We start from the raw sequence: 72,089 nt of genomic DNA, 5'->3' as shown, positions 1-72,089 counted from the left end.
GTTTTCCATTGATTGACTGCCGATGAAGTAATTTGAAGTTCATGACAAAGTCTATGGTCCCACCCTCAGGATATTCACCCAGACCTTATTGCTTCAGTCCAAATCAATCTTTTGTTTAATAGCTTCCCATCATAGCAAGGCACTTCAGAAACATTATCCTGATCATAATCGTGGAAAGCTCTCTTAAATTGATGCCCAGAGGTATACCAGCATTACTGTCCATTTAAAGAAAATTATAAGTAACAACCAATGGTTTGGTTTGCGAGTACAATCTGTAAGGCACACAAAATGCTCATTTACACTCGGAGATTTGAACAGAAAGCAAAGCTGCTCCAACATTAACTATTTGTCAAGCTAATAAGTTAAGTGTTCACATTTGCTTTTGTGTTTTGTGATTGCAGTCAAGAAACCAATGGCTTTCTTCACACCAAGGTGCAGACCTTATGCCAAAGTGAGTACTCACTTTACTGAGTATACATACAGATCCTTTCATTACTGGGATGAGTTTAATTTACAGGTTTCTGCTGCATGTCATGTTGGGACAAGACTCTTGTTGCAAGTAAAGTAAATAATAACTGGGGCCATCTGCCTCTCTGCTTTCTGTTTACTATGTCAGACAGAACATTTCGTGTATCTTTAACGTTCCATGAATATTTTGCACATTCTGTAGAGACAAACATTTTTATCAAGTGCCCACACCCTTTTTGGAATGTTGTTTGGCACCAGAAGTTCAGACCTTTCACAGTCCTGCTATTTTATTTCAAAGAAAACAACTTTTTGAAAGCTTACGTTACCCTAAAATGCAACGTGGCGAAAACAATTAAAGCACTATTTATGACCTGAGACTGCAATCTTCATTTCTGATGCCATACATAATCTCCGACAAGCATTATACACTAGAAAACCAGGTGCTGAAGGATTGAACTAAAGTCACTCTTTATTCTTTCATTTACAGAGAACAATTTCAATTATTCCAATTTAAATAAACATTAGGGAACCCCCAGTTAATGCTCAACATCTGCATATAATTAATGTGCAATTAACAAATACCCTTTTAAATATTGCTTAGACACAAAGTTGAAACTTTTTGCTTTTGCAGTCATCAGGATTGATATACAAGAAGCCAAATTTGGAAAGGAAACACCAATTTAAACCACAAGAAAAGAGGATACTGGTTGTTTGGAACATGGTATGAGGAATGAAAAGCTGTCAAACTGAGTTAGCTGAAGAAACTCAGACCCTTTGGGACAAATTGAAGTGTGTTGCCATGAGTTTTGAAGTCTTCATGACTTATTGCTCAATGAAAAATTCACAGTGTTGGAATAATTTGTTTCATTACATTGAACAGGAACCTATGTGCTTTTTAAAAAAAATTAGAACATCCATCTCACAATATGGATCATTTCTCTGACCTTGGGAGGGTCCTGCCAGCAAGGGAAAATCTCAACAATGAAATTCAACATTGCTTCTAACGTGCCAGCCCGACCTCGAGCTATCTGAGCAAAAGAGCTGATGAATTAGATCACAAAGCCAAAACCATTCTCATGGTCTATAGACCACACTGTTATATGCCTAATGTATCTCTTTTGCCAGAAACGTCAATTTTCCTGCTCCTTGGATGCTGCCTGAACTGCTGTGCTTTTCCAACACCACTCTAACCTAGAATCTGGTTTCCAGCATCTGCAGTCCTTGTTTTTACCATGCCTCATGTATGCCTTAGAGGTGTAAACAAGATGCTACAGAAATCTCAACTCCTTGGAGAAATATCATTAGTGATGCTTTTGCAAACTCCTACAAATTCAGCGACAGGATATGTCAGTACTCCAATATCAGGTTCCTCTCTCAGGTCAACATTCCCAGCAAGGAGGTACAATGATGGTAAATCAGCTGCATTGGATAGGTCTTGTTGTCTGCATACTTTCTGGATTCCCTAAACAAGCTTCTTGCTCTAAACTTTGTCATGATGCACAGTTACCAGGAGTGCAGAGAAAATGCTTCATAGATGTGCTCAAAGCCTCCCTGAAAAGATACGACTTGACCACAGCCTGCCCCTATTCCTGGGAATCTCTTGCCCCAGATTGCTCAAAACTGGAGATGAAGCACTGTTGAAAGGTGCCGGACTATTTTGAGCATCTCCTATCAGCTCAGTCGGAGGCCAAGTACAAATGTTGCGAGGATAATCTGAGCACTAGCCCATCAAACTCCACCTATCTTGCTAACGAAGTGTGTAGATCCAGCAATGGACTGTACAGTCCTGAGGGACTACCTAACAAGGAGGTATGAAGAATTTTGTGCCAAAGTCAAAGCTTAGATTCAAAACTCAAAACTCTTAAGGTCGGACTTCAAATCATAAAAAATCAGGTTAGGAGGCAAGAATGAACTGAACTAAGCTCATAACATGGTGTTCAATATCCATCAAACATGACCTCATAATGATAGTAACATCCATTTGTACATTACAAAATACTTCACAAGAGCAATATAGACAAAATTTGGCACCAGTTTAAATAACGAAGTACAAATTTAAGGCAGGTCGCAAACATTTGTTCAAAGATGTAAATTTTAAGGGAGCCTAACAGGAGAAGAGGAAGGCGAGAGGTTTAAAGAAATAATAGGGGTTAGGCACAGCTATCACTATAGCGACAAAAATTGCAAATGTGTAAGAGGCTATTAACAGAGAGACACTGAGCATTCAGTGGATTATAGGATGGAGGAATGCTCAGAGACTGGGATGGCCAAGGAGGACAGAACAAGGGTTAGAATTTTCAACTTAAGCAGATAAGTGAGCAGGCAGTGGGCCAATCACAGATTTTCCTTCTTCCTTGATTTGAGTTTTTCACTTCTCTTTGCTAATTTTAAATTTTACGGAATTCCAGCAAACTTGACCAGGGAGTGAAGAAGAGTCATATCGGAATTTAAAAAAGTTAACTTTGCTTCTCTCTCCACCAATGTTACCAGCAGTTTCTATTTTTATTTAGAACAAAACAACAGAATCTGGCTTTGCATCACTTCACGCTTTGCATAGCCTCTAAAATCTTCCATCTTTAAATAGGAATACCTTTACCAGAAACAGAGTTAAACAAGCTTTCAACGTTTTTGAAGCATTTGTTCACCAACTGTGTTATTTCCGTTCTGCAAGCATCAATCACCCACTATAATCACTACGGAGTATTTAAATATGAGGGTTCTGAAAATAGGGATTTATATGATTGACAGCTCTGCTGAAAGCATAAATAATTGAACAGCTCTTGGGCAAGAAACCTTTCTAAAACTTTTGGGATATCTAGTATTTAGTTCGCAGACACTTAATGGAAAAAATGGAAGATTAAATTGAAAAAGAATTCTTTATGCGCCAACATGCTAGTTAATACTGCAGTGACTTACTTTCAAGTGGATAAATATTATACTTCGATTATGAGTTCTTTCAAGATTACATCCTTTTGCTGAGATACCCCAATTCCATTACTGCTAATGTCTCATTATCTCTGGTAAGCTGTGGTTTCTGCTAAAGGTTAGGCTTTATGTTGGCAAATTGAAAATGATCTTCAAAGTGCTCCCCCATATAATGAAAGCTTGTTATGAAAATCCAAACCTCTTTATGACCTAATAAAACATCTTGTTTTATTTGATGTGGGATTTCTAAAGATAGTTTCTTGACATCATCTCGTATATAAAATACTGTCCTTGCTCTGCAGACACAGCTTCAGATCCCAGACTCTCATTAGATGCCAATACATTAAGGAAGCATTTTGTCTGGACCTATTTGACATTCATGAAGTAGAACATGGTTTTCTAATCTATGATTCCTTCTCCCTCTCCATCTTTCTCCTCTTATGTCCAAAATCAAGGTGGTTACTCACCCCAATGAAAAATCCTCATGGCAAGGTCTCAACAAGTTACTTATTCATAATCAGTGTCAGAACAAACAACCATTTTCCAACAAATGTCGACAGACAGCAAACACAGGGACAGGTGTAGCCCATTCAGCCACTTGAATCTCTTCCACCATTCAAAAAGGTTATGGTTAATCTCTGAACTCCTCTATTGGTTATCACTTTGATGTGGTCAGATTTCTGGTCTGCTTCAATGATCCTTTGCACAGTGCAGGAGAAAGATCCTTGTTTTTAGTAGGGCTACTCATGGAGGCAGGGGCCAGGCAGAGGTGCCAGATAAAGTGCAGTCCAAAAGGTCCTCAATGATAGAACAGGTAAAAGAAGGCTGTGCATCTCATTGGTTGCGAAAGTGGAAAGGCTGCAACAAGCAAAATGATACCAGTCATTGTAACTGGACACATCACTGAAATTTAACCACCAATCTTTCAAGACCGTGTGGACAATGGCAGTACCCCAGGCTCTCCATATTAAATAAAGTCATGGACTGATTTCTACCAGGACTGCTTTACCGAAGAGAACTGGAGGCAGGAACAGGACTGTGCACCTTAGAGTCTTGAGCCAAGAGGCTTCACACAGGCAACAGATACATGAAGGTCTGTGCACATGTGTGTGGGGATATGATAAGCTAAAAACAGACATGCCAACATAGGAAGAGAGCTATTGAAAGTCATGTATGAATATGCGAAATTCCATATACAGCAAACTTTTAAATTATCTGACACCCATGGGACCACGAGTGTGCCAGTTGACCAAGTGTTCCAGTTGATTTAGTGATTCACATCAACAATGTAAAAATGCAGATTAATTTTGATTTGGATTTGATTTATTATTGTCACATGTCCTGCAATACAGTGAAAAATATTATTTTGCGTGCTAACCAGACAAATCCTACCCTACATAAGTATATCAGGGTAGTAGAACAGAATGAAGAATATAATGTTATATAGTGAGATGGTAATATATGAGACGTCCATACATAAAGCGAGCATAAGAGGTACAATTAGTAAGTTTGCAGAAGACACTAAAATTTGAGGTGTAGTGGACAGCAAAGAGGGTTACATCAGATTACAACAGCATCTTGACCAGATGGGCCAATGGGCTAAGAAGTGACAGATGGAGTTTAATTCAGATAAATGCGAGGGACTGCATTTTGGGAAAGCAAATCTTAGCAGGACTTAGACACTTAATTATAAGGTCCTAGGGAGTGTTGCTGAACAAAGAGACCTTGGAGTGCAGGTTCATAGCTCCTTGAAAGTGGAGTCGCAGAGGGTAGATAGGATAGTGAAGAAGGCGTTTGGTATGCTTTCCTTTATTGGTCAGAATATTGAGTACATGAGTTGGGAGGTCATGTTGCGGTTGTACAGGACATTGGTTAGGTAAAAACAATGACTGCAGATGCTAAAAATCAGATTCTGGATTAGTGGTGCTGGAAGAGCACAGCAGTTCAGGCAGCATCCAACGAGCAGCGAAATTGACGTTTCGGGCAAAAGCCCTTCATCAGGAATAAAGGCAGTGAGCCTGAAGCGTGGAGAGATAAGCTAGAGGAGGGTGGGGGTGGGGAGAGAGTAGCAGAGAGTACAGTGGGTGAGTGGGGGAGGAGATGAAGGTGATAGGTCAAGGAGGAGAGGGTGGAGTGGATAGGTGGAAAAGGAGATAGGCAGGTCGGACAAGTCCAGACAAGTCATGGGGACAGTGCTGAGCTGGAAGTTTGAAACTAGGATGAGGTGGGGGAAGGGGAAATGAGGAAGCTGTTGCAGTCCACATTGATGCCCTGGGGTTGAAGTGTTCCGAGGCGGAAGATGAGGCGTTCTTCCTCCAGGCATCTGGTGGTGAGGGAGCGGCGGTGAAAGAGGCTCCAACGCATCTCGTCCACATCCCGCACCTCCGCCCTCAGACCCCACCCCTCCAACCGTAACAAGGACAGAACGCCTCTGGTGCTCACCTTCCACCCTACAAACCTTCGCATAAACCAAATCATCCGCCGACATTTCCGCCACCTCCAAAAAGACCCCACAACCAGGGATATATTTCCCTCCCACCCCTTTCCGCCTTCCGCAAAGACCGTTCCCTCCGTGACTACCTGGTCAGGTCCACACCCGCCTACGACCCACCCTCCCATTCTGGCACTTTCCCCTGCCACCGCAGGAACTGTAAAACCTGTGCCCACATCTCCTCCCTCACCTCTATTCAAGGCCCTAAAGGAGCCTTCCACATTCATCAAAGTTTGACTTGCACATCCACTAATATCATTTATTGTATCCGTTGCTCCCGATGCGGTCTCCTCTACATTGGGGAGACTGGGCGCCTCCTAGCAGAGCGCTTTAGGGAACATCTCAGAGACACCCGCACCAATCAACCAAACCGCCCCATGGCCCAACATTTCAACTCCCCCTCCCACTCTGTCGAGGACATGGAGATCCTGGGCCTTCTTCACCGCTGCTCCCTCACCACCAGACGCCTGGAGGAAGAACGCCTCATCTTCCACCTCGGAACACTTCAACCCCAGGGCATCAATGTGGACTTCAACAGCTTCCTCATTTCCCCTTCCCCCACCTCATCCTAGTTTCAAACTTCCAGCTCAGCACTGTCTCCTTGACTTGTCCGGACTTGTCCGACCTGCCTATCTCCTTTTCCACCTATCCACTCCACCCTCTCCTCCTTGACTTATCACCTTCATCTCCTCCCCCACTCACCCATTGTACTCTCTGCTACTCTCTCCCCACCCCCACCCTCCTCTAGCTTATCTCTCCACGCTTCAGGCTCACTGCCTTTATTCCTGATGAAGGGCTTTTGCCCGAAACGTCGATTTCGCTGCTAGTTGGATGCTGCCTGAACTGCTGTGCGCTTCCAGCACCACTAATCCAGGACATTGGTTAGGCCACTGTTGGAATATTGCATGCAATTCTGGTCTCCTTCCTATCGGAACGATGTTGTGAAACTAGAAAGGGTTCAGAAAAGATTTACAAAGATGTTTCCAGGGTTGGAGGATTTGAGATATAGGGACAGGCTGAACAGGCTGGTGCTGTTTTCCCTGGACCGTCGGAGGCTGAGGGGTGATCTTATAGAGGTTTACAAAATTATGAGGGGCATGGATAGGATAAATAGACAGTCTTTTCCCTGGGGTCAGGGAGTCCAGAACTAGAGGGCATAGGTTTAGGGTGAGAGGGGAAAGATATAAAAGAGACCTATGGGGCAACTTTTTCACACAGAGGGTGGTACGTGTATGGAATGAGCTTCCAGAGGATGTGGTGGAGGCTGGTACAATTGCAACATTTAAAAGGCATTTGGATGGGTATATGAATAGGAAGGGTTTGGAGGGATATGGGCCGGGTGCTGGAAGGTGAGACTAGATTGGGTTAGGATACCTGGTCGGCATGGACGGGTTGGGCTGAAGGGTCTGTTTCCATGCTGTACATCTCTATGACTCTATAAGTCTGATAACTGCAAGTGGAAGGTGTTCTTAAATCTGTTGGTAAATCTGTCAGATCCACGGAGTGAGTGGGAGGGGAAAAACTGCATGGGTCAGCAGGCTGACTTGTAGTTAGAGTAGTAACAAGGTGTTGCATCAAACTATAGCATTGTTTAAGGGCAAAGAAAGAGTTCGTGAGTAGGATTGGTGAATATATCTAGCCTTTAATATAAAAGAAATGTTTTCACTTTGTGGTTAAGTCTTCACTGTTCTCTTTTCTTAAAAATAATTACTGACTATTAGATTGATATTAGAGGCTTTTCCGTATGTACAAAATATCATTACAGTAAAGCGCAACCAGCAGAAAATTTCAACTAATTAAGTTATAAACTAATATAAATGTAACTGTGATGGCAGGACGGCTGATATGTTGCTGCTCTGATAAGTGAAAGCTGCTGGACACCAATGTGATTCAGTGTAAACACATCTATAGTTAACCTTTACTGCTTGAGGAGCTCTGATTGAGTTGAGGAGCTTGAATCTGAGTTGCAGACATCACATCAGGAAAGATGAAAATTACCTTGACACTCTGCTCCAGATATCAGTCACACCTCTCAGGCAATTCAAAACTTGTCTGTGAACAGGGAGAGGAGCAACATTGAGGACCCTTGACCCCTGCAATTTTCTGACAGGTGTGAGGTAAGCTGTACAGGCAAGAGTAGGCACTTCAGGGAAGATGAGCAAATTGACTAGGATACCCCTGACACAAGGACCCATTCAAGTGGGGGAACAAATCGGAATGTTGAAATGTTTGGGGATGGTATAATTAGGAGGATGGATACTTTGATTTGTGGCCCTGAGTGGGAATCCTGGAGGCTGTATTGCCTGGATGTAGCCAAGGTTAAGGACACCTCCTCGGCGCTAGAAAAGAACTTGGAGAGGGAGTGGAGGGCTCCACTTGTCATCATCTATGTTGGCACCAAGAATTGATAGGACTGAAAAGGGGGCACTCAAGAAAAAGTGTGAGAGAATTGAATTGAATTTATTGTCACGGGTACCGAGGCACAGTGAAAAGCTTTGTCTTGTGAGCAATACAGGCAGATCACAGAGTTAAAAAGCAAATAATAGGTAAACAGCGGCAAATCAAAAATACAGAGACAGGCGAACGTTAAGAGTTTGTGAGTCCATTCAGTATTCTAACAAAAGTAGGGTGGCAACTGTTTCGAAACCAGCTGGTGCATGTGTTCAGGCTTCTGTACCTTCTCCCCGATGGTAGAGGTTGTAGAAAAACATTGCCAGGGTGGAATGGATCTTTGAGAATGCTGGCAGCCTTTCCTTGACAGCGGGCCTGGTAGATGGGTTCTATAGATGGGAGGTTGGCCTTTGTGGTTGTCCAGGTCAAGTTCACCAATCTCTGTAACCATCTCTAATCTTAAATGGTACAGTTGCCATACCAGGTACTGATACATCCAGACAGAATGCTCTCGATGGTGCACATTTAAAAATTGGCAAGGGTATTCGCCGTCATGCCAAATTTTCTCAGCTGCCTGAGGAAGAAGAAATGTTGTTGGGCCTTTGTAACCAGTGTGTCCATATAAAGAGTCCAAGAAAGCTTGTTGTGGATGACCACTCCCAGGAGCTTGACACTGTCCACTCATTCCACCTCTGAGCTGTTGATGTATAGGGGGGCATGAGTAACATCCCGCTGAAAGTCAATAATGAGTTCTTTGGTTTTGCTGGCATTGAAAGCCAGGTTGTTCTCAGTGCACCATTTTCCATCTCCTGTCTATAGTGTGTTCCATCGCCATCTGAGATTCGACCGACTATGGTGGTGTCATCAGAGAACTTGTAAATGGCATTAGTCTGGTATTTGGCAACGCAGTCATGAGTATACAGTGAGTACAGTAGGGGGCTGAGTATGTATCTCTGGGGGCTTCCAGTATTGAGTGTTAGCAAGGATGAAATAATGTTCCCAGTCTTCACTGATTGTGGCCTCTGGGTCAGGAAACTGAGGATCCGGGTGCAGAGAGGGGGGCTTAGTCTGCGATCACTAAGTTTAATAATCAGTCTTGAGGGGATAATAGTGTTGGAGGCCAAACTGTAGTCAATGTGTAGGATTCTTACATAGCTGCTCTTGGTGTTAAGATGTTCTAGGGAGGAGTGAAGGGCAAGTGGTATGGCATCTGATGTGGATCTGTCCAATAGGCAAATTGGAGTGGTTCAAGAGTAGTGGGGAGGCTGGAGTTGATTAATATCATGAGCAGCTTTGCAAAGCACTTCATGACCACCAAAGTTAGGGCCACTTAGCGGTAGTCATTGAGTCTTAGGCACAGGGATAATGTTGAACGTCCTGAAACAGGCAGGGACAGTGGCCTGCTGCAGGGAGAGGTTGAAGATGACCGAGAAGACCTCTGCCAATTGATCTGCGCATGTTCTGAGTGCACAGCCTGGTATCCTGTCTGGTCCCATCGCTTTCCTTGGATTCACATGAAGGACAACTGACCTGACCTCTGGTACAGTGACTGTTGGAATAAGATCAACAGAACTTGTTGGAATAGGTGTTACCTTTTTGCCAAAATTCTGCCCAAAGCAAGCATAGAAGGCATTGAGACAATCTGGGAGGGATGTGTCATCGTCTGCTATCTTGCACTGTCTCTTTTTAGATCCTGTGATGTCATTCAGTCCTTGACATAGTCGCTGATTATCTGTCTGGGTCTCTAGTTTGGATTGATATTGGTCCTTTGCTGTCTTAATGGCTCTGTGAAGCCATTAAGCACATTGGATTCCTTATATTTGAGAGGGTCTCCTGATCGGAAGGCCTCAGGCCTGGTTTTTGGCAGGTTCTGTATGTCCTGATTCATCCTGGGTTTCCTGTTGGGGTACACCCAGATTGACTTCTTCGTTATGTACTCCTCCACACACTTGCTGATAAAGTCTGTGATGGTGGTGGTGTACCCGTCCAAGGTACCTGCGGATTGTTTGAACACGTCTCAATCAGCTGATTCCAGACAGTGCCGGAGTTGATCCTCTGCCTTCTCCGACCAGCACTGGACCAGAATCCGTGAGGGGGTCTCCTGCTTGAGCTTTTGCCTGTAAGCCAGGAGAAGAAAAATGGTGTTGTGATCGGAGTTCCCGAAAAGAGGGCAGAGGATGGAGCGGATAGGCATCCTTCACAGTGGTATAACAGTGATCGAAAATGTTCAGGCCCCTGATGGGGCAGGTAATACCCTGGTGGTACTTGGGAAACACCTTCCTTAGATTGGCTTGATTGAAGTTGCCAGTTACAATAAACAGGACCTTGGGGTGTTCTGTCTCCAGGGTGTTTATGGTGGAGTACAGCACAGCCAGAGCTTCCCGAATCTTTGCCTGTGGCGGTACGTACACAGCAATTAATATAGCAGCGGTAAATTCCTGTGGTAGATAGAAGGGGTGGCATTTGATGGTGAGGCATTCAAGGTCTGGGGAGCAATGGCTGCCCAGGGTTGCAATGTCCATGCACCACAAATTGTTGATTAAAAAACAAACTTCTCCACCCTTTGTCTTACCCAAGGATGCTGTACGGTCCATATGATGGATAGAAAAGCTATCAGCCTGAAGTGCACAGTTGGGAATGGATGGGTTGAGCCAGGTTTCTGTGAAACAGAGTGCGCAGCAGTCCCGCAGTTCATGCTGGAAGTTGAGCTGATAACAAGGCCGCTAGAGAAGCTAACAAGGCTAAAGATTGATAAGTCCCTGGGACCTGATGGGATGCATTCTAAGATATTAAATGAAGTAGCTACAGAGATAGTGGATGTATTGGTTCTACATATATTTATTAGATTCTGGAAAAAGCCAAAAGGATTGATAAAACTCCCAATGTAACGTGTTTAGTTAAAAATGAATGATACAAAAAAAAGCTAATTTTATGTTAGTTAGCTTAACAACTATTATTGGAAAAAATGTTAGAATCTATTATAAAGGATGTAATATGTAGCATTTAGAAATATATTATCTGATTATGCAGAGTCAGCTTAGCTTCATGAAGGGAAAATCATGCTAACAAATTTACTAGAATTCACCGGGGAGCGAACAAACAGGATAGATATTGGGGAAGCAGTGGACATCAAATATAGAGTCATAGAAATGTACAGCATGGAAACAGACCCTTTGGTCCAACCTGTCCATGCCGACCAGATATCCCAACCCAATCTAGTCCCACCTGCCAGCACCCGGCCCATATCCCTCCAAACCCTTCCTAGTCATATACCCATCCAAATGCCTCTTAAATGTTGAAATTGTACCAGCCTCCACCACATCCTCTGGCAGCTCATTCCAAACATGTACCACCCTCTGTGTGAAAAAGTTGCCCCTTAGGTCTCTTTTATATCTTTCCCCTCTCACCCTAAACCTATGCCCTCTAGTTCTGGACACCCCGACCCCAGGGAAAATACTTTGTCTATTTATCCTATCTATGCCTCTCATAATTTTGTAAACCTCTATAAGGTCACCCCTCAGCCTCTGACACTCCAAGGAAAACAGCCCCAGCCTGTTCAGCCTCTCCCTGTAGCTCAGATCCTCTAAACCTGGCAGCATCCTTGTAAATCTTTTTTGAACCCTTTCAAGTTTCACAACATCCTTCCGATAGGAAGGAGACCAGAATTGCACGCAATATTCCAACAGTGGCCTAACCAATGTCCTGTACAGCCACAACATGACCTCCCAATTCCTGTACTCAATACTCTGACCAATAAAGGAAAGCATACCAAATGCCTTCTTGACTATCCTATCTACCTGCGACTCCACTTTCAAGGAGCTATGAGCCTGCACTCCAAGGTCTCTTTGTTCAGCAACACTCCCTAGGACCTTACCATGAAGTGTATAAGTCCTGCTAAGATTTGCTTTCCCAAAATGCAGCACCTCGCATTTATCTGAAATAAACACCATCTGCCACTTCTCAGCCCATTGGCCCATCTGGTCCAGATCCTTGTTTTGATTTTCAGAAAACTTTGGATAAGGTACCACACATTAGGCTACTTATTAAGATGAGCCCATGGTGTTGGAGGTAATATGTCAGCATGGATAGAGGACTGGCCAACTAATAGAAGTGTTGGGATATCCAGTCATTTTCAAGATGGCAACCTGTAACTAGTAGAGTACCACAGCGATCAGTACTGGATCCACAATTATTTACAGTATATACTAATGATTTGGATAAGGGAATTGAATGTAGTGTAGCCTATTCATGTGTCAACTCACCACTGAGAGTTTTGAAAGCCACATGTACAAGATGGAGGAACAATATGTTACGATCTTAATGATACCCTAAACAATGTTATCAGAAATGAAAACATGCCATCGATGATTCTTAAGGTGTTCAGTTATTTATAAAAGATTATTGTCAACCTTCTTTCATTTAAATAAAATGTTCAAGACTGGATGGAGGCATTGTATATTGTCTAGAGATTGACAATGTTATATTGTTGAAATAAGAGCTAATTGTTTTATAAATATATAACCTATGTTGCTACATTTACTCTTAGACTGCAGTCATGGACCAAGTAACAGTGTGTCAGTTCATCAGCTCACCAACCACATAGAGAACTGTGGAACATTGAGTCTAAAGTGTGCTTAGTTCTAACTTATGGGAAACTGAAAACATAATCATGTGCCACATATTGTTCACTGACTTAAAGAGCAGCTTTCTTTCTGGAACACAAATGTGTGGACCAAACAATGATTTTCCCTATTAATGGACAGTCCAAGGAAAACAGCACAGAGTTGATGGTTAGTGACCAATCGAATTACTGCAAATTTGGCGGGAAAGGTCAGATAGCACAAGCATGATTGCTGAATGAGTTTAATGGTTAGAGAATGGCTTTTTTTTGGCAGTACCAAAGATAATTGTTTCAGTCTTTCTGATATTTAGTTGGTGGAATTGTCTGCTCATCCAACGTCTCCAGCATCTGCAGTCCTCACTATCTCCTACGACTTCTCATTTGCATTGATAATGAGCAGGTCACACATGATTACTAGAGATGCTCACCCCAAGCATTGCAGAAATGATGCCATCCAACACAGTCAATATTAACACTTTTTTAAAGACTGTAGGCTGAAGTCCTTTAGGACCCCAGTACTGTCCGTGTGTGGTTTGATCAGTTTGTTGAATACCACTTCTTCATTGATTGCTATTTCACTGAGTTCCTGCTTCCCTTCACTGCCTGATTTACAGGTATGACTGGAGTGAATTCTTTTGTATCCTCCATTGTGAAGACGGAGGCTCTTTCCAATTAAGAGTCCACATCCTGACCATCTCAATCACTTCATCAATGGCTACCCTCTTTTACAAGGCCAGGACATTTACTGATGATGCTGTGATGTAGCGTTCTATCCATAGGAAAACTCCCTGCTGCTTAGAGGAAGTGATTCCCAATCAGCAAGCCTAAAATAAAAGGACGAAATATTTTGACAGGTTTAATTGGAAGCACTCGCTTTCGGAGCGCTGCTCCTCCTTCAGGTGGTACAACCACCTGATAAAGGAGCAGCACTCCAAAAGCGAGTGCCTCCAATTAAACCTGTTGGACTATAACCTGGTGTTGTATGATTTTTAACTTTGTACACCCCAGTCCAACACCGATATCTCCATATCATGAAATATTCTGGACATTGAAGTTTGCAACTTATTTATTCACAAAGTATTGGAATGCCCCTTAGCCCAAAACAAATCAACATCTGTGATTCCAGCAATTTATAATGTAAAGAGACAGCATTCTTTTTCTCTTTATTCTTTCATGGGATGTTCAGGGCAGTGCAGTTTTTGAATGGTGCTGCTATTAGAATTCATTCCCACTGCAACTAAAAAAAGGTTTGAGATCGGAATGTAGATAATATTTTTATAAAAGCTGTTCTCAAGCTTGGAACGTTAAAGAGGTTTTATGATGGAATATCTTCTATAAGTATGAACTTAAATTGGTTTTGTGTTTTGGAACTTTACAGAAAGTAGATTAAAGTGTATGAATAAATAATGATCATCAGCAGGTTTCACTGTTCCATTTACAGTGTGAGTGTTCAATTGCATTTCCAAATATCACTGAGCCCAAGGTGCTTTATTTAATGTAATAGCTTATATATGTTCAAATTTACAAGTGAATAGAAGAATTGTTCTTATGGTTACAATTTCAGGTTTTTGAATATCTTTAAATATCTCTCCTATAACTTAAAATGGATTTTTTTTTTACATTTAACATATTCATCATCTGTGCTCATCTGAACAAAAAATAGTATAAATAAGGACTGAAACTGCTGTGACTCCTGGAGCACAATGTCAGAGAGACAACTACTCTGCACAGTCAATTACAATTTATAATGTCTAAGCCTGAGAAACAATCTAAATATATCCAAACTGATATGTCAAATGTTCTTGTTCCAGAAACGATAGTTATCAGAAATGTCTTACAATGATCAATGTAGATCGCAGCAATGAAAACATCTTCAATAGTGTTGCTAACCAAGTTGAAACTTGATTTTAAGTAACTTAGTGCTTTGATGTTAGTGAGACCTTGACTTGTAAATTACTTCATCAGAATACTGGGCAGTCTGAACAAGAAAAGTAAACCATCAATGCAAACTGAATTCGTTTAGCTGACATTGGCAAGATCAAGTCACTTTTTTTGAACAACAATGATTTTCCAATCTCATTCATAAATGCCAATTATCAGTTCCAGATGAGTTTCAAATTAATATCTGACATGATCCAGATTTTCCATTTGTTTACTATGTTTCCTGCTTAAAACAAAAAGGCTGTGCCACAATTCCTTACTTCATCCTAAAATGTGCAATCTTTCATACGCTTTTGTTGGATCTGTCAGATCATTTTGTTCTCGCTTTACAAGTACTCGTGAGAACTTCTAATACGATAGTACAATTGTTTCTTTTCAGGAAGTGAGAAGATGGTGTCCATTAAGCTTATTGGAACATTACAAAATCCGAGAATGCATGGAAAAATAGCCATCATCTGTTTTGAGTTAGCTGCTTACAGCTGGAGCTTTACTGGAGGTCTGACACCTTGCCTCTTTCTCTCATGCTTACAAAGAGTAACATTACATTAGGCTCCCACTTCCACTTAGACCGTTTGGATCCTGCAGGGAAGGTCATGTATTTGTGGATTGCAAATCCTCACACAGTTAAAAAACATGTTGACACTCACTGGCCTTTCCTTTCTGCATGCTTTTCCAAATGATTTGAATAGGATGATAAAACTATGTACTTATCTGCCTACTCAGAGTGAATGTAAAGGATCTCTCATCACTAGTTGAAGGAGAACAATTTTATTCTAACACAACAATTTGGCTTGTAGTTGTACATTTGATCAAGAGTTTGATTCTCTTTCTTGTGATTTAGTCTCCAATAGCTGATTAATAGGGAGATTGTCTGGCAAAATGAGTTAGCAAATTAAATCTTCACCTTTTGCAACCACGATTTGAATCAAGTCTAGGTTAAGAGAGTGATTTCATCTTCTTTGTGATTGTGAAGGTGAACCCTAATTTCTCAGCTCATGTCTTGATGGATCTCTGCACAAAACAAACTCAAACTTTATTTTGTGCTAAATTGTTGCTGAAACAAAACCTGTGCAGTCTACTCTTTTCAAATAATTTCCACTTCCATGAGGTTTTTGTTACTGACTGCACTTTCAATTCAGTTAAGTACAGGAACAAATTCCACATCTGGAGAGTTCATGGATATCAAATGATATTATGAGTATTCTTTGTGAGGGTGATTCCCTTGGCTGAAGAGCATTTTCTTTTCAGAAAACATATTGCTCTTTGATGTGATTAATGTGAGTTGTGTTTCCTGATCCTAAATCTGACTGCATTGACAATATTTACATCTGCAAGAAGTTTTGCAAGGGAAATACTACTACTAATGCATTCTGATGCACAACTTTGTCTTTTCCTTTACTTCTTTGGCCAAATTATTACAAACGGGCAGAAAATCTCTTTCACAAAAAAAAACTGCACAAAGTCAAAGCCAACACAATCCAGAGGCATGTCAATGTTTGCCAATTTTTTTTCCAGACTTTTCATTTTAACATCTTTTTGTTATAATTATTCTTTTCCTTTAGCCCCTGTGAAGATCTTATGAATTGTCTCCAAACAAGCTTCCTCATAGTGCTATGGTTTCTAATGGAATCTATCAACTGTTAAGTTCTTCAGTAAGGAGGAGTGGATTGGATTCCCTTGATTATTAACCTGCCCCCTTTGTTGGTCACTATCAGATTAAATTTAAAAGGATCCATTCCTTTGTAGGTATCTTTGTCCTTGACCTCAATGAACTTTTATTTCAAAGGGAACAAATTTAACTGGGCTTTCTTTGAACAAACAAAACGTGTGATGTTATTAATTATTAAAACAAGAAGAAATAGTAACGTATCCACAAAGATTAGAGAGAAGAAGTGATGCCAAAAAGACAAAATTCAAGGAAAATACAGAGTCGTCTCTGATTTGCTTGTGAAACACAGATATTTAAACATTGCAGTAAATAATACTGATAGCATTGATATTGAAAGTTGAGTAATCAGCCTAGAGATTGTTAGCTTTGTATGTTGACTGAAACTCTTTTGCCCTGATCCCTTTCAATCATGGCTGCTGGCTGCTGCCTTCTAGTACTTGGAATCCTTTTGTTCTCCTGTTTTTCTTTGACTGGTATGCTGGCGACTTGGCTTATAAAACTAGCAAGATAGGAGCAGGAGCAGGTCACTTGATGCCTTGAGCCTGCTCTGCCAATCAGTATGATCATGGCTAATCATCAAGCTCAGCTCTTTTATCCCACCCTCCCCTCCGCCACCTTGATCCTTTTTGCAACAAGACCTGTATCGACCTCCTTCTTGAAAATACAAAATGTTTTGGCCCCAACTACTCTCTGCGCTAGTGAATTCCACAGGCTCACCACTCTCTGGGTAACAGATGTATTCTCATCTCAGTACTAAAAGGTTTGCCCCTTATTCTTGAACTATGACCATCTGGTTCTGGGCTCCTCCACCATTTGGAACATCTTTCCAGCATCGCACCTGTCTCGTCCTATTAGCATTTTATAGGCTTTTATGAGAACCGCCCTCAATTTTCTAAACCCTAGAGGATACAACCCTAATTGACTCAATCTTGTGTCATACGTCAGTCCTGCCATCTCAGGGATCAATTTTATAAACTTTTGCTGCACTCCCTCTATAGTAACACACCATCCTTACATAAAGAGACCAAAACTACACACAATATTCCAGGAGTGGCCTCACCAATGCTCTTTATAATTGTGGCAAGATATTCTTGTTCCTGTACTCAAATCCCCTTGCTATGATGGCTAGCATACAGTTTGCTTTCTTTACTGCCTGCTGCATTTGGATCAGGCAGATTCCTGATAAAGGGCTTATGCCCGAAACGTCAATTCTCCTGTTCCTCGGATGCTGCATGACCTTCTGTGCTTTTCCAGCACCACTCTCTCGACTGCTGCACTTGCATGCTTACTTTCAGCAACTGGTGCACAAGGTCTCATTGAACGTTCTCTCTCTCAATCTACAGCCATGCAAATAATAATCTGTCTTCCCATTTTTGGAATGAAAGTGGATAACCTCACACTTATCCACATTCTCCTGCATCTGCCATGCGTTTGTCCACACTGCCTAAATCACACTGCTCAGAATAGCTTTTCCTGACCTGCAGGGCTGTTCTCAAATCTACAACCTTCACAATCCACTAGTCCACACATTAAGATGGGGTGGCATGTTGGGTCAGTGGTTCCTACTGCTATCTCACAGCACCAGGGACCTTGGTTCAATCCCACCCTTGAGTGCCTGTCTATGTGGGATCTGCACATTCTCATGATGTCTGTGTGGGTTTTCTCTGGGCGGTCTGGTTTCCTCCCATAGTCCAACGATGTGGGATGGTGGATTGGCCACGCTAAATTGTCCATAGTGTTCAGGGCTAGGTAAGGTAAGCCATGGGAATTACAAGGATAGGGTAGGGGGGTGAGTCTGGGTATGATGCTCTTCAGAGAGTTGGTGGGCAGAATGGCCTGTTTCCACACTGTCGTGATTCTATAAAAGAAATTAGGCCATGAACATGTACAGGTTAATGTCATTTATAAAACCTTTCTTCGTACACTCTGGAAGAGCAAAATGCAAATTACTTTAAGACGTGGCTTTCAGCTGGGAGGGGGGGAGATGGTCAACCTTCTCATTGTTTCTCCTTGTTCTGTTTCTCATTCTCTGGTTGAACTTTCCCTAACACTCTAGATATGTGATATTTCATTTTTCTGACTTTGCTGGATGGCAAATTAATTTACATCTGCAGCCATATTTTATCAATGTAGATAAGCAGGTGGTAGGAAGAACACAGCAAGCCAGGCAGCATCAGAAGGTGGAGGTATAACCCTTTTTCAGGACTGGGGCTGGGGGTAGGGGGAGCTGCAGATAAAGAGAGAGGGGACAGGTTTGGGTGTGAAGAGGGGCAGAGTGGTGAGGTAGTGATAGGTGAACACGGGTGGTGGGTACAGCTGGTTGGTCGATGGCAGGAATGAATCCAATTGACAGCTGGAAGGAAGAGTCAGTGGGAGGAATGGAAGGGAGGAGGCGGAGCTGGAGAGGGAATCAGGCGATGCATGGGAAGGTTATTAGCAAGAGCAGACTTCTTTTAAAAGACACAAGTTGGAGTTAATAATGAACAATTAGATTAGATTAGATTCCCTACAGTGTGGAAACAGGCCCTTTGGCCCAACCAGTCCACAATGACCCTCTGAAGAGTAACCCACCCTGACCCAAATTTCCGTGGTGCTTTGGGGTTCTAATCCATCTTCATGGCAGAACTCAGAGTCACAATGAAAATTCCAGTATTTAATTTTAGCCAGTGCTGGTTGGCATTGCCATTTGAAGTGAAGATTATATTAATCTCTCAAAGACAGTGGAGTACATTTTAATGAGAGGTACCTTCATTTTGGTGCAAGAGATGGAAATAAACTACCTTTATTGACCGGGTAATCCATATGCCTTTTCTCCATTTTTCGACTCACAGTTTAACTTTCTAACATGATTGATGGTCCATTTCTTCATGTGAAGCCAGTCTCGCAGAAACATGCCTTCAATATGCTAGCAGCGAGAAGCAAATTCAGTTCACAAAACGCATCTCTCTTTTCTGACATTATTTCTCTGAAGAGTGCTTCAGCTGGTGGCCAGAAGTGTGCAAGTTCAGAACCCATTGCCGAACTTGAAGCTAAATCAAAGCTGCCATTCCAGTGAAGTGCTGTGGGGGTGCTGGACTTTCAGAGAGACTGTTCGATGGATGAGACTCTGATCCAAAGCTCTGTCCATCCTCTTAGATGGATATTAACAATCCAATGGAAGCATTGCTGGCACAGTATCTCAGACACTCAGACAACAACTCACCAGGACAAAGGACCCGATACCCAGCATGAGTTAAACCAACGTAGTGTACAAAATCCCATGCAAGGACTGCACAAAACACTACATAGGACAAACAGGAAGACAGCTAATGATCCGTATCCATGAACACCAACTAGCCACGAAACAACACGACCAGCTATCCTTAGTAGCCACACACGCAGATGACAAGCAACTTGAGTTCGACTGGGACAACACTACTATTATAGGACAAACCAAACAGAGAACAGTCAGGGAATTCCTAGAGGCATGGCACTCATCCACAGATTCTATCAACAAACACATCGACCTGGACCCAATATACCAACCACTACAGTGGACAGCTGGAACTGACAACCGGAAGCGGCAGAGACAAACCACTATAAATGCCGGAGGAAACATCACAGAATCGCTTCACAGGAGGCTCCCAAGCACTGAGGATGTCACTTAGACAGGGGACGAAATGTCTGCAATACAAATTCCCAGCTCAGCGAATAGAACCACAACAACAGTGACTCAGTGGTTAGCACTGTTGCCTCACAGAGCCAAGGATCCAGGTTTGATTCCACTCTTGGGTGACTGTTGGCATGGGCTTCCTCCTACAGTCTGGGGATGTGCAAATTAGGTGGATTGGCCATGGGAAATGCTGCTTTCCAAGAAGAGTATAAGGGAGTAGGTGCTCTTTGTAAGTATGGTGTGTACTCGGTGGGGCGAATGACCTGCTTCCACACTATACGTCTTCGATGAGGGAGTTCCCCCTGTTATCCTGGCATCTCTTAATTGACATAATATAGATTATTTGTTATTTTTAAAAAATCACATAATTATTGGTGCAAATTTGCTACTTGTAAATTGGTTTTTACAGCAGTGCCTTGACTTCAAAAGTACTTCATTGCTTGTAAGATCCTTTGGAGCATTTAGCAACTGTGCCAATAACAACAGATGACCAAAATCTGTTTCTCCAGATGGACACATTATTAATTCCTGACCAAGCTTCAAGTTTCACCAATCTATTAGCTCAGTGGAGTTCTGTTTCCCCAGGTGCTAATAGGTTAATTGCTTTGAGTGGACATCTTTTTAAGAGTATAATACCTTATTCTGTCTTCAAACTGTTTCCTTAAATGTCTGTGTATATTCAGGCAAGTTTAACTCGGAGAAATTGAGGACTGCAGTTGCTGGAGATCAGAGTCGAGAGTATGGCGCTGGAAAAGCACAGCAGGTCAGTCAGCATCCAAGGAGCAGGAGAATTGATGTTTCGGGCATAAACCCTTCATCAGGGCTTATGCCCGAAATGTCGATCCTCCTGCTCCTCAGATGCTGCCTGACCTGCTGTGCTTTTCCAGCACCACACTCTCGACTCAGACAAGTTCAAGTTAGGTAACAACATCTATTATTGATGCTGTTATAGCTCTGTTCCAATATGTACATTTGTAGAAGTTTGTACAAGTAGCACTTACATTTCAAGAGTTTTTTTTGGGCAGCATGGTAGCTCAGTGGTTAGCACCACTGTCTCACAGCACCAGGGATCCTGGTATGATTTTACCCTCGGGTGTCTGTGTGGAGTTTGTACATTCTCCCAGTGTCTGTGTGAGTTTCTTCTGGGTGCTCTGGTTTCCTCCCACAGTCCAAAGAAGTGCAGGTTAGGTGGATTAGCCATGCTAAATTTCCCATAGTGTTCCGGGATGTGCACGCTACGTGGATTAGCCATGACTGCAGGGTTACTGGGATGGGGTGGGTCTGGGTGGGATGCTCTTCAAAGGATCAGTGTGGACTCGATGGACCAATTGGCCAGCTTCCACGCTGTAGGGATTCTGTGATTTTTGAAAGGAAGTTTTTTAAAAATGTAGCTTAGGTTATGATATTGTTTTTGCTGGGCTCATTTGTTCCATCATACATGTTGGGTGAATAAACATGGAGATGGATGGGGGCCATGAAAGAACATTGGAATATGGAAGCAGCAGGAAAGGGCATTCAGGGATGTGTTGGGCATGAAAGCATCATGGGTGACATGAAGGGGCACAAAATCTCTTTTAAACATGCATTTCAAAACAGTTCCAAGTTTGAACAACAGTTCATGACCATGGGGTTGTGAGGCATAGGCCATATCCTAGCCTGACTCCCTGGAAGATGAAAATTCCTTTTACCAGCAAAGGAAGTGCAGGATTTGACCAGACTTTATTGAATGGGCAAGCAAGCTTAAAATGTCAAATGGCCCAATTCTGCTCCAGTGAACCAATGTTTCTATGCATCTGTGTGAGATAGTCTAAGGATTGAATTTCAGTAAAGACTATTCTCTGTTTAAACCTAATGAAGCAACATATTATGACAAACATCAATGCAATGGAAATAAAGTTGAGTGAAGATCAATTTTACATTGAATTTCTGTAAATCTTTTGTATATATCTAGAATATATTCCAGTTGTGTTTATTTTTATTATGAGAATTTATATGACTATTATTGTAATAATCCTTTTCCAATATGAACAATTCACACTCTGGATTCAGAAAACAGCTTGGAATTTAGAGATGATTATTTTACCTATATCAGTTCTCGGTGCACTTCTGAACTTTGTCTCTCTGCCTTGTAATCAGATGAAGCTTAGAAAGGTTATTACTCTTTTATTTGGTGATAAAAGGATCAAAGTCTATCTATCTTTCTCATTGCAATGTAAGTTGTCTTTTGTGAAGCAGTTCCATTCAGAGACTTCTGAGAAGTAACAAATATATTGCCTTTAATTCCCTTTCTCACTATTCTCCGAAGGCCCTTTTTGTTTGTTTGGGTACAATTGCCACAAATGCTACTAGCATTTTATTGTGTTTTTCAATGGGATGATGCAGGAAAGTGGAATTGATGTAAAAGTTCCGGCAAGATTTTATTGATCGACGGTGCAAACTCAATGAACCATCTGGCCAATTTCTGTTCCTGTTTCTTATGTTCAAGTGACGATTGAGAGAACCCAGATAGTAACCATCAGCAGGCATTTGTGTTGATAGGAAGGAATTATTTAATTGGGGAGAGTTTAGAAAAGATTTACCAGGATTTTGCCAGGACTGGAGGGTTTGAATTATAAGGAGATGCTGGATAGGCTGGGACTTTTTTCACTGGAGTGTAGAGAGTGACCATATAAAGGTTTATAAAATCATCATACTGTTAACATTAGTCATAATATGTCACTTCATTAGAGGCATTGATAAGATGAATAGCAAAGGTCTTTTCCCTTGTTCTGAGGAAGGGACGCCAAATATGAAATGTTAAGTTTGATTTCTCTGCACAGGAGCTGTCAGACTTGCTGAGTTTTTCCAGCAATTTCTGTTTCTGTATCTTTTTCCTGGGGTGGGGACTTTAAACCTCGGGGTATATTTCTAAGGTGAGAGGAGAAAGATATATTGGGACTGGAGGGGCAACGTTTTCACACAGAGTGTGGTTTGTATGTGAAATTAACTGCCAAAGGAAGTGACAGATGCAGATATGGTTGCAACATTTAAAAGACCTTTGGACAGATACATTAATTGGAAGGTTTAGAGGGATATGGGGCAAATGCAGGCCAGTGAGACTAGTTTAGTTTAAGAAATTTGGTTGGCATGCACATGTTGGACCAAAAGTGCTGTTTCCATGCTGTATGACTCTATGACTCTCTTAGAATCAAGCATAATCCTATTTTGAATGTTTAGTTTACAGCAAAGTCAGTACATTGCTTTCGGAGTGAGAACATGGTTTTTTTTAAACTCTTTTGGCCTAGTCGCATTAAGAGCAACTGAAGTATCCCAGTGTTATCTCTGGTCAGGTCTAACAGACTATACGTAAGGGGAATGCTATCTAAGACATTCCATGTCATTACTCTGTGATATGATGTACTTTATTTATCTACTGAACAATGACGGAGGTGGAAAGAGAAACTTTACGAATTTAAACATAGAAATTATTGCTGCTGATTTCAGTGAATAAGCTCTCACAGCTTTTGTATGATACTCCTCCATCTACTATTTCAATGCAGGATTAACCCATTTATTTATAATGGCCTGACAATATAGTAGGCAAAGAGATGCCATATAAATGTGCTTTAATGTCACCATCATTCCTTTATAGCCCATCAGACAATATAAATATAAATAGGAACTGATAACGAATTTAGAAGAAATGTTCTTCATCAAGAGAGCAACTACAATATGGAACTAACATTAAGGAGAAGTTAGAAAAGTATTTGATGAATAAAAGAACATGCAGATAGAGTGAAATGAAGTAGGATAGGAGGGCTGCTCACTATGTGGTCACCTCTACATTGAGTAACAAAATGCAGGCTGTTTCTGAGTTGGCAAAATGGGCAAAATTGTTCTGTCCATAAAAATGACCTTGAGATTCATTTCCTGGCCACTTTAACACACTGCCATTTCCTATGCCAATACTTTTGTCTCAGGCCTATTGCAGTGGAGGAACAATGCCTCATCTTCTGCTTGGGGACCTTACAGCTTTCAACATTGAGATTAATAATTTGAGAACATGAACATCTCTTTTCATGTCTATTCTCCAACCTCACACCCCAGGTTATAAGGCTATAAAATCATAGGATCCTGCAACATGGATACAGACCCAGTTTGATGCACTGACCTCTACGTCGCCAAAGCCAGGTAACAACTCACGGACACCTCCTCCTACTGAACCCTCAACCATGACTTCATCTCCCATCACCAAAACATCACCACTCAGACCATCCACAACCTCGTCATCTCAGGGGATCTCCCATCCACAACCTACAACCTCATAGTTCCTTACCCACAATCTACAAACCTGACTGTCCCAGTCAACCCCTTGTCTCTGCCTGCTCCTGCCCTAACAAATGTATCTCCTCATATCTCGACTCTGTTCTGTCCCCTTTGGTCTAGGAACTTCCCAAATACATTCGGGACACCACCCATGCCCTCCACCACCTCCATAACATTTGTTTCCCCCCGCCCCAATACCTCATTTTCACCATGGACATCCAATCCCTGTACACGTCCATCTGCCTAGCGAAGGTCTCCAAGCCCTCAATTTCTTCATCTGCTGCTGACCCAAACAATGCCCCTCCACCGACATTTTCATTCGATTGACGGAACTGGTCCTCAGCCTCAACAACTTCTCCTTCTAATCCTCCCACTTCCTACAGATCAAAGAGGTAGCCAAGAGCACCAGCATGGTCCCCAGCTAGGCCTACCTCTTCGTAGGATATGTGGAACAATCCTCCTTCTACAGTTACACCGGCACCATCCCCCCATCTTTTCCTCCGCTACATTGATGACTGTTTCTGTGCCACCTCATGCTCCCACGGGAGGTTAAACAATTCATCAACTTCACTGACACCTTCCACCTTGACCTTAAGTTCACCTGGACCATCTCGGACTCCTCCCTCCCCTTCCTGGACCTTTCTGACTCCATCCCTGGTGACCGACTCAACACAGACATCTATTTCAAACCCACTGACTCCCACAGCTACCTTGACCACACCTCCTCCCACCCCTTCCCCCCTCCTGTAAAAACACGATCCCTTACTCCCAATTCTTCCGCTTCCACCGTATCTGCTCCCAGGAGAAGTAATTCCACTCCAGGTCATCCCGGATGGTGTCCTATTTCAAGGACTGAAATTTCCCCTCCAGCACATCTTCTCCACTTTCTGCACCTCAGCCCTTGAACCCCACCCCTCAAACCGCAACAATGATAGAACCCCCTGGTCCTCACCTTCCACCCCACCAATCTCCGGATTCAGTGCATTATCCTCCACCATTTCCACCACCTACAGTCAGACCCCACCACCAGAGACATATTTCCCTCACCAGTCCTATCTGTGTTCTGTAGAGTCCATTCCCTCCATGACTCCCTCATTAGGTCCACACCTCCACCAACCCACTCTCCACTCCTGGCTCCTTCCTTTCTCACCTCAAGAGGTGTAAAATCTGCGCCCACACCTCCCCCCTCACCTCTGTCCAAGGTCCCAAAGGATCCTTCCACATCTGGCAAAGATTTTCCTGCACATCCAAACACCTCATCTAATGTGTCTGTTGCTCTCAATGTGGTCTCCTCCACATTGGAGAGACAGGACACCAACTCACAGAGCATTTCAGGGAACATCTCTGGGACACATGCACCAAACAACCCCACTGCCCTGTGGCAGACCACTTTAACTCCCCTTCCCACTTCAAGAAGGACATACAAGGCCTGGACATCCTCCACTACCAAATCCAAGCCACCTGATGCCTGGAGGAAGAATGCCTCATCTTCCGTTTTGGGAACCTTCAACCACATGGCATAAACATTGACTTCACTAGTTTCCAAATCTCCCCCTACCCCACCTCACCCCAGATCCAACTTGGCCTGGCCTCTTGACATGACCTACCTGTTCATCTTCCTTCCCATCTATCCGCTCCACCCTCCCCACCAACCCATTGAAATTACGCCCCTCGTACGTCCACCTATCGCCTTCCCAGCTACCTTCTCCCCAGCCATATCCCCATCCTCCTATTTATCTCTCAGCCCCCTTTTCCCCTTCACATTCCTGATGAAGGACTTATACCTGAAATGTCAACTCTCCTGGTCCTCGGATGCTGACTGACCGGCTCTGCTTTCCCAGCACCACACTTTTTGACTTTGACTCTCCAGCATCTGCAGTCCTCGCTTTCTCCCCTTCACTCCAACCAGTCCATACTGAACATAATCTCAAACTAAACTAGTCCCACCTTCTTGCTTCTGGCCGACATCCTTCCAAATTTTTCCAATTCATTTACTTATCTAAATGTTTTTTACATGTTGTAATTGTACTTATATCCACCATTTCCCCAGGAAGTTCATTCTACACGCAAACCACCCTCTCCGTAAAAAAATTGCCCCTCATGTCCTTTAAAACGCTCTACTCTCACCTTAAATATATGCCCCTTAGTCTTGAAATCCCCCATCCTAGGGAAAAGACAACTACCATTAATTCTAGCTGTGCCCCTCATTATTTTATTCACTTCTCTAAGGATGCCTCTCAACCTCGTAGACTTCAGTGTAAAAAGGTCCTGTCATGACATGAGTTACTTTCAGCACAACTGACCTATTTTCACCCACTCATAGCCTCCAATGTCACCTATCTAGGTTCTCTTCCTCCCTGTCTTATCAAAACTTTATCTGCCCATTCAGTTTTCTTTATCTGGGTTCTGTCTCTACCAAATTGCTCACCCCTTTTTCATCTTCACCATCATCAGTATAAATACCACCTTTTCCTGGCTGCTACCAGCTCCAGAGAAGGGTCACTGCACTTGAAACATTAACTCTATTTCTCTACAGATGGAGCCAGAACTTGCTGAGTGTTTCCAGCAATTTCTATTTTTGTTTGTTTCAAATTTCCAGGATCCACGATTCTCTTTGTTTTATTACAGTAGGATTGGACAGGGAGGTTACATGTGGAATATTAAACATCCGAGAGGAAACAGTTGGAAAAACAGACTATTCCTTTGCTGTCAATTCATTTTCAATTATTTATTTGTTTTGTTTTATCTACATAGAAACTAATCGCAATACTGTAATTATTCCAAACCTAAACTGAGAAATCCCCAGAAGTAGAGTCGTTATTTTTCAGGAATGGAGCTAGATATATGTTTATATACATTGTAGATATATGTTGTATATAGAGATGCCATTTACCTAAATCCAACAATAGTTTTTCACTATGAGGGTCCAATCCTTCTACTGCTCCATTCGGCATCAGGGTAGTCATGGAACTTTCTGCTTCCTTCTTGAAATTGTCTGTTTTATTTCACACTTATATTTTCTGTTTTATTCCTCTGCCTTCCAAAATCAGGACAATATTTCCATGTCATTACTTTCCACCCTATCAAATTCCGTACTCAATGGATTATCTTCTGTCATTTCTTCCATCTTCAGCCTACTTCAGCCCCCTTCTTCCCTACTGCTCTCAGCATCCAGAAGGTACTGTTTCTCCCTCTTCAGTTACTCAAGTTACCCTTCCCACGACACCTGCCCATACAAACACACAAGGCATGAGAAACCTTCTTACCTCCTCCTTCCTTCCTGTCCAATGTTTTAAAGACTGCATTCCAGGTGAAACAAGTATTTCTTGCACTTCTTTACATTTGAGGCTGTACATTGATCGCTGCTCATGATGTAATTTTTGCTACACTGAGAAACAGAGACTGAGAAACAGAATGGGGGAAACAGAGAGGAGAAACAGAATGAGAGAAACAGTGATGGAGAAACAGAGACCAAGATTCAGTGAGAGAAATGGGAGAACGTTGAATGAGAAAGAGACTGGGAGAAAGAGACTACGAGAAACAGCAAGAGAGAAACAGAGACTGAGAGACACAGGCTGGGTGACCGCTATGTGGAATAGAGGAGGCAATAGCCTCGTGGTATTAATGTTAGAATATTAATCCAGGGACACAGGTTCAAGTCCTGTCATGGCAGTGGTGAAGTTTGAATTCAATAAAAATCTAGAATTAAGAGTCTAATATTGAGCATGAAACTGTTGCTGCTTATCAGGGGAAAAACCCATCTGGTACACTGATGTCCTTTAGAGAAGGAAATATGCATCCTTAACTACATGTGATTCCAGACCCACAGTAATATAGTTGGCTCTCATCTTCCCGATGGGCAGTACATACTGCCCTGACCCGAGACATCCATGTCTTTTGAATGATTTTTTAAAAAAAAAATCTCCCTTTAAACCATGTTTCCTAGCTTTAAGTCCTTTCAATCTCCCACCTTGCTTGTCACTGACATTGCTGCCCTGCGGTATCCTAAGAGTGTTCCCATGAAGTTCAATAAAATCTAGAGGGACATCATCTTGTCATTAGTTTCTTCACTCATCTTTTTCCCACTCCCTTTGATTTTGTCCCCTGTACCCTTTAATCTTTCCTGGCTTTCTATCAGGGTGTTTACTTTTTGGTCTTTGGAGCAGCCTCTCCCACCTTCGCTTGCCCCAATCCTTTCACATTTCTAAGTTCTCCCAGTTCTGATGAAAGGTTACTGTTCTAATAAGGTTAAATCTGTTTCTCTCTTCAAGAATGTTGCCAGATCTCTCAAGTATTTCTAATGGTTTTGATTTTACATGTCTACCTGCAAATTGCTGTATTCAAAGTTTCTGAACTCCTGCAATCGGTATAAGTGTATAGCTGAAGCATAACTCAATAAATCCTTGCACCTGGTTACAGCTGCATAAAACTTATGGAAAACATTTGGAATATTGCACATAATTCTGTTCACCACACATACCATTCCCTCCTCTGTCCCACAGAGTGATTACCCAGCCTGTGTTTCTCAGTCTCTGTTTCTCCCATTGGAGTGGGTGCAGAGGATGTTTACCAGGCTGTTGCCTGCTCTGGAGGGTTTTAGTTATAAGGAAAGGTTCAATAAAATCAGATTATCTTCACCAGAAAGGTGGAGGCTGAGGGGTGATCTGATAGAAGTCTACAAAATTACGAGAGACACAGATAGAGTGGAAAGTCAGAGGCATTTTCTCAGAGTGAAAAGGTCAACTACAAGAGGCCACAAGTTCAAGGTGAGATGGGGATAGTTCAAGGGAGGAGTGTGGGAAAATCTTTCACACTGGGGGTGCCTGGAATGCACTGCCAGTGGAGGTAGGGGATACAGGCACGTTAGCAATGTTGAAGGTGTATCTTGATAGATGCATGAGAAAGAGGCAAACAGAGAAATAGCAGGCCTTAATAAAGATTAGGAATCAGCACAGGCTTGGTGGGCCGAAGGGCCTGTTCGTGTCCTGTACTGCATTGTATAGTCAGCCACCAAGGATGGGTCTATCAATCAAAGCCATTGCTTTCCCTGTAGAAAGTGATAAAGTTTCAATTTTTATGATTTACTCCCCTCAATCTGTAAGTCAGTCACTCACCCAACCCCAGTTCTATGGAGCTGACTAGATCAATTATCAGGTACTAAGTTTTTATGTCAAAATCTCCTTCTCACTTTGGAGTTATCTTGATTCCATCGGAAAAACAAAGCTCTCTGCTGTCCTCCCACAATCCAAAGATGTGCAGGTTCAGTGGATTGGCTATGCTAAATTGCCCTTAGGATACAGGCATGTGCAGGTAAGTAGGTTAGCCATGGAAGATGCAGAGTTACTGGGATAGGGTACGGAAGTTGGTCAGAGTGGGATGCTCTTTGGAAGTTGGCGTGGACTTCATGGTCTGCTTCCACACTGTAGCGATTCTATGATTCTAGGAGTATCAAGGAGTATCAATGCAAGGAGTATCAGAAATAAGGTGGGTGAACTTAAGGCGTGGATCGGTACCTGGGACTACGATGTTGTGGCCATCACGGAAACATGGATAGATGAGGGACAGGAATGGCTGTTGGAGGTTCCTGGTTACAGATGTTTCAGTAAGATTAGGGAGGGTGGTAAAAAAGGAGGGGGGGTGGCATTGCTAATTAGAAATGGTATAACGGCTGCAGAAAGGAAGTTTAAGGGGGATCTGCCTCTGGAGGTAGTATGGGCTGAAGTCAGAAATAGGAAAGGTGCAGTCACCTTGTTGGGTGTTTATTATAGGCCCCCCAATAGCAGCAGAGATGTGGAGAAACAGATTGGGAAACAGATTTTGGAAAGGTGCAGAAGCCACAGGGTCGTAGTCATGGGCGACTTCAACTTCCCAAATATTGATTGGAAGCTCTTTCGATCAAGTAGATTGGATGGGGCGGTGTTTGTGCAGTGTGTCCAGGAAGCTTTTCTAACGCAGTATGTAGATTGTCCAACCAGAGGGGAGGCCATATTGGATTTGGTACTCGGTAACGAACCGGGACAAGTGGTGGGCTTGTTGGTGGGTGAACAGTTTGGTGATGGCGACCACAATTCTGTGACTTTCACCTTGGTTATGGAGAGAGATAGGTGCGCACAACAAGGTAGATTTTACAATTGGGGGAAGGGAAATTACGATGCTGTAAGACAGGATTTGAGGAGCATACGTTGGGAGCATAGGCTGTTAGGGAAGGATGTGGTGGAAATGTGGGACTTTTTCAAGGAGCAGATACGACGTGTCCTTGATATGTATGTACCGATCAGGCAGGAAAGAAATGGTCGTGTGAGGGAGCCTTGGTTGACGAGGGAGGTTGAATGTCTAGTAAAGAGGAAGAAGGAGGCTTACATAAGGTTGAGGAAACAAGGTTCAGACAGAGCAGTGGAGGGATACAGGATAGCCAGAAGGGACCTGAAGAAAGGGATTAGGAGAGCTAAGAGAGGGCATGAAAAATCCCTGGCGGATAGGATCAAGGATAACCCCAAGGAATTCTATGCATATGTGAGAAACCTGAGAATGTCGAGAACGAGGGTAGGTCCGATCAAGGACAGTGGTGGGAGACTGTGTATTGAGTCGGAAGAGATAGGAGAGGTCTTGAACAAGTACTTCTCTTCAGTATTTACGAACGAGAGGGACCGTATTGTTGAAGAGGAGAGTGTGAAACGGACTGATAAGCTAGAAGAGATACCTGTTAGGAAGGAAGATGTGTTGGACATTTTGAACAACTTGAGGATAGACAAGTCCCCCGGGCCTGACGGGATATATCCTAGGATTATGTGGGAAGCAAGAGAGGAAATTGCAGTACCGTTGGCAATGATCTTCTCGTCTTCACTGGCAACTGGGGTGGTACCAGGGGACTGGAGAGTAGCGAATGTTGTGCCCCTGTTCAAAAAAGGGAATAGGGATAACCCCGGGAATTACAGGCCAGTTAGTCTTACTTCTGTGGCAGGCAAAGTAATGGAAAGGGTACTGAGGGATAGGATTTACGAGTATCTGGAAAGACACTGCTTGATTAGGGACAGCCAGCACGGATTTGTGAAGGGTAGGTCTTGCCTTACAAGTCTTATTGAATTCTTCGAGGAGGTGACCAAGCATGTGGATGAGGGTAGAGCAGTGGATGTAGTGTACATGGATTTTAGTAAGGCATTTGATAAGGTTCCCCATGGTAGGCTTATGCGGAAAGTCAGGAGGCATGGGATAGAGGGAAATTTGGCCAATTGGATAGAAAACTGGCTAACCGGTAGAAGTCAGAGAGTGGTGGTAGATGGTAAATATTCAGCATGGAGTCCAGTTACAAGTGGAGTTCCGCAGGGATCAGTTCTGGGTCCTCTGCTGTTTGTAATTTTTATTAATGACTTAGAGGAGGGAGTCGAAGGGTGGGTCAGTAAATTTGCAGATGATACAAAGATAGGTGGAGTTGTGGACAGTGAGGAGGGCTGTTGTCGGCTGCAGAGGGACTTAGATAGGATGCAGAGCTGGGCTGAGGAGTGGCAGATGGAGTTCAACCCTGCCAAGTGTGAGGTTGTCCATTTTGGAAGAACAAATAAGAATGCGGAATACAGGGTTAATGGTAGGGTTCTTGGTCAGGTGGAGGAACAGAGGGATCTTGGGGTCTCTGTACATAGATCTTTGAAGGTTGCCACTCAGGTGGATAGAGTTTGTAAGAAGGCCTATGGAGTATTATCGTTCATTAGCAGAGGGATTGAATTCAAGAGTCGTGAGGTGATGTTGCAGCTGTACAGGACTTTGGTTAGGCCACATTTGGAGTACTGTGTGCAGTTCTGGTCGCCTCACTTTAGGAAAGATGTGGAAGCTTTGGAGAGGGTGCAGAGAAGATTTACCAGGATGTTGCCTGGAATGGAGAGTAGGTCGTACGAGGATAGGTTGAGAGTTCTCGGCCTTTTCTCGTTGGAACAGCAAAGGATGAGGGGTGACTTGATAGAGGTTTATAAGATGATCAGCGGAATAGATAGAGTAGACAGTCAGAAACTTTTTCCCCGGGTACAACAGAGTGTTACAAGGGGACATAAATTTAAGGTGAAGGGTGGAAGGTATAGGGGAGATGTCAGGGGTGGGTTCTTTACCCAGAGAGTGGTGGGGGCATGGAATGCGCTGCCCGAGGGAGTGGTAGAGTCAGATTCATTGGCGACCTTTAAGCGGCATTTGGATAGGTACATGGATGGGTGCTTAATCTAGGATAGAAGTTCGGCACAACATCGTGGGCCGAAGGGCCTGTTCTGTGCTGTATTGTTCTATGTTCTATATGTTCTATGTTCTAATGGTCACCGGATCCAAAGCGTTAACTCTAATTTGCCTCCACAGATACTGCCATTCCTGCTGAGTTTTTCCAGCAATTTCTGTTTTACTTTTGTTTTCAAATGAACCCCATTTATCTTGACCAAAAGTATGATTACTAGTTAATCATTATATCACTGACAAGCACTTGTTTGAAACTTGTCAGGCAGATGTAAACAGCTTCTCACAAATGCATTTGGTGGGTGCCCTTATTCAAGAGCTTTGAGGAAAAAGAACTGGATTGACATTCTGATGCACTATTGAGAGGATGCCGTAATGTTGACAGTGGTGTCTCACTGGGCAAACATTAAACCTTTGATTTTTCTGCCTTTTAAAAAAATCTATTGTGGGTATGTGGGCTTCATTGGCTATATTTGTATTTATTGGCCATTTCTAGTTGCCTTTGATAAAGGTAATCGGAGTCAAAAAGCATGGTGCTGGAAAAGCACAGCCAGTCAGTCACACCAGATGGTACCAGGCCGTGCACTCAGAGGTTTTCTTGGACATTTTCAACCTCTCCCTGCAGCAGGCCACTGTCCCTGCCTGTTTCAAGAGGCCAACATCATCCCTGTGCCTAAGGCTCATGCAGCATGTCTCAATGACTACAGCCCAGTGACCCTAACTTCAGTGTCATGAAGTGCTTTGAAAAGTTGGTGATGGTATTAAACAACTCAAGTCCTCCCCACTACTCTTGACCCACTCCAATTTGCCTATAGGACCATCAGATCCACGTCAGATGCCATGTCACTTGCCCTTTACTCCTCCCTAGAACATCTTGACACCAAGAACAGCTACTTAAGAATCCTACTCATTGACTACAGTTCAGCCTTCAACACTATTATCCCCTCAAGACTGATTACTAAACTTAGTGATCTCAGACTAAACCCCCCTCTCTGCAACTGGATCCTCAGTTTCCTGACCCACAGGCCACAGTCAGTGAAGATTAGGGACAAAATTCCATCCTCACTAACAGTCAACACTGGAGCCCTCACCCCACTCCAGGGGTGCGTACTTAGCACCCTATTGTACTCACTGTATACCCATGACTGCGTTGCCAACTACCAGACTAATGCCATCTACAAGTTCGCTGATGACACCACCATGATCAGTCGAATCTCAGATGGCGCTGAAACAGACAACAGATGGGAGGTAGAAGACCTGGAAAAATGGTGCACTGAGAACAACCTAACTTCAATGTCAGCAAAACCAAGGAACTCATTCTTGACTTTCGGCGGGATGTTACTCATGCCCCCTACACATTAACAGTGCAGAAGTGAAACAAGTGGAAAGCGTCAAGCTCCTGGGAGTGGTCATCAACAACTTGCTTTCTTTGTCTCTTCATGTAGATGCCCTGGTTACAAAGGCCCAACAACGTCTCTTCTTCCTCAGCCAGCTGAGGAAATTTAGCATGACGGTGAATACCCTTGCCAACTTTTATAGGTGTGCCATCGAGAACATTCTGTCTGGATGTATCAGTACCTGGTATGGCAACTGTACCATTCAAGATCAGAGATGGTTACAGAGAGTGGCCGAGACAATTACAAAGCCCAACTTCCCATCTATAGAATGCATCTACCAGGCCCACTGTCAAGGAAAGGCCGCCAGCATTCTCAAAGAATGCTTTGCATCCTAGCAATGCTTTTCTATGACCTCTACCATCAGGGAGAAGGTACAGAAGCCTGAACACACACACCAGCTTGTTTTGAAACAGTTTCTACCCTAATGTTGTTAGAATACTGAATGGACTCACAAACTCTGAACATTCGCCTGTACCTGTGTTTTTGTTTTTGCCAGTGTTTACCTATTATTTACTTATCTATGCTACTTAACTCTGTGATCTGCCTGTATTGCTCGCAAGACAAACCTTTCACTGTGCCTCGATACACATGAGAATAAACTCAATTCAATTCAAGAGGGCTGAGAGATAAACGGGAGGGGGGAGGTCTGGAGGGAAGGTCGCTCAGAATACGATTGGTCAATGGAGGTGGGAATAATGGTGATAGGTCGGAGAGGAGGGTGGAGTGGATAGATGGAAGGAAAATAGACAGGTAGGACAGGTCAAGAGGGCAGTGCCAAGTTGGAGGTTTGGCTCTGGGATAAGGTGGGAGGAGAGAAAATCAGGAAACTGGTGAAATTGACATTGATTCAGTGTGGTTGGAGGGTCTCAAGGTGGAAGATGAGATGTTCTTCCTTGGGTGGCTAGAGTTTAGCAGTGGAGGAGGCCCGGGACTTGCATGTCCTTGGTGGAGTGGGAGGGGGAGTTGAAATGATCGGCCACAGAGTGTGGCATTGTTTAGTGCGTGTGTCCCAAAGATATTCCCTGAACTGTTCCGCAATTTGGCGTCCTGTCTCCCCAATGTAAAGGAGACCTCATTGAGAGCAACAGATGTAGCTGATGAGCTGTTTGGAGGTGCAGGAAAATCTCTACCAGATGTGGAAGGATCCTTTGGGACCTTGGATGGAGATGAAGGGGAAGCTGTGGACACAGGCGATAGTGGTGGTGGTGGAGAGTTGCCTTCTTAAACTGCTGTCTATTTTGTATAGGGACACCCACAATACCATTGTGGTGAAAGTTCTAAGATTTTGACCCTTAGACAGTCAATATATATGGTCAATAAAGAAAATGATCATTTCTGACCAAAAGTATGTGCAAAGTCCACTGCTGGCATTCTCTGCACATGCTTTGCATACTTAATCTCTTTCAGTTGTGCAGCTCTTCTAGTGGTATGTGTGCTTAATGTTGTTGGCTATTCTTCTGGTATTTATCCATTCCTGGAGTGATGTCACTTAGCTAGATAGTGCCATTCCCATGCTAAGTGCTGTTGCTATGGTAACTGTTGATTTCTGATATATTGTCCCTGTTAGAGAAATCTGAAACTGGTGATTGATCTGTACTCTGTGAAGTTGGAGACATCATAGCTTTCTCATCAACAGTGAATGAGCAGGTCTTACTGATGTGTGTGAAAGACTTCAGTTACAATAGCTTAAGATAATAGAGCAGATAAGATAGTGGCCATTTGACCCATTGAGTCTGCACCACCATTTCATCATGGCTGATATGTTTCTCAACCCTATTCTCTTGCATTGTCCCTAGAACCCTTTATCACCTTACTAATCAAGGTCCAAGTTGCCTCTCTAAAAAACATTCAATGACTTTACTGCCACAGCCCTCTGCAGCAATGAGTTCCACAGATTCACTACCATCTGACTGAAAAAAATTCCTCCTCATCTCAGTTCTAAAGGGTCATTCCTTCACTCTGAGGCAGTGCCCTTAGGTCTTAGCCTCTCCTACTCATGGAAACACCTTCTCCATGTTCACTTTACCCAATTTCTCCACATTTTATAATTTTAATGATATCTCCTTAATGCTTCTAAACTCCATTGAGTACAGATCCAGAGTTCCCAACCGCTCCTCATATGATAAGCCCTTCATTCTTGTGAACTTCCTATGGGCCCCCTGCAAGACCAATGCATTCTCCCTTAGCTATCGGGCCCAAACTGCTAACACTATTCCAAATGAGGTCTGACCAGAGCCGTGTACATCCTCAACGGTGCGTCCTTGCTCTTGTATTCTGGCTACCTTAAAATGAATGCTAAAGCCACATTTGTCTTCCTCTCAACTGAACCTGCATGTTCAGAGAATCCTGAACTCAGACTTCCAAGTCCCTTTATGTTTCAGACTTCAGAAACCTTTCCTCATTGAAAAAATAGTGCACATATTAATTGGAACTACCAAACCTCAGTTTGTTCCCACAGTGTACTCCATCCGCCACCTGTCTGTCCACTGTGCTAGCATTTCCAAATCCTTCTCCCAGCCTTCTCATTTCCTCAACACTACCCATCCCTCCATCTATCATTATATCATCTGTAAATCTAGCAACAATGTCCTCAGTTCCTTCATGTAGGTCATAAATGTATAACATAAAAATCTTCAATCTAACTTTCTTCTTCTGCAGGGTGCAGACAACTTGTAACATTCCTTCTCAGCATTGATAGTAAATTGGCAATGCTCTTTTTTCAGTTTTTTTTTCGAACTCAGTTGCTCGTTCAAAATTTTGCCATTGACATAGAAGAAACTCCAGTTCTGTCTCACATCACCTTTCATTTCCATTGCATCAGTTATTGGCAACTCAGTGACCTCTGAAAATTCAAAGTAATAACCTGCTGTTTTAACTCTTGTTGATTCTTACAGTAGCTGGCTCTCTTATAACTCTGAAAATCTATACAATTTTAGCTGGGCACTTTTGGTATTATGTTTTAATAGACTCTCCCTGAACTGGAAGACCTTCACCTAAGTATGACAAGCCAAAGTGTACACCACACAAATGCAATTCTCCAATCACTACTGACTTGTAGGATTATGATTACCTCATTATTTAGACTCATTACTAATCTTTTCTTTTGCACATCCCAACAACCACTTTTCTTTCCACACTTTCATTGAGAATAATTGCAATTGCTTCAATTTATTATAAGCAATCATGACTTATATTTGTATAGCACCTTTAATGCGATGAAACTTAAGCTGCTTCACTGGAGTATTTGAAAAGAAGGTTTTCAAAGCTGAGCCATATCAGGAGATATTGTATCAAATAACTGCCTAGTGAAAAAGGTAGGATTAAAGAAGTGTCATAAATGAGAAAAGCTGGAGAGCTCAGGAACTGTAGGAAGGTTATTTCCAGAGAATGGGGCCAAGACAACTGAAGATATGGCCAACAATGGTGGAGCATTCTCGTTTAAAATGCACAAGTGTTCAGAGTGACACATTGTAGGGCTGGAGAAGATACAGAGATAGAGACAGACCAGGCCATAACGAATTTACAAACAAGGATGAGAACTTTAAAATCAAAGCTTTGCATGACTCACAGCCAATGTAAGTCTGAATGTACAGGGTGATAAGGAAGCAGGACTTCTAGCAAAGTTCTTAACGATTTTCATCTTCAGTCCCTTCCTGGATGCTATGTCCCAAATAAAGCTCACTACATATTTTATGTTGAAGGTCCTGAAAATGTGAGCCAATGTGCCAGTATCGGTGTTGTTACTAAAATTCAAATATGTTACACTCCTTGTTATGCATTTGTCAACTTCCTTTATCATGTAATGAAAGAAAATTAGCAAGTTGAATTGATAAAACATTCCTTTACAGATTTTTTTTTATAATTTGATTTTTATCCAATTTCCACAATCAAATGGAAAAATAGTAGCAGGAGCAGGCCATTCAATTACATTATGGCAACTCTGTGACCTAACTATTTACCTGCAATTGGCCCATATCCCTTTATACTGTTGTTTAACAAGAATGTACCTATCTCAAATTTAAACTTAACAACTGATCCAGTATTCATTGCTATTTGTGTAGAGAGTACCAAACCTCTACCACCTTTTGTGTGTAGAAGTGTTTCCAAACATCTCTTCTGAACGGTCTGGCCCTAATTCTCAGACTATGCCCACAGCTGTAGAATTTCTAACTTGTGGAAATAGCTTATCTTCATTTAACCTGTCTTTCCTGTTAACATTGAAGCCTTCAATCAGATCACGTGTTACCCTCTAATTCTAGAGAAAATAAGCCTAATTTTTCTAATTTCTCTTCATAATTTAACCCCTGAAGTCCATTGATTATTCTTGTAAACCTACATTGTACTTCCTCCAAGACTAAGTCATCCTTCCTAAGCTGTGGTCCCCAGATCTGCTCACAGTATTCCAAGTGGTGTCAAACCATTGTTTTGAAATAACTGCAGAATAACTTGTGCATCTTTGTACCCCAGTCCTCTAAGCATGAAAGCCAGCAATCCATTAGCCTTCTTGATTATTTCTAGTACCTGTTCATGATATTTCAAAGATCTATGCAGCTGAACTACCAAGACTCTTTATATAGCCACTGTATTTAACTTCATACCTTTAGAAAGTACCATAATCTATCCTTTATCAATTCAAAGTGAATACTTTCATATTTGCTTCCATTAAACTCCATCTACCACCATTTTTGCACATTTCCTTAACCTATCAATATCCCTTTTGTAATTTTATGCTATGATCTGCACTATCTAAAATGCCACATAACTTAATGTCACCAGCAAATTTGGATATATGAATTTCAATGCCATCATCCAAGTCATTAATTAATAATGGAAAAATTGAGGCCCTAAAACAGACCCTTGTGAGACATCACTGGCCATCCTCCTGATTATTTGCTCATTATCCCTACTTTCTGATACCTGTCACTCAACCAATTTCCCAGCCATGTTAATAATTTGACCTCAATTCCATGAGCTTCTATCTGAATTAACAGTCTCATTATGTGGGACTTTATCAATTGCCTGCTGGAAGTCCACATAAACAATCCCATTGACATTCCCTTGTACACTACCTTAGTCACCCCTTCAAAACATTCCATGAGGTTTTTCAGGTATGACCTTCCTGTCATGAATCTATGTTGGCTCTACTGCTCAATTGAAAATATTCAAAGTGATTGGTTTGAATATTTTCAACTATAGACTCCCTAGATGTTAGGCCAACTACCTGTAATTCCCTGGTTTTCCTCTTTCATCCTTCTTAAAAAAGTGAGAATTTTCCAGACAACATGGGGAATCTGAAGGATTATAGTTAAGGCATCTACAATGTGCTTCCCCTACTTCCTTTAACACACTGGGATGGAAACTGTCAAATGCCAGGTATTTGTCACTCTTTAATTTCATTAGTTTCCTCGTTACTGCTGTTTTACTTGCCATGAATTTTGTTCCGTCCCTGCCTGATCCACTAGTAATTTCTTTGGGACGTTCGGCAGGATATCCTCCTTTTCTGTGACACGGTGGCACAGTAGTTAGCACTGCTGCCTCACAGCGCCAGAAACCTGGGTTCAATTCCCACCTCAGGCAACTGTCTGTGTGGAGTTTGCACATTCTCCCCGTGTCTGCGTGGGTTTCCTCCGGGTGCTCCGGTTTCCTCCCACAGTCTAAAGATGTGCAGGTCAGGTGAATTGGCCATGCTAAATTGTCCGTAGTGTTAGGTAAGGGGTAAATGTAGGGATATGGGTGGGTTGCGCTTCGGCGGGTCGGTGTGGACTTGTTGGGCCGAAGGGCCTGTTTCCACACTGTAATCTAATCTAAATCTACTGTGAATACCGAGGCAAAGCAAAACTTTCAGTCTTTAGTAGGCCAACATTGCTCCTGACCACCCACTTTCCCTTTATGTAAATATAACATTTCTTTTTATTGACATTGATGTCTCTGGTAAGTTTTCTTTTTATTTCTATTATTTAAGTCTTTTAAGCTGCTTGTGCCCCTTTGCTGGTTTATATATCTTTCTTATTTAGTAGGATCTGTGATTCTTTATCTGTTCATGTGAGCCCTTTCTTTCAGGTTTATGCTGTCCTTTATTTCTTTAGTTATCCATGGATGTTTTTTTCACTCTGTGAAATGGAGCATTTCCCTCCCAGGGGTATAAACTGGTTTTGTATTCTGTTAAACGTTTCTTTAAGCATCCACCACTGATCTTTGGTTGTTTTACTCAGTAACAGACTTTTCCAAATTACTTTGGACAGTCTCTGTCTCATCTCATTAAAGTTGACTTTGCTGAAATCTAAACCTCTAGTAGCTGATTCATGCTTATCACTTTCAAATGCTACATTGAACTTGATCATGTTATGATCACTGTTTGATAAATGTTCACACCCAATTAGGTTACTAATTAAATCCAGCTCATGGTTCATTACTAAATACAATATTGTTTGCCTTCGACAATATTGCTGTCGGAATTATCCAAGACACACTTCAGAAGTTCACTACCAATCTTTAAATGGATTTCTAAAACTTGAATGTTTTTTAAAATTATAGAAAAAAATGACAAAGGACTACGAAGTGTAATACATATTGTTATAAAGTTTTAGTAATCCATGTTAAAGATAGGTAGTGAATTTCATACAGCCATAGAGTCATTGAGATGTACAGGATGGAAATAAACTCTTTGGTCCAACTCGTCCATGCTGACCAGATATCCTGAATTAATCTAATCCCATTTGCTAGCATCTGTTCCATATTCCTCTAAATCCTTCCTATTCATGTATCCAGCCAGCTGCCATTTAAGTGTTGTAATTATACCAGCTTCATCAGGGATAATTTCCTTCAGCAATAAATTCTGAATGCAACAAGGGGACAAGCAATATTTGATTTACTTCAATTTTTTTCAAAACTTGTAGCAAAAATGATTAAGGAAGCTACACACTCTTTCATTTTTTATGGATGCACCATAGCAAGCATCCAACTTCGATGCATCATAGCGCGGTATGACAATTGATCTTCCCAAGACCTCAAGAAACTACAGAGAGTCGCGACTATAGTCGTCCATCGCGCAAAGCAGCATTCCATTCATTGACTCTACCTATACTTCCCACTGCCTCAGAAAAGCAAGCAACATAATAAAAGACCTCTCTCACCTCAGTTATACTCTCTTCCACCATCTCCCATCTGGCAGAAGATATAAAAGCTTGAATGCACGTATAAATAGATTCAAGAACAGCTTTCCCTGCTGTTGTCAGACTTTTGAACGGACTTCTCAAATGCTAGTTCTGCTCTCTCGCTGCACCTTCTCCACATCTGTAACACTGTATTCTGCAGTCTGTTCTGCTACCTTGATGTCCTTTGTATGGTATGATCTGCTGCATAGCATGCAAAGCACCATTTTTCACTGTATCGCGGTACATGTGATAACAATAAATCGACCAATCAAAATATTACACCCATTGCAGTACTGTATTTTCTGATCTGTTACTTGATTTGCAGAATAAATGTGTTCAGTTTTACCTCGCTAGGCTTTTTCTGTAGAGTCATAGAGATGTACTGCATGGAAACAGACCCTTTGATCCAACTCATCGATGCTAACCAGATACCCCTACCCAATCTAGTCCCACCTGCCAACACCCAGCCCATATCCCTCCAAACCCTTCTTATTCATATACCCATCCAGATGCCTTTTAAATGTTGTAATTGTACCAGCCTCCACCACTTCCTCTGGCACTTCATTCCATACACATACCACGCTCAACATGAAAACGTCCCTTAGGTCTCTTTTATATCTTTCCCCTCTCACCCTAAACCTATGCCCTCTAGTTCTGGACTCCCCCGCCCCAGGGAAGAGACTTTGTCTATTTATCCTATCTATGCCCCTCATAATTTTATAGAACTCTATAAGGTCACCTCTCAGCCTCCGACACTCCAGGGAAAACAGCCCCAGCCTATTCAACCTCTCCCTATAGCTCAAATCCTCCAACCCTGGCAACATCCTTGTGAATCTTTTCTGAACCCTTTCAAGTTTCACAACATCCTTCCAATAATCCTGAAATAATTCTGTATCACATAATTTGTATTTTCCATATGATTTAGTTCCATTCCCTGTCCAAAGTATTTGTAACTTACAATCTGTAAGGAGGTAATATCTTTCTCTATTAACATGGTATATAAATGCTATTGAAAAAGAACTATTGTAAGAATGTTTTGAAGAGAATAAACATGGAAACGCAGAAAATAGGAACAACAGTAGGCTGTTAATCTCTTTGAGCCTGCTCCACTTTTCATTATGCTCATGACAGATCATTGAAACCAATAACCTGATCCTTCTTCCCTCCATATCTTATTATGCATTGGCCCCAAGTGCTATATTCAACACTTGCCCTGGTTACGGGTATGTTTGCCAAGTTGGAAAGTTGAGTTGCAGACATTTCATCTCCTGTCCAGGTGACATCGTTAGTGCTTTGGAGCCTCCTATGAAGCGCTGCTGTGCTGTGTTTTCTGGAATTTATTTGGTTCTGTTCCGGCTGCTTCCGATTTCTGGTTCCAGTTGTTCGCTGTAGTGGTCGGTTTATTGGGTTTAGGTCAATGTGTTTGTTAATGGATGAGTGCCATGCCTTTAAATATTCTCTGGCTGTCCTCTGTTTAGCTTGTCCTACTATAGTAGTGTTGTCCCAGTCGAATTTGTTGTTGAATAAATTCCAGAAGACACAGTACAGCAGCACTTCAGAGGAGGCTCCAAAGCACTGACGATGTCATCTCAACTGGGGATGAAACACCTGCAATTCAACTTCCCAGCTCAGAGAACATACACACCACTACGGCAACCGGTACCTGAGCCACAAATCTTTATGCAAATCTTGAATATTCAACTCTTCCTTAAAATCAAACAACGTCTTGGCCTCAGCTGTTTTCTGTGGTCTCAGATTCCACAGGCTCAGCAGACTCTGGGATTGTCGATGTATTTGGTTTTACAGATTGGTGTCTTGAGCAAACAATTTCAATAGTTTCATTGATTTATTTTCAATCACTTAAAGGATATTGAAATACTTTAAAATGAAAATATTACATACTTCTTTATTTTCTCCAAAGACAGCGGAAATTAATTTGCCAATTTCTTTTTCTTCTTAGTAGCTTTCATGCCCTTTTTAACCATATGGGTGATTGGTGTACTTTCTGCTTCATCTTCATGTTATTCGCATCAGTTCAGATGCAAAAAAAAGGAATTACATTGCTATCATGTCCTTAAGAATATTTTCAATTTTACAATAAAAATATATTTTTCTTCAAAGCTAATTTTTAATGAATTAGCTTCTGCCTTCAATGTTTTTTAAGTCTAGTTGAAGATAGAGTCATAGAGATGTACAGCACGGAAACAGGCCCTTCGGTCCAACTCATCCATCCCGACCAGATATTCTAAACTATTTTAGTCCCATTTGACTGATTCCCCTCTAAGCCCTTCCTATTCATATACCCATCCAGATGCTGTTTAAATGTTGTAATTGTATCAGCCTCCATCTCTTCATCTGGCAGCTCATTTCATGTACTCACCACCCTCTGTGTAAAAAGGTTGCCCCTTAAGGCTTTCTTTTATGTATTTCTCCTCTCCCCTTAAACTTTGTGGGTGGCACAGTGGCAGTGGGCAGCATGGTGGCACAATGGTTAGCACTGCTGCCTCACAACGCCAGAGACCCAGGTTCAATTTCTGCCTCAGGCAACTGTCTGTGTCTGTGTGGGTTTCCTCCGAGTGCTCAGGTTTCCTCCCACAGACCAAAAATGTGCAGGTTAGGTGAATTGATCATGCTAAATGTTAGGTGAAGGGGTAAGTATAGGGGAATGGGTCTCGATGGGTTGCTCTTCGGAGGGTTGGTGTGGACTTGTTGGGCTGAAGGGCCTGTTTCCACACTGTAAGTAATCTATCCTCTGCCCTTTAGTTTTAGACTCCCCTACCCCGGGGAAAAGACCTTGTCTATTCACCTGTTCATTCACTCTATAATTTTGTAAACTTCTCTTCGATCACCCCACAGCCTCTGATGCTCTAGGGAAAATAACCCCAGCATATTCTGCCTCTCTCTTTAGCTCAAACCCTCCAACCCTGGCAACATCCTTGGAAATCTTTTCTGAACCTTTTCAAATTTCACAACACCCTTCCTATAGCAGGGAGACCAGAACTGTACGCAGTATTTGAAAAGTGGAGCCAAACCCATGTACTGTACAGTCACAAAATGACATCTCAATTTGTATACTCAATGGACCTTACCATTAAGTGTATCACTCCTGCCCTAATTTGCCATTCCAAGATGCAGCAATTATGCCGCTATTTTAAACATTTTTAAATATGTAAACTTTTTTCAAAGTTTCTTTATAGATTTTCCTGAAAATTTTAAATGATTTGAACGACACACATTTATTACATGTAGAAATTTAAACCATCTTTGAACTTCTCAGCCTCCATTCTTCCTCAAAGGGACTTTGCTTATTTTAGGTATCAGCTATCCTGGATTTAAGATTTAGATTAGTCCCCTTGTCATTTTGGTGGTAAACAGCATGGGATTCACAATCTCAATTTTTACAAAAATTACCATTTCTAACCATTTTAAGCTTGTAGAGCCAGGTTTATTACTGCTATCAGTGTTGATTCTTTTTCACTACTGGCCACTGCGTTTGCAAATTTATTGTGCTTTTATGCTGAGTATTTAGACACACATTCAGTTTTCTACTTTATTCTTTTTTTCTTCTTCTCAGATGGCTGTGACGTTATTAGAATAGAAATTTGTTCAGGAACTCACCACTACAAACATATTCTATACGGCAGTGGAGATTACTACTGGTTCTGAAACTAGGATTGCCAGATTAATTTGTGTGATTGCGTTCTCTGGAACCATCTAAAATCTCTTAGATAGATTCACTAACACCAATCCTTCTTGGCATTAATTTATGTCACTGATAGCATGTATAGAAGGAGGACCACACAAAAGTTTTAACAGAAGATAGACTCAATCATGATAAACAATAAAGGTTTATTACATTAACGTGAATAATAAGGGGGAGTAATTTTAAGATGAGACACAGGAGGTTTACAGAGGGTTTGAGGAAAAGGTTTTTCACCCAGGGATTGGTAGGTATCTGCAATGCACTGCCTGGGATGGTGGTTGAGGCAGAAAATCTCTCAACCTTTAAAATGTGCTTGGATAAGCACTTGCAATATGGGGTGGTATGGTGGCTCAGTGGTTAGCACTGCTGCCTCATAGCACCAGGGACCTGAGTTCAATTCCCAGCTCAGGTGACTGTCTGTGTGGAGTTTGCACATTCTCCCTGTGTCTGCATGGGTTTCCTCCCACAATCCAAAAAATGTACAGGTTAGGTGAATTGCCCATAGTGATAGGTGCATTAGTCAGGAATAAATGTAGGGGTCTGGGTGGGTTACTCTTCAGAGGGTTAGTATGGACTAGTTAGGCTGAAGAGCCTATTTCCATACTGTAGGGATTCTAATCTAAATATCATAATACTTAAGTCTATGGGCCAAGTGCTAGAAATTAGGACTAGTATCGATTTAGAGTAGCTTTTTACTCAATGGGCTGAAGGGTCCCTTCTGTATGTATGATTCCATGATGGTATGACACATATTACCTAACAGTGAGTAACATTATCTCTGAAAAATGTAATTGTCTCTCATGAGACATCAGGCTCAACTTAACAGTCAGTACATATTATTGCAGCTGAAACACTTTTTTTTTAATTGCAAAAATTTACTTTATTCATTAAAATTATCTTCATGTACATATGCAGGTACTAAAGCAGTTCTTGATATTGTTTGCATTTAAAGAAAAAATAAGCATTGGAATTTGAGCTTCACTGCAGCTGCAAAGACCAAAGACATTTCTTACTCTTGGAGGACACTATTTATGTATTTTCTGAGGCAAAGAGAGGGTCTGATAATTAGATAGACATTCGTTACTCTTTGGCAGAAAGACCTTAGACAGTGGTCTTTCTCCACTGCCACCTTGGTAGCAGCTGCCTTAAGCTTTGTGAATCCCTTTGCATGTAGCTCTGGACCTTAGACTGAGCCAGTCTGCCACTTTTAATACTGCAAGACCTACAAGTTTTGGGCAGACCAAAGAGCATGTTTCACTGAGTTTATGATCCTCCAGGTGCACTTGTGATTTAGAGATAGTAAAGCTATTAAATAACAAGAGGCGGTGGTAAGATTGTCTCTTTTGGGAGAGGGTCATTGCCTGGCACTTATGTGGTGCTAATGTGACTTCCCAGTTGTCAGCTCGGGCCTACACATTGTTCCATTCTTGCTGCATCTGGACATGACAGCTTCAGTATCTGAGGAGCTGACCATTGTGCAATTTTCAGTGAATATCTCCATCTTATGATGGAGGGAAGGTCATTGATGAAACAATTGAAGATAATTGAGTTGAGGGCACTGCCCTGAGGAACTCCTGCAGAGATGTTCTGGAATTGAGATGACAGACTTCCCACAACCACAGCTATTTTCCTTTGTATTATGAATGACTACGACAACAAGAAACATTATTATGGTCATGAAACAAAAAACAATTCTTCCACCATTTTAAAACTGGAGTTCCCAAGAAATGACAAATGTATTTTGAATCTTTCATCACCATTACTCAATGCATCTCTGAAAAAAAAAGCAACATGCTCACTGACTCATGAGATTCCCTCTGCCAAGACTACCCAAACAGTAGAAGAGGCATTCACAAAGTTGCCAATCAACCTGAACATCTTCAAATGGCCTGAGTAAGGGAAAGCACAAACAATGGAAAGAGCATGTAATAGCAAACAAGTATCCCACCACTTTAAAACGCACCTTCCCCAGTCATGGCAGAGTATTGGATTTAGCCAAAATCCCCAAGTGGAAGAAAGTAGCCCTCAGTTATGAGGCATTGCCTAACGAATTTAGCTTCAGTCCTCAGAGCAGGCACGCAGCCTGATATCTTCCTCATCCACTACAATGTATGAGACAGATCAGCAGTGGGCAGGCAGGTAGTGGGAAGGACATTCACTTTATCTTACTAGTCTGTCTTCCTTTATGTTAGTGGAGTGTGGGAGGCAGTAGTGGGTAGGTAGAGAGTTATGTTGCTGTAAAATCCAGCTTATGGTTACCTCAGAGCAATTTTCACTCTGAGTCTTAGTTGCCTGATTGGATTTACTAGAAACTGAAAGTAAATTTGTGAAGGATTGTATGAAGTAGAGGTGAGGAGGCCCAAAGGAGATTCCTGTTTACCTTCCTCTCAAATGCTTCTTCATGTTGAGAGGCCATCTGTTGATATTTATTACTGAGCATAAAGCTTGATGACGAATATACACATGGCCTGTTCAACAAGACATGAGTTTTATTGTTAAATAAATGCAGAATTTGATAACTGTTTGATTAATTTTTAGTCCAGCTAACCACATGCCATGTCTCTAATCTACTTACTGTGGTTTAATCTGTATTAAGCAATGATATTTCACAATATGAAGACAATTGCACTGGGAGGACTTGAGAAAGCACATTCAATATATGGGTGGGTGTGTTGAGTCACTTAATTACTCCACTATTGATACTAAACAGATCATGATGTGATTATACATCTTCAAGGTGACATAGACCTGTTCAAAAACCAACATATCGTAGGCCATCCAAACCTGAACAAAAACTTAAAATCCCGCATGCATTCAGCAGCATCTGCTGAGAGAATAATTCTTCATTTGCACTAGAAGATATTTTAGTTTCAAAAAAGGTAAATGGATAGGAAAATGTATATAAAAGGATAGGAATAGAATGATTTGTAAAGTAACTAAGCAGAATCAAGACTAGATAGCATGACTGTCAGCAGATGACAAGAAATAATATTAGACAATTCAAAGAAACAAGTGTAAAGTCAAAGACATAAAAAGCTTGTGAATACTTCGAAAGATATGGGAGGTTTTTTTTGTTTATTCATTCACGATATGTGGGCACTGGTGGTTAGGCCCTAACTGCCCTGAAGAAAGTGGTGTGGAGCTATGTTTTTGAAGTGCTGTTGTTCTTGGAGTGTAGGAATCCCCACAATGCTGGTAGGAAGGGTGTTCACTGATTCTGACCCAGAGGCAATAAAGGAATGGCAATGTGGTTCGATATCAAGGTGCCGTGTGGCTTGGAGAAAAACTTGCAGATGGCTGGGTTCTTATGTATCCACTTCTTTTTCTTTAAGTGATACAGGTCAAGGGGTTGGAAGGTGTTGTTGAAGGAACCTTGGTGAGTTGTAGCCGGGCATCATATAGACGGCCAGAGATTTTAACCACCCTGCCATACATCAAAGACATCTTGGACATGATGACCAGACTACTTCAGCCTGTAGTCTGGCAACCCACACACCTACCAGCACGCTGAAACAGCTTCAGTTGAATTTAAAGGACCCTATACCAACAACCAGCAGAGTTAACGTCACATACAAAATGCTCTGCAAGGACTGCAGCAAACGTTACAATGGGCAGGAAACTAGCCACCAGGATACCTGAGTACTAACTAGCCACTAAAAGACATAACCAACTATCACTGGTATCCATACACACAGATGAAGAGGGTTCCAGTTCCAGACTGGGACAATACGTCTATCCTGGGACAGGCTAAACAAAGACACACACGGGAATTCCTAGAGACCTGGCATTCAAACCGAGACTCCATTAACAAACATATAGATTTGGACCCCATATACCAACCTCTCAGAAACAGAACTGGAAACGATATCACCCACCACAACAAACCAAGACAGGTAAATAGCAAGCGGGACAAAATACCAGCGCTTCATTGGAGGCTGACTGATGATGCTACCTAGCATGGTGACGAAACGTCTGAGAACAAATCTACCAGCGAGCAAATTTACAACTTGATCTTATAGATAGTATACACTGATGCCACTGTGCATCAGAAGTGGAGGAAGTGAATGTGGAAGATTTTAAATGCCAATCAAGGAGAGTGCTGCATCCTAGATGGTGTCAAGTATCTCAAGCATTATTCAAGTTGCACTTATCCAAACAAATGGGGAGTATTCCAACGCACTACTTACTTGACCCTTGGAGATGGTAGATAAGTTTGAGATATCATGAGGTGAATTAAATATTACAGAATTCCCAAGCTTCTAACCTGCTGTTTTAGCCATAGTATCTATGCAGTAGGAATAAAAACAGAAAGAGCCGGAGAAACTCAACTGCATCTATAGAAAGAGAAACAGAGTGAATGCTTCTAGCGCAATTCAACTCTTCTTCAGACTTGTTGCTGCCAGGACTGAGTTTCTCCAGAGAGGTCCTGTAAAAAAAGCAATTTTTAAATTTGTTCATGAGATGGAGGTATTGCTAGCTGAACCAACACATCACTCATCCCGAAATAGCCAGAGGACAGTTAAATGTCAACCACATTACATTGGATTTTGGATCACACATTGGCCAGATCAGGTAAGGATGGCAGATTTCTTTCCCTAAAGGACAACAATGAGGCCAATGGGTTTTTGGAATGGTCTCATGGTCAGCATTAGTCTGACATTTTATTCCAGATTTCTTTTTAAATTCAACTTTCACCATATGCCATGTGAGATTTCACATGTATCCCCAGAACATTAGCCTCAGGGAATCCTGATGCAAGGTTATGCCCAAAACTTCAACTCTCTTGTTACTCAGATATTGCCTGATCTGCTGTGCCTTTTCCAGGCTACACTTTATTGACACTGACTCTCTCCAGCATCTGCAGTCCTCACAATCTTCTAATTCTGGGTTATCATCCAATTGGTATTATCACAACATTACTACCTCCCTATAGTGACCTCCAAAAACTACCATCTACATTTGTGTTACTATGACTTCAACCAATGAAGGATTTTCCACCAATTCCCATTGACTTTAGTTTTACTGGAGTGTCTTAATGGCACACACAATCAAATACTGTCATGACATCATGGGAGCTGAAAATATGTTGCTGGAAAAGCACAGCAGGTCAGGCAGCATCCAAGGAACAGGAGAATCGACGCTTCGGGCATGACCCCTTCTTCAGGAATGAGGAAAGTGTGTCCAGCAGGCTAAGATAAAAGATAGGGAGGAGGGACTTGGGGGAGGGGCGTTGGAAATGTGATAGGTGGAAGGTGGTCAAGGTGAGGGTGATAGGCCGGAGTGGGGGTGGGGGCGGAGAGGTCAGGAAGAAGATTGCAGGTTAGGAAGGCGGTGCTGAGTTCGAGGGATTTGACTGAAACAAGGTGGGGGGAGGGGAAATGAGGAAACTGGAGAAATCTTCCCTTGTGGTTGGAGGGTTCCTAGGCGGAAGATGAGGCGCTCTTCTTCCAGCCGTCATGTTGCTATGGTCTCCTAGGCGGAAGATGAGCCACTCTTCCTCCAGCCGTCATGTTGCTATGGTCTCCTAGGCGGAAGATGAGGTGCTCTTCCTCCAGCCGTCGTGTTGCTATGGTCATATGGACCATAGCAACATGACGGCTGGAGGAAGAGCGCCTCATCTTCCGCCTAGGACCTCAACTGTTCCATTACATCATGGGAGGTCACTTTTCCTTCCCCTCTTGAGTTTTGAAAAAGGCTGAGATGAAGCACTCTTTTGGGCTTTTTGGCTGAAGATGCTTGTAAGTGCATCTGATGTATTGGGCACCCCATCACTGAGACAAGACAAATTTGTGGAGCCTCCTCCTCCAGCGAGTTGTTTAATTGACCATCCCTGCTCAAGACTGGTGGTGGTAGGTCTACAAAGCTTACATCTGATCTGTTTTTTGAAGGATGACTTTGCTCTGTCTGTCATTTGCTGTTTTCACTGTTCTTTTTTATTCACTCACAGGATGTGAGCATCTCTGGCTAGGCCAGGATTTATTGCCCATCCCTAATTGCCCAGAGGGCAGTTAAGAGTCAACCACAATGTTGTGGATTAGGAGTCACATGTGGGCCAGACCAAAGAAGCATGGCAGCTTCCATCCTGAAAGGACATTAGTGAACCAGATGTTTTTTTTCCCAAGAATTGACAGTGGATTGATAGTCCTCATTAAAGTCTTAATTCCTGATTCTTAACTGAATTCAAATTTCACCATCTACTGTGGCAGGATTTGAACCTGAGCCCCAACACATTAGCTGGGTTTCTGGATTAATAGCCTAATGATAATACCACCAGGCTATTGCCTCCTGTTAACACTAAGCAGTCCAATGCTGTAGCTTCATTAGTTGACAGGTCATTTTTAGGTATGCCTGGTACTGCTCCTGACATGGCCTCCTGCACTCATCATTGAACCAGCACTGATCCTCTGGCTTGGTGTTAATGATACGATTGGGTATCTGCTGAGTCATGAAGTTGCAGTGATGGTCAAATACAATTCTGCAATTGCTGATGATCCACAGTATATCAAGGAAGCTGAATAACTTAGTTCATAGAGTCATAGATTCACAGAGATGTCCAGCATCGAAACAAACCCTTCTGTCCGACTTGTCCATGCTGACTAGATATCCTAACCTAATCTAGTCCCATTTTCCAGCGCTTGGCCAATATCCCTCTAAACCCTTCCTATTCACGTGCCCATCCAAATGCCTTTTCATTGTCATAATTGTATCAGCCTCCACCACTTCCTCTGGCAGCTCATTCCATACACGCACCATCCTCTGCATGAAAAAGCTGCTCCTTAGGTCCCTTTTAAGTCTTTCCCCTCTCACCCTAAATCTATGCCCTTTAGTTCTGGATGCCTCCACCCCAGGGAAAAGACCATATCCATGTCCCTCATGATTTTATAAACCTCGATAAAGTCACTCCTCAGCCTCGACACTCCAGGGAAAACAGCCCCAGCTTATTCAGTCTCTCTCTGTAGCTCAAAACCCTCCAATTCTGGCAACATCCTTGTAAATCTTTTCTGAACCCTTTCAAGTTTCACAACAGCTTTCCCTTAGGAGGGAGACCAGAATTGCATTAAACTAACTAATGTCTTGTGCAGCTGCAACATGACCTCCCAACTCCTATACTCTATGCTTTGACCAAGAAAGGAAAGCATACCAAACACCTTCTTCACTATCCTATCTACCTGCAACTTCACTTTCAAGGAGCTGTGAACCTGCATTCCACGATCTCTTTGTTCAGCAACACTCCCCAGGAATGTCCCATTAATTGTGTAAGTTCTGCCCTGATATGCTTTTCCAAAATACAGCACTTCACAATTATCTAAATTAAACGCCATCTGTCACTCCTCAGCCCATTGGCCCATCTGATCATGAGGTTATCTGATCTGATTCCTGATGAAGGGCTCCTGCCCGAAACGTTGATTTTCCTGCTTCTCGGATGCTGCCTGACCTGCTGTGCTTTTCAAGCACCACTCTAATCCTGACTCTAATCTCCAGCATTTGCAATCCTCACTTTCGCCGTCTGATCAAGATCCTGTTGTACTCTGATGTAACCACCTTTGCTGTCCATGAGACCTCCAATTTTGATGTCATCAATAAACTTACTAATTATACCTCCTATGTTCACATCCAAAGCATTTATGTAAGTAATGAAGAGCAGTGGGCCCAGCACCGATCTTTGTGGCACACCATTGATCACAGGCCTCCAGTCTAAAAAGCAACCCTCCACCGCCACTCTGTCTTCTACCTCCCAGCCAGTTGCTCGTTCTGTTTGAAATCTATGCCATTCAACATGGTGATGGTGCTCTACTCATGATGGGAGAATCCTCAATATGGAGTTGGGATTTTGTCTCCAGAAATGACTGTGCAGTGGTCACTGGTACTGACACCTTCATGGATCGATATATCTGCTCCAGGTGGAATGAGAGAGGATGAACACCTCAAATATCTCATTGTTTACCACAGCCCAGCCTTGCAGCTAAGTCCTTTAAGAATCAGGAATTTGATGTATTGTAATGCAACTAAACTACTGCTAGGGATGGACATTGAATTCTCCCCCACCCCAGAGTGCATGCATTGCCCTTGGCACCCTCATTTAAACCTCCAAGCAGTGACCAGCATGGAGCTGAAATGATTCCATGAAGGAGGCAGTATATGGTAATCAGCAGGAGGCTTCCTGCCTGTGTTTGATCTGAGTCGATGTTGAGGACTCACAGGGCAACTGTTTCTTGACTGTTTATCATTGTGCAGTCAATTCTGAAGAGTCTCTATTTGCCTTAGATAGCCAATTTAGGGAAATACTTGTAGTTTACAGCTGAAATGAAGAGGAAATTTAACAACAATAATGTATTGAATCATGCTAGGTGCTGCAATAAAACATTACTTCAAACCAAACACGGATCTTCAACAAACATGATTGAGATGGAGATCTTTTAAAGAACCCCATATATTTTCACTTATATATATATATAAAACATCATTTGAGATTCTGACAACTAACAGAAAAGTACATACAGAGTTGTCTGCATCACAACGCCAAGAAAAGGAAAATACATTAGGCAGATGTCATTGCCATTGTTGACGGGTTAACATATAAATGGCTTATAGTTAGGCTTATTGCTGCCAATAATAAAATTGCCACACATTAAAACCTATGCTTTGTTAGCCAAAACATTCTATTACAAACAAGCTGATCACTTAACAGAGTGAACTGTAAATAATAAATCTATTGAACCAGCCATCATCAAATATTGCACACAGTGGCTGCAGCTGTTTGCTGCACACAGGACTTGGTTGACAGTTAATTCTCAAGAAAGTACCTTTCAGGATCAATGTATTTGCTTGGCTAACAATTTCCTATGTAACAAAGCACTTCAAATACATTACAGGTCTCTTTGGAGCGTTTAGGAGAAAGTGAGGTCTGCATTTACAAATTTAAAACCAAAGTTAATGTGTGCAGTCCTTACGAACAGATATAAAGAAGGGTCTACATTCTATATAATCTTTGCTGAGGCAGTAACTATCCTTTCCTTGTATGACGATCTCTTTCCCCAAATTTGCAGCATTTTCACCTTTCTCTTTTTATATTTCTATGACTATTGATAGCCAGGTGGTTCAGATTTATTCCTGTTCAGTTTAATATTTTTGTTTGATTGTGAACTTCAGTGCTTCTTTATGGTGGACCAACAAATAAAATAGATCTTTCAAGATAATACATTTCAGAACATAAACCTCTATAAGCACTTAATGTTATTAATGTTGTGATCTAGGACATGTCCAGTTGACTTATCATCGCTTGTAAACTGGATTTAACTTGAGTATTCAATTTATTTTTATTGTACCTTATAATCATCGCAAATCTAGTTGGATCAGTACAAAGTGCGAATCTGTTAAAATCCCTGTCATCACAAAGGCTTGGTGGAAAGGCAACATAATTTTAGGAAGAGCTTAAAACAGTTCAAACTATCAGTTCTCAGGTGAATGCGTCATATCTGCACAATCAATGATAGTAGTAATCGATAGGTTTGCAAGCATGCTTTTTGAAGAATCTAGTGCCATGATTTTGAGTTACTAGCCTGGAATTTTTCAAATGTCCAGAACAACTAGCGCTACTGTAAATGAATCACATATTCTCTGGCAGCCCAGGCTGCATTTTCTCCTGCTGAGGTAAATATCTAAGATAACGAGAGATCATAACAGATAACCCTCACTCAATGCTTCAAATAGGGGATATGTGCTATTACACTTCTCCAGTCTTACAACCCATTCAGTTTCCAATGCTCTTTCAACTCCTGCCCCAGGCACATTTAAAATTGCTCTGGCATTGCCAGACAAAGTCAAAAATCACATGACGCCAGGCTGTAGTCCAACAGGTTTATTTGAAGCTGCAATGTTTCAGAACCCCCTCTCCTCCCTCAGGCAGCTAGTGAGAGAGAATCCATTGATTACAGAATTTATAAGTAAAAGATCAAAGGGTTATACAAGTTACACAAATGTATTGAACTAACGTGGACAGCTATTAAATCTTTAATCATTTAGAATGGAGGTGCAGGTTTCAATTGATTAATATGTAAATCCCTGCCCCAAGATAACTTCAGGTTTTATCAGAATAAAGGTGATAACTCAGGTCAGACAATGCATTTTCGGTGTGAGGCCATGTTTGAAGTCTGTTTGTATCTCAAACTGGAGCCAGACTGGTTTTGTTTCCAAAGTAGGAATTTATAAAATGCCATATTGACTGACTCATGTGACTCGGCCAATGTTGTCTAACTCATACGCTGCCTGCAAGGTGCTCCAAGGCATGGTAAATTGGTGAAACCAAGCAGACACTATGACAATGGATGAATGGACACCATGCAACAATCATCAGACAGGGATGTTCCTTCCCATTGGGGTGCACTTCAGCAGTCAAGGACATTCACCTTCGGTTCTTTGGGTAAACGTGCTGCAAAGAAGACTTTGGGATACTCAAGAACACAGCGTTGCTGATCAGAGGTTGATAGCCAAGTTTGGTACCCGTGAGGGCGTCCTCAACCAGGATCTTAGGTTCATGTCATATTACAAGTGACCCCACCACACTATATGCTCTAACACACCCACGGACACATACACTCACACTCTCTCACACAACACAGACCCTTTCTCATACATGCACACTCACACTCTCACAGACATATACTCGCTTACGCTCATGCACACTCTCTCAAATACACACACTCTTGCGCAGACTCACATACATGCTCACACACACATATACTCCATCACACTCACATACACTCCCTCTCAAGCATACACGACACATACTCTCAAGATTGTGCTCAAACACACACCCTCCCTCTCTCTCCCTCACACACGCACTCTTTCATTCACGCGCATGCACACATACATGCATTTAATTTGTGAGGTGAATTTGTATTTGCTGATTTGTATGTGGTGATACATACTATTTTGTTCAAAAAGCACCTGATTCATAGACAATCAGTCAATGTGGCATTTTATAAATTCCTACTTTGGAAATAAAGCCAGTCTGACTCCAGTTTCAGGTACAAACAGACTTCAACAAGGCCTCACACCTGAAATGCATTGTCTGACCTGAGGTATCACCTTTATTCTGATAAAACCTGAAGTTATCTTGGGGTAGTGATTTGAAAGAAATTTTGGGATTTACATATTAATCAATTGAAACCTGCACCTCCATTCTAACTGATTAAACACCGAATAACGAAGTTTGTTCAATACATTCACATAAGTTGTTTGACCCTTTGACCTTTTACTTAAAAATTCTGCGTCCAATGTACTCTCTCTCTCACTAGCTGCCTGAGGAAGCAATGGGGGCTCAAAAGGCTTGAGGTTGAAAATAAACCTGTTGGATTATAACCTGGTATGATGTGATTTTCATCTTTGTCCACCCCAGTCCAGCATTTCCTCATCATTGCCAGACAAGGCTATGGCTAACCAAGCCATTAAAAACTGTAGGTTCCCTCCTTAACTCTCTCCATTTCATTACCTTGTCATGTTGTAAGACCCTAAGACATTAAGATGCAAAAAGTAGGCCATTCAGCCTGTCAAATCTGGTCAACCATTGAATGAGGTCAAGGTTGGTCTGATAACCCTCAACTCTACTTTGCTGGATTTTCCTCATAATATTTGATCCAATTACTGATGTAAAATCTGCCTACTTCAGCCTTGAATATAAGTAATGACCCAGCCTTGATAGCCCTCAACTGTAATGAATTGCACAATTCACTACCCTCTGAGAGAGGAGGTATCTTAAATCATCTCAGTCTGAAATAGGCTCCCAGTTATTCTGAAATTAAGCACTCTGCTTTGAGACTTTCCAACAAAGGGGAAGAACTTTTCTACATCCACCCTGTCATGTCCCCAAAGAATCTTACATGTTTCAATAAGGTCACCTCTCATTCTTCTAAACTCTAATAAGGACAAGCCAAACCTACTCAATCACTTCTCAAAAAGCCAGTCCCTCCGTACCTGGGATCAGCCAAGTGAACCCTCTCTGGATTGCTGATGCCCGAAACGTTGATTCTCCTGTTCCTTGGATGCTGCCTGACCTGCTGCGCTTTTCCAGCAACACATTTTCAGCTCTCTGGATTGCCTCCAGTAGCAATATAACCTTCCTTTGAAAGGTGTTCCAGCTGTTCTTTGACTAGAGGCTTGCAGAGCTGTAGTAAGGTTTCCCTCAGTTTATTGTTGACACGTGTGGCGTGGAAAAGCACAGTAGGTCAGGTAGCATCCGAGGAGCAGGAGAATCGACGTTTCCGGTATAAGCCCTTCACCAGAAATGGACTTATGCCCAAAACGTTGACTCTTTCCTGCTCCTCGGATGCTCCCTGAACTGTTGTGCTTTTCCACGCCAGTTTTCGACTCTGACTCTCCAGCATCTACAGTCCTCATTTTTTCCTCTTCCTTAATTTTATACTCTATTCCCTTTGAAATGGAGACCAACTTTCCATTGCTTTCCCTATTACCTGCTGAACTTGTATGCTAGCTTTTTGTGATCCATTCATGAGGACTCCTATTTCACTCTGTACAGTAGTTTTCACCATTTAAATAAGATTGTATGCCAATGCTGCCAGCATATTGTAAACTCTGGTTTCTGCCAGAAACAAAGGTGACCTCCCCAATGTCCTTGAACTCCTCCTCGGTAGACTCCTCCCTTTAATCCAATTCCTTAGCATCTATCACATTTTTTCATTGCCTGCTCAGATTGTGTACTAAACTGAATTGTGTATGTGGATAAGGGATGAATGTGACCGGTGCCCATTGATGGAGACTCCCCAGTAGTCCTCATTTAAAGACATTTGTGATGAAGAGCTGATGCTCGAAACGCTGAACCTTCTGCTCCTTGGATGCTGTCTGTGCTTTTCCAGTACCACACACTTGGACTCTGACCTCAAGCATCTGCATTCCTCACTTTCTCCAAGTCTTCCCTGGACCAAAACCCCAGCCTGAAAGGTACCCACTGACCCTAACTCTCTGTTTCCTATCATTCAGCTAACTTTGTATCCATGTTGATACTGTCCCTTTTATTCATGAGCCGTGGAGGCTGGTACAATTGCAACATTTAAGAGGCATTTGGATGGGTACATGAATAGGAGGGTTTGGAGGGATATGGGCCGGGTGCTGGCAGGTGGGACTAGATTGGGTTGGGACGGGTGGACGGGTTAGACCGAAGGGTCTGTTTCCATGCTGTACACCTCTATGGCTATGACTCTATGACATTGTCCACAAGTCAGCTATGTGACACTTTATTGAATGCCTTTTGAAAGTCCACATACTTCACCTTAACAGCATTATGCTCATTGATCCTTTCTGGTACCTCTTGAAAAAAATTAAGTAAATCAGTTAAGCTTGATTCACCATTTAGTAATCTTCTGAATTGACCCACCTTTCTATCCTAAATAATTGTTTCTGGATCCTTTTCTGCCATGGAAGTTAAACTGACTGGCCTGTAGTAACTGAGCTTATCCTTAAAACCTGTTTTGTACAAGAGTATAATATCTGCAATTCTCTAGTCCTTTGGTTTCTCACCTGAGAGAAAGTGAGGACTATAGATGCTGAAGAGTCAGAGTTGACAAAGCACAGTGCAGCAAAAGCACAGCAGGTCAGGCAGCATCCGAGGAGAATTGATGTTTCCGGTTCCAGCCCTTCATTAGGAATGTGGAGGGGGAAGGGTGTTGAGAAATCAATAGGACGTTGGGGATGGGGGTGGGGAGAAGGTAGCTAGGAAGCCGATAGTTGGATGCAAATAGGGAGTAATTGTGATAGATCGGTGGGGAGAGTGGAGTGGATAGGTGGAGTGGAAGATGGAAAGGTAGGACGGGTCAAGAGGACGGTGGCGAGTTGAAGAGTTGGATCTGAAGTGTTGGTGGGGGGTGGGGTGGGGTGGTGGCAGGGGATATTTGGAAACTGGTAAAGTCGATGTTGATGCCATATGGTTGAAGGGTCCCAAGGCGGAAGATGAGGTGTTCTTCCTTCAGTTGGTGAGTCTCGGGTAGACTGAATGATCTTGGCCAGTGTCCTTGCAATTTCCACTCTCATTTCCCTAAAATCCATAGATGCATCTCATCCAGTGTCTTGACATCTTTAAGTACCAATCGCCCATTCTAGGACTGCTTCCTTATCAACTTTGAACTTTTCTAGTGGATGCATCTTTTCTTTTGTCACCATGACTTGGGTAGCATCCACCTCCTTGTTAAACACACATGCAAAGTAGATCTCAGCCGTGCCCATGCCTCAATGTTTAGATTCCCTTTTTATCCCTATACAATGATATTCAGAAAAGATTTACGAGGGCGTTGCCAGGGTTGGAGGATGAGCTATAGGGAGAGGTTGAAGGGGCTATGGCTGTTTTCCCTGGAGCGTTGGAGGCTGAGGGGTGACCTTATAGAGGTTTATAAAATAATGAGGGGCATGGATCGGATAAATAGACAAAGTCTTTTCCCTGGGATGGGGGAGACCACAACTACAGGGCATAGGTCGAGGGTGGGAGGGGAAAGATATAAAAGAGACCTAAGGGGCAACTTTTTCACGCAGAGGATGGTACATGTATGGAATGAGCTGCCAGAGGAACTGGTGGAGGCTGGTACAATTGTAACATTTAAAAGGCATTTGGATGGGTATATGAATAGGAAGGGTTTAGAGGGATATGGGATGGGTGCTGGCAGGTGGTACTAGATTGGGTTGGGATATCTGGTCGGCGTGGACAGGTTGGACTGAAGGGTCTGTTTCTGTGTCATACATCTCTATGATTCTATGACTGTATGATACGAACATGCTAACATACAAACTTTGTACCAAAGTTGATAATTCAGCCTCTCAAAACTTCACCACCGTTCACCTAGATTATGGCTGATGAGGTTAGAATTTACAATCTGCATACCCGCCTGGATTCATAAGAATCTAAATACTTCAGCCTTAAAATGATTCACCACCTTTTCAGGTAGAGTTCCAAAGACGTACAATCCTCTGAGGAAAAAGACAAAGTTGCTTTGCTTTTAATTTTATTTTAAATGTGCCATGTCTGATGTTTAAACAGTGACCTCTAGTTCTAGATTGTCTCATAAGAGGAAACATCTTCGGTATATTTAACTTGTCAGAACCCTTCTCAACCTTCATCCTCCTTAGACCACTGTTTTATGATTTATCGGTCTCTAGAAATATAACAATTCCCCTTTATTTTGGACATCAATATTTTTTCTAATAATATCTCCTCACTTCTCAACTATGCTTTCTCACTTCTCCTCTGATCCACTGTGTTCCTTTTGGCTCTCAATGGTATTTTCTGTATAAAACCTCACATAAGCACACTTGTGCTTTTTTACCTTAATTTCTATATCCTTTGTCAAAAGTGCGAACTACAATTCACCCTATTTCTCCTCCATACTCCTCCACCCTCATCCAAATTGTAAAAATGATGGGGGTTCAGGTACAGGGCAGGATTTTTGCAATCCTTTTTGTTCGCAATTCTGGTGCTGTTATGTCTTAGCTCTGGATCCTTCCCGACTTTGCTAGGATTCTGGGCCAGAGATGTCAGGTCTTGATGAAAGTTCTGATGAAAGGTCATCTTGACCTGAACTGTTACATCAGTTTTCTTCCAAAAATGCTTCCTCGCCTATTGGGTATTTCCAGGATCATGTTTGTTTTTTTGTTTGTTTTGCTTTTTAATTCTGTTCCAGCTGAAGGTTGTTATGACATGGGATAGGCCTTCCTGCTTTATTTAAATCAGCAACACAGAAAAGATTTATCCCATGCAGTAATCTGTGAAAATTCGAGAGACTAAGAACTACTTAAAGTAAACATTAACAACTTTATTTCTTAAAGTATAACAGCAAATAATTAACTAACAACTATTTACAACTCCTTCCTCTAACCTATCTTTTACTTTCCCTTCTATAATACTAATCCAATAAAACCTCCGATTCAGATTTACTGAAAAATTCAAATTTCAAAACCAGCTAGCAGTCAAATCTTCTCTATCTTCCTCTGTAGATTTGCTCTCTAGGTCGGTGTTGGTGTTTTTCTCTATGTAAACATGTGTTGGTATTTTGGCAGTTCTCCCCCAATTATTCAATTTTTCCCGGTCTTATACCCCCAAAACATCGAATTGTGTCATTGGTCAACATACTAAAATCAAACTTGATTAGAGTTTGGTATTTTCCAGGGTATAATTTAAACTGATTGGCCTAATTCAAATTTATTTTTTCTGTCTCCAGGCAACCAGTTACCCTAGCTGCTGAACCATTGTATCCTGTTCAGAACACTTGGTGCTGTCAGGTAGTTCTGTTAGTGTTTGACTTTCTCAAAGGTATAGTACACCTACGTCTTCATAACAAGATATAAGATAGATTGAGAAAATGGGTTTGAGTTCAATTCAAAACAAACAGTTTTATTGAAGCAAAAACTTTCTTTTCTTCCTGAATTCTTAATTGCTGCTGTAAGGAGTAACATCAATTCTTAAGCAACGTAGCCTTGAGCAAAGAAACTAAAGTACATCAAAATATACTATAATTACTCCTTCTGGGCATATGGATTGGAGGAAAAAGTACACAAATAATATCAGTAAGGATATATCTTTTGGAACAAATCCATGGCTGATTCACTCAAATCTATGATTGGCGCTCAGACCTCATTCTGCCTGCCAACCCACGGAATGATGATTTTCAGAAATAGATCACAAAGAGTTGCAGTCATAGAGGCGTAGAGATATACAGCATGAAAACAGGCCCTTTGATCTAACTCATCCATGCCAACCAGATATCCAAAACAAATCTAGTTCCATTTGCCAGCACTTGGCCCATTCCTCTCTAAACCCTACCTATTTATGTACCCATCCAGATGTCTTTTAAATGTTGGAATTGTACCAGCCTCCATCACTTCCTCTGGCAGCTCATTCCATACATGTGCTACCCTCTGCATGAAAAAGTTTCCCCTTAAGTTCCTTTTAAATCTTTCTCCTCTCACCCTAAACCTATGCCTTCTTCTTCAGACGGTCAGTGTGGATTTATTGGGCCAAAGGGCCTGTTTCCACACTCTAGGGAATCTAATCTAATCTAACGTCTAGTTCTGTACTCCCCCACCTCAGGGAAAAGACCTTGTCTACTTACCCTAACTGTGCCCCACATGATTTTATAAACCTGTATAAGTCACCCCTTCAACACCCCAGGGAAAATAACCTCAGCCTATTCAGCCTCTTCTGAGAGCTCAAACCCTCCAACATCCTTGTAAATCTTTCTGAATCTTGTCAAGTTTCACAACATTCTTCCTATAGTTAACATGGTCAATGTTTAAGATTGTAATTACAGTTAAAAAGAATCTTCAAGTGCTAGTTTTGCTGTGTACCATTTCACAAAATCTGTACTTTTTGAACAAGCATATAATTACATTTAGTTTGTACTAATGAAACTAAACTATACTGGGGTTAGCTTACAGTGTAAAGACTCACAATTATGTGTGGCATGGTGGCCCCTTGATGAGCACTGCTGCCTCACAGCACCAGGGACCTGGGTTCAGTTCTAGCCTCGGGTGACTGTTTGTGTGTGGAGTTCGTACCTTCTCCCTGTGTATGTGTGGGTCCCCTCTGGGTGCTCCGGTATCCCCCTGCCCAGGTCCAAAGTTTGTGCAGTTTAGGTGGATTTGCCATGGAAAAGGGTGGGGGCATGTGGATCTGGGTGGAATGCTGTTTGGAGGGTGGTGTGGACTTGATGGGCTGAATCGTCTGTCAGGATTCTTTGGTTAAACAATTGTCTTACCTCATAAATGTAAAAGTTGCCAATGATTAATGTTCAAGACAAAAAATCTGCAGATGTTGGAATCCAAAGTAGACAGGCAGGAACTGGAAAAAACACAACAAGCCAGGCAGCATCAGGAGGTGGAGAGGTCGACATTTTGGGTGTAACCCTTCTTCAGGACTGGGAGTGGGTGCAGGGGGAGCTGCAGATAAAGGGGGTGGCGGAGGCAGGGTGGTGAAGTGGGGCTAGGTGAAGGCAGGTAGTGGGTATCTTCTGCTGCAACCAGAAGAGTTGCAAAATCTGCCAATACACTACTCCCCTCACCTCCATCCAGGGCCCCAAACTGTCCTTCCAAGTGAGACAGAAGTTCACCTGCCTCTCTACCAGCCTAGTTTACTGCATCAGGTGCTCCCAATGTAGTCTTCTCTACATCAGGGAGACCAAATGTAAAATTAGGGAACTGTTCACCGAGCATTGCAGCCAACCCCACAGGGGACGACTGGATTTCCCAGTCACCGCCCATATTAATTCCCCCTCCCACTCCCTTTCCACCATGACCATCCTTGGCCTCCTTCATTGCCACAATGAACCAAACCGCAAATTGGAGGAACAAAACCTCATCTTCCACCTGGACAGCCTACAGCCTGGAGAACTCGATACTGAGTTCTCCAATTTTAAATAACCTCCATTCCCAGCCCCCAACTCCTTTTCCAGCCTCTCCCCCTCCCTTTCACTCCTCCCAGCCACCAATCGGATTCATTCCTCCCATTGACCAACCAGGTTGTACCCTCTGCTTGTTGTCACCTACCTCCACTTCACCATCCTGCCCCTGCCACCCCCTTTATCTGCAGCTCCTCCTGCACCCACCCCCACTCCTGAAGAAGGGATACACCGAAATGTTGATTTCTCTATCTCCTCTACCTCCTGTACCTCTTCTCCACCTCCTGATGCTCCCTCGCTTGCTGTATTCTTCCAGCATCCTACCTGTCTACAGTCAGTACTGTTCAACAGGATTACTTCTGTAAGTATGACCTAATTTGCATGGTTTAGTTTAAGCTGTACTATCTCCAGGATAAAACTGAAGATTAGTGTTGCATGTGTTCAATAAAATAAAGCTACTGGAACTCTTCGACAGACCTTTCACAGATTTAACAATATTTCCCTTTCTATTTCAGACTATAAATACCTTAATTAGCAGAAACAGGAAATACCTGTCTCAGAAAACAGTAACAAAGACTTACCAAAAACATCTGCACTGTAAAAGTACAAGACTTCCTTCTTTTACCATGTGGTGTTTGGCTATAGGGTGTCTCGTCATAAAGGTAAGTATGGAGGTCAACATTTTACAAGATCTTTGGGAACAGAGGGATGTGGGGTGCTGTTGGGATGGATGCAGGGGAGGTGGCAGGGTGGGGATGGGAGATGTAGTGAGGGTGGTGTATAAAATCACATTCTGGATTAGTGGTGCTGGAAGAGCACAGCAGTTCAGGCAGCATCCAAGTAGCTTCGAAATTGACATTTCGGGCAAAAGCGCTTTTATTCCTGATGAAGGGCTTTTGCCTGAAACGTCGATTTCAAAGCTACTTGGATGCTGCCTGAACTGCTGTGCTCTTCCAGCACCACTATTCCAGAATCTGGTTTCCAGCATCTGCAGTCATTGTTTTTACCTCTATAAAATCACCTTGTCTCTTCAGCTGATATTGTGGGTGGAGTTTGTACATTGACATGACAGGAACATAATTAAGACAATTAACTGTCAAATTAAGAGCAATTTTATGAGGGGGTTTGCATTGCACTTATGCTACACGGAACCAGAGTGAATTTCTCAATTTGGTTCGATAACAGCAGGTGGAAAGCAAGCGAAAATCCAGTGCAACTTCTCTCCAGCCACCATTGAGAGAGTCAGTGTGCTTTGCCAAGGTGTGTAGATTGACAAGGGCAACAACAAACAAAGACATAAGGGAAGTAAAAGATGCCATAAGGGTGACATGCCATGAGAATCCCAGGGCAGCATCAACCCCCTCAGTGGAAGAAACACATGGAAGAAAGACATGACCTTGACCTGCATAATCCCTGCCTTGCCTGTTGTCAGAATGGCCCACATGTGCACACATGAGAACAGGTTCTGGTTTAGCATTTGCATCCTCTATAGATTCATATTACCGCAGTCATCATTCTCAGCAAAGAAGGAAATGTAATAGGAGAAGAAAACTAAAGAAGTAATGGTTAACGCTGAATGAGCATTGAGAATATGAATGCAACATTCATTTGTACAACATAATTTTAGAATGATCTAGCCATTAGACAATACAAACAAAGACATGTGTACAGGCTTTTCCAAACCTAGTAACATTACATCTGGTGATATTTGCTGAACTTAATCCTAGTATCCTACCCTGCAACATTTTTGCTTTTGTTTTGATGAATAAAGCAACAAAGAATTGAAATATTAGATTTTAATATCTGATACACGGTAGAGTAAACAGCCAACATATTAGTGTAGAGATCCTGATCAGTCATTCTTTTTTCAGATGCTTCACATGAAAGGCAGGTGAGTATACATTTCATCAAACTAATTTGTATATTGAGTATAGTTTGTATGCTGTGCATGTTATTGATTTTTTGTGTTTGTTTTTGTATGTGTGGAGTGCTGCACTGAAAAATAAGAATGAAGTTTTGTCTCAGGCCAAGTATGGTTTATTGAGAAGTGGGAATGCCGAACGTTTGTCAAGAACACATACCTGGAACATAGGCAATATGCTAAACTATTGGGCAAAGCCAATAATTGAAACTATTAACACATTTCTCAGTAGTTATAGGCACTGAGTCACTCAAACAGGAAATCAGCAGAACATTTCAAGAAGGATAATTGTTGCTTAATGGGATAAATTAATTTCATAATTACACAAATTATTTCCTGAATTCTGGAGAAGCATTGTCAATGTGACATATTGGGAAAGTAATTATATGCATACCGTTAATAAATAATTATTTAATGAGTTATCAACATAGATCCGTCCTCTTAAATAACAAATGTACTTGGGAAACATATAAAGATCTACAGCACTTTGGTCTAACATATCAGCCTTGGTCAAAAGCACCCACCTAGTTATTCTAATTCTGTTCCCAAACACTTGAACCATTGCCTTGTTTGCCTTGGCATCTCAAGTACACTTCCAAACACAATGTTTTGTTTCTTTTTTGACCAATCCTATGACATTGAAGAGTGTAATGCTGGAAAAGCACAGCCAGTCAGGCAGTATCCAAGGAGCAGGAAATAGTTCCATGTCCCCGAGCTGGAAATGAACCTTTCAGCTCAGCGAGCAAACCTATATCCAAAACCTCAAGCTGAGCTACAAATCTTCTCAAAACTCACTAAGGAGCAGGAAAGTCAATGTTTCGGGCAGTAGCCCTTCATCAGGAATCAGGAATTCTGCAGAACGGCTTATACCTGAAACGTTGTCTCTCCTGCTCCTCAGATGCTGCCTAACCAGCTGTGCTTTTCCAGCACCACACTCTTTGACTCAGATCTCCAGCAGCTACAGTGCTCAGTTTCTGCCATTTCTACGATAAGACCATTCCTTTCTCTGACTATTTCTGATAACGTCTTAAGATGTGACCATCGAAACATTGCACATCACATTTCACAAAGGGATGGAGTTAGGGAGTCACCATGCACATGCCACGTCTTCTAGGTAGTGACACTAAGCACCAATAAGGATAAGCACACTAGTGTCACTTTCTTCATTCCTCCATTCTACACGCGTGAGCCTTTATCTCTTAGAATCACTACAATAAAAGCTTATTCCACAACAACTTTGCAGAACCTTGAACACATGATTACACTGGAGAGGGTTCAGAAGAGATTAATCGGGATGTTGCCGGGTATGGAAGGTTTGAGTTATAAAAAAGGCTGAGTAGGCCGGGGCTTTTCTCACTGGAGTGTAGGAGGATGAGGGGCGGCCTGATCAAAGTCTACAAAATAATGAGAGGGATAGATAGAATTACTGGTAGCTGTCTTCTCCACAGGATGGGAGGATTTCAAGACTAAGGTGCACATTTTTAAGGTGAGAGGAGAGAAATGACATGAGGACCAAATTTTTTATGCAGACAGTGGTTAATGTGTGGAATGAATTTCCTGAGGGAGTAGTGAATGTAGGTGTAATTATAAAAGACATTTGGATAAGTGCATGAATAGGAAAAGTTTGGAGCAGGCAGATGGGACTAGTTTATGTTGGGATTATGTTCGGCATGACTGGTTGGACTGAAAGGTAAAAACAATGACTGCAGATGCTGAAAACCAAATACTGGATTAGTGGTGCTGGAAGAGCACAGCAGTTCAGGCAGCATCCAACGAGCAGCGAAATCAACGTTTCTGGCAAAAGCCTTTTATTCCTGATGAAGGGCTTTTGCCCGAAACGTTGATTTCGCTGCTCGTTGGATGCTGCCTGAACTGCTGTGCTCTTCCAGCACCACTAATCCAGTGGTTGGACTGAAAGGTCTGTTTCTGTGCAGTATGACTCTCGGACCCTATAAAGTAAGCCATGGGGAAAATAACTGTGATGAAAAGTTAACATATTCATTAGACATTTTAAGGAAATTAATTCTTTGATGGATTAGTTTGTTGTTAGAGCAGTGGAGAGCAATTGTTGTAATGTTCTGTATGTGATATTGCACAATAGCTACACTTCACAAGTACTTGATATACTGTAAATTGCTTTGAAATATCTGAGATTGTGAAAAGGACCGTAAGTATGTGTAAGTCTTTTTTTACGAATTGCAAATGGTATATTTTAGGCTTTGAATTAATTTGAAACATTTTTATTGTCTCTAGTCATCAAATAAAGGAACAACCTTACTATTCTCTAGCAAACAAATGATCTGAGGACCTCAAAATGCCTTTTGCACCAAATGAAGCACATTTGAAGTGTAGTGTTGTAAGTAGGAATATTAGAAAATATATTGGAAAGCTTTTTGGATTTTTCCTTTCTTTTTTCCTTCTCAAGGCCAATTTTAATATTCTGGTTGTTGCTTTTGCCTAGACCAGAGCCACACTGATTGTGAATGAAACTGTGAATGCTTGATGTAGGAATGGAGGACAGAGCAGGCCAGCAAGGGAAGCGAGTCGTGGCTAGACCCGGAGTGGGAGCAGACCAAGCCAGAGCCAACATTGGAGGCTAATCCCTTAAATGATTCTTGGATGCAGTGGGACCAGAGTGAGCATGGGCCGAGTCCCAGAACAAGTTGCTTCTGGATCCCAAAACGGGAGCAGATTGAGCGCGGGCCGAGTCCCGGAAGCAAGTCCCTGCTGGATCCCAGAGCAGGAGCAGAATGAGCGAGGGCCGAGTCCTGGAAGCGAGTTGCTGTTGGATAGCGGAGTGATAGCAGAGTGAGCATGGACTGAGTACCAAAAATGAGTCACTGCAGGATCCCAGAGCAGGAGCAGATTGAGCGCGGGCCGAGTCCCGGAAACGTATCCGTGCTGGATCCTGGAGTGGGAGCAGAGTGAGCGTGGGCCGAGTCCCGGAAACGAGTCCCTGCTAGAGCCCCGAACAGAAGCAGAGTGAACACGGGCCGTGTCCTGGGACCCAGTCACTAATGGAGCTGGAGTGGGAGCAGAGTGACTGCAGGCCGAGTCCCCCTCAGTCAAAAACCGCCCCCCACCTCCCCCCATCCAACATTGCCATTAACCCGCCCCGTCCCCGTCCAACACTGCCCCCCTGCCCCATCCAACGCCACCTACCGGCCATGTCCAACACCACCTCCTGCACGCTCCCCCGCCCCGTTCAACTTCGCTCCCCCCGACGCCCAGCCACCAGCCCTTAAACCCATCCAACACCACTCCCCTGCACACTCCCACACCCACCCACCTCCCTCCAACCTCGTACAACATTGCCCCACTCCCCCCACCGCGGAGCCCCCGTCCACTGTGGGACAGCCGCACTGTACACCAGCAACAAGACTGCTGGTGTTGCTGCTGCTGCTGCTGCTTTTGGTGAAAGTCTCCATCATGCACACACACGCACGCACAGTCACAACTTTTTCTGCAACTTTTTGACAGGTTCCACCTCTGCCCTGTACAGGACAATGTTGGAGAGATTATCTGGGGAAGGGGGGTTTAGGGTACATCCCTCTGTAGAACTCCATGGAAAGTGAGGGGAGAGAGCGAGGGTGTGAGGTTAATCATTTGGAGATGGTGCCTGTTTAATCACTGGAAACAAAAGACGCGATCACTGCTGGAAACACGTCTTTGATGTAATGTTTCTATCGGGAACTTGAGATCTCCTTCAGATAATCCAACTTTCAGATAATTGGTATTCGGATAATCGAGGTTCCTCTGTATTTGTACCATCCTCCACCGCTTCCTCTGGCAGCTCATTCCATACATGTATCACCTTCTGTGTGAAAACGTTGCCCCTTAGATCTTTTTTATAGCTTTACCCTCTCACCCTAAACCTATGCCCTCTGTTCTGGTTTCCCCCACCCCAGGGAAAAGACTTTGTCTATTTATCCTATCCATGCCTCTCATGATTTTATAAACCTCTATAAGGTCTCCCCTAAGCCTCCGATGCTCCAGGGAAAACTGCCCCAGCCTTTTCAACCTCTCCCTAGAGCTCAGATCCTCCAACCCTGGCAACATCCTTGTAAATCTTTTCTGAACCCTTTCAAGTTTCACAACATCCTTTTGATACACAGTATCTTCACTCTTTAACCATCAAGGTGACTTTGGGAATTATTTTCACATGGATATTAATTTCAATGCATCACTTCACACCTTATTCATAGCCATTGTTGAGAATTTTTTATCCAAGTGCAACATGTAAATTTAAAACTTCAATCAATCCAATCATAAAATGTTGCCAACTGATCATTTATGAACTTCCTCAGTGTACATTAAAAGTTGTAAGCAACAGCCAAATTTCCCCTGGAGTCGGTACAGCATCTTTTATTTATAGTCGAACAGCTGAATATGGGTGTGTTTTAGCACATTTAGTTGTAATGGTTTGATCTGAAGTATGTTTGACCCAGTTTTTTCCTCTTTCATGCAAGGAAGCAAACCAATCATATCTATCTCATTAAAAACTGAAAGAACTGCTGACTCTGTAAATCTGAAACAAAAACAGAAGTTGCTTGAAAAGCTCAGCAGGCCTAGCAGTATCGGTGGAGAGAAATCAGAGTCAATATTTCAGGTTGAGTGACCTTCAGAGCTGATGCTAGCTAGGAAAATGTTGGTTTATATGCAAAATATCAGATGGAGGGGAGGGAGCAGGGAGCAAACAATAGGTAGGATTGAGCCCAATGATGAGATTAGATTAGATTAGATTACTTCAAGAGATGAATAGTTGGATAGTCAAAAGAGTGGATAATAACTCAGCAAGAAGGATGAATAGCTATTCATAGGGACTATCAGTGGCTAATAATGGGTTATTGTGGTTCTGTTCGCCGAGCTGGGAATTTGTGTTGCAGACGTTTCGTCCCCTGTCTAGGTGACATCCTCAGTGCTTGGGAGCCTCCTGTGAAGCACTTCTGTGATCTTTCCTCCGGCATTTATAGTGATTTGTACCTGCCGCTTCTGGTTGTCAGTTCTAGCTGTCCATTGTAGTGGCCTAGACAGGGGATGAAACGTCTGCAACACAAATTCCCAGCTCGGCGAACAGAACCACAACAATGAGAACCCGAGCTACAAATCTTCTCCCAAACTTTGAATAATGGGTTACATGTAATAGCAGGCATTGTGATAACAAGACCTGCTGCGTGCGGGATTGGGGTAAAGGCATGGGAGATCTCAAGCCCACAGGTTGTTGTGCTCGATATTGCGTTCAGAAGGCTGTTGCATTCCTATACGGAACTCATGTGGATTTCATTCCTCGTGATGCCAGGCTAACAGCCCAGGGTGCAGGAAGTTGAGAATATACTATTATGGCCTGTTCATCCTCCCTGTTACAACCTAGGGTCAACCCCTCTGCTAATTTAAACCCGACACACAGGGAAGCTCACCTTGTGCTGCAATCAGCTAAATTTCAAGAGGCAAAGGACTATCCCAGGGGTCACTATTTGAAGTAAAAATGAACAATTTTATTCTTTAAGTCCAACAGAAAACATTAAAACAACAGCTATTCACAACTCCTTTCTCTTAACCCTATATCTTTTACCTCCCACTCTATAATACTGGTCCGATAAATTCCCTCTTACATTTACAGCACAGTCAATTTCAAACCCAGGTATACTCTTCAGATGTCAAACTTTCTCTGTAAATTCCTCCAGGTCGACTTTGATGTTCTGCTGCACAAAATTCTTATAGACAGGTACCTTTCAGAGAACTAGGCGAAAGTGGGGACTGTAGGTGCTGGAGATTAGAGTCAAGATTAGAGTGGTGCTGGAAAAGCACAGCAGGTCAGGCAGCATCCGAGGAGCAGGAAACCTGTTCTGATGAATTCCTGATGAAGGGCTCCAGCCCAAAACATTGATTTTCCTGTTCCTCAGCTGCTGCCTGACCTGCTGTGCTTTTCCAGCACCACCTTAATCCTTTCAGAGAATTATTCGGCTAGCAGTCTGTCGGTGCTCATTACTATTCTCCCCCTAACTGTTCAAAATATCCGCTGTTATACCCCACAACATCAAGTCATTTCATTGGTTTGATGCCATCCCAACCAGTAAAATTCAAATTCAATTGCATTTAGGTATCTGGGGCATAATTTAAACTGATTGGCCAAATTTGAATTTGTTTTTTATGCCATGGCAACTTATTATCAGCTTTTTGTCATTCCTGATGCAGGGCTTTTGCCTGAAACATTGACTTTTCTGCTTCTCGGATGCTGCCTGACCTGCTGTGCTTTTCCAGCACCACACTCTCGACTCTAACCTCCAGCATCTGCAGTCCTCACTTCATCCTTGGACATGAAGAGGAAGATCCTCTGCTGTGATAAGATTGCCTTAGCTTGCCCAAACTTGTACTGTGCTCACCAGTTTGGATCACTGAATCTACACAGAAGTGGATATGCAGCAACATGAGAGTGGTGGAGGGCAAAGGAGCAGGATGTGATTCTGCACCACCTGAGGCTCACTCCTCCTGCTCCTCCTCAGAGGCTGGGCCCCATGTGTCTCCATGCCTCTGCTTTTTGGCATAACCCTGACATTCATGTGAGAACTGAAACAACGTAGGATTGTAGGCTTTGCATTACAACATTCTAGCCATTTGTACTGTGGTGGACATCTGTGCACATGAGAACCACGTGTTATGTACATCTGCTGCCCTCTGGGACCACTGAATTTATCCATGTACCCTGTTGGTCAGTACCCCTGCCTCACCATCATCTATTTGATGGTTGACATTTTAGTCCTACCAGTTTCTCATGCTTTGTCCTTCTCCGTGGATATGACATAGATCAGAATAGCATCCCTTTGGTTCAGAAATCACTCCCGAGAAACAAA

The sequence above is a fragment of the Chiloscyllium punctatum genome, chromosome 8 (genome assembly GCF_047496795.1).
Source record: "Chiloscyllium punctatum isolate Juve2018m chromosome 8, sChiPun1.3, whole genome shotgun sequence".
Classification (NCBI taxonomy): domain Eukaryota; kingdom Metazoa; phylum Chordata; class Chondrichthyes; order Orectolobiformes; family Hemiscylliidae; genus Chiloscyllium; species Chiloscyllium punctatum.
The sequence above is the reverse complement of the archived record's forward strand: the minus strand, read 5'-3'. Positions refer to the sequence as shown.